This window comes from Drosophila persimilis, unplaced genomic scaffold (assembly GCF_003286085.1).
Source record: "Drosophila persimilis strain 14011-0111.01,24,50 unplaced genomic scaffold, DperRS2 tig00000002-arrow-pilon, whole genome shotgun sequence".
In the NCBI taxonomy this organism is placed as follows: domain Eukaryota; kingdom Metazoa; phylum Arthropoda; class Insecta; order Diptera; family Drosophilidae; genus Drosophila; species Drosophila persimilis.
The window spans coordinates 2,757,956-2,830,044 of record NW_020825289.1 but is presented as its reverse complement, the minus strand read 5'-3'; the positions used below and the strand labels follow the sequence as shown (position 1 = coordinate 2,830,044).

The following is a 72,089-nucleotide window of genomic DNA, read 5'->3' as shown; positions in this document are numbered from 1 at the left end:
CTTATGCGACCCCTGAAATGTCCCCAAGAGGAGCAAACGGAGTTGATTCGTGAGAATAGCATGCCCGATCTGAGAGCGTATATGAGGCCACACCGGTGCAAGGATCTCGACACCATGATGGAATTGGCAGACGAGTTCGAGGCGTTGGAGAGGGACCGCCTAGAGTTCCAACGGGAGAATCCAACCGTGAAAGCCCGGGCAGCGGATCCCTTCCACAAGCCAGCCGGGACGACGGCATGTCGGCGGTGCAAAGACGGCCCGCTGGACGGAGCAGCAGGAAATGGGAGCGCGTGTCCTTATGCCGACACCGACCAACGGCAATATCGACAACGGATATGTCAACTGCTACTGCTGGAGATGCGGAAAAGTGGGCCTCTCGGCATGGCAGTGCTGCCACGCCGCGGAGGGCCGTGCCAGGGTCGCAAGAAACGGTCCCTCAAGCCTAGTCGGCAGGCTGACCAGCGAGGAGGAGCAGTTATCCGCAGTAGTGGAGGTCGGGGGCATGGAGCTGCAAGCCACGGTGGATACAGGAGCTACCAGCAGTTTCGTGAGCCGCGAGCTGGCAGACCGGCTAAAGGGTGAAGGCCGGGAGGTGGTGGCAAGGATATGGGTGAGGTTGGCGGATGGCCATAGCCAGGAGGTCACGTGCCAGGTTGAAACGAAGGTATGCTTTGGGAACAAGGAGATCCCAATGGTGTTACTCGTATTGCCGGGCGTGATTGATGAGTTGGTTTTGGGATGGGATTTTCTCCGCGCGGTCGGGGCAGTGGTGACCTGTGCAGGGCACAGGGTGTTGATCCCTGAGAGAGCGCATAATAGCCCGTTTTGGGGCGCCCAAAGTCTTCATTACGGAGAATGGGGTGCAGTTTGCAAGCAGGACATTTAAGAGATTCCTGGAGCAGCTAGGAGTTCGCCACCAGTTTACGGAGCCATACACGCCGCAAGAGAATCTGACAGAGCGAACGAACAGAACGGTAAAGACCATGATAGCCCAGTTCACCGAGGGTGATCAAAGGTGTTGGGATGAAAAATGGCCGGAGCTATTGCTGGCCATGAATTCGGGAGTGTCGGATGCAACGGGATATTCACCGGCGTTCGTGGTGCAAGGAATGGAACCCCGGCTGCCAAAGGCCCTATATGACGAGGAGACGGTAGGCACGGGACAAGGAGGTGTTTCAGTTGGTAAGACGCAACTTGGAAAGGGCAGCCCAGGATCAGGCCAGGCATTACAACCTGAGAAGAAGACCATGGAGACCCAAAGTGGGAGAGGTCGTATGGGCCAAACAGCACCACCTTTCCAATGCAGCGGAGGGATTTGCCAAAGCTGGCACCAAGGTACGATGGGCCATACCGGATAGAGGACTTTATATCCCCAGTTATCTGCCACCTAAGAAAGGAGGGCGACAGGAAGAAGAGAACGGCACACATACGAGATCTGTAACCCCAACCCGAGGAGCGAGACACAGGGGTGAAGGGGAATGGCTATAAAGGGGTCGCTCTAAAGGGTCACGCACGAGACTCGTCAGCACGCAGGGTGACGGATTTGTGCACTTAGACTAAAAACAAAAAAAAAAGGAACGGGAAGACCGTGGTTGGAGAAATCTGGAGAAAAAAAAGGAGAAAATTAGTAAGAATAAAAATAAAACGAGAAAAAGAAAAGCACAGCAAACCTGAACAGGAAACGCGTCACCCAAAGCTGGGAAGCAAATCCTGGGTCGGGGAGGGTAATCTCAGACAGCGGATGACCCAAGCTCACGCCTGGGGCACACAGGGCAACTACGAGCGTCGGGCCGGAACGACGGGTGCCGCTCACGCGTGGACGACCGGGCGAGGAGTCGGATGATCCCCGGGTCCGAGCCACTGTGTGAGGGAGACACCAGCCAAAAGAGTCCGGCCGGTGGCGCATAGGAGTTGCCCTGGGATGTGAGCCAAAGATGCCATCCCGGGCGGAGGGTCGGAGGCACCCATTGTTCACGAGCGGAATCGCGGCAAGCGGCCCGCATTGAGGGCAGAGGGCGAGCTGGAAAGGGAGGAAGGTTTGAGTAAAAGTCATCCGGGTCGGGAGAACTCACCCAGGCCAAGGAGGGTCCAATCAGCACGGGATGACGAAGACAGGTCAACGTTAACATGTATGAAGTAAATAGCAATTAAAATAAACAGAAATAAGGGTTAAATGGGCTGGCGAAAATCCTCTAGCTGAACCCTCCACGAGGGTGCCGGCTGGGCAATGGACACTGCATTACCTCGGACAAGGGTAATGCACTGTCGCTTGCTCTGTCCGGGGTAATGCAGTGTCTAGCTAAGGCTATGGTCCGGCGTCTTCCCGATTCAAAGTCGGGGGAACCGAACCGGGGCCATGGCTAGAGGTGCCTGGCGGTCAGGCCTAAAACGCTAGGGGATGGTCCCCCCGAAAAATATTAACAAGTATGGACCCTCGGGCCAAATATGGAGGCGAAGAAGGATAAAGCACGGGTTGGGATGTCGACCCAAACGTCGGTGGGAAGCGTGACTGCTACCACCGGCGGGCACGGGGAGGAGCAATCCTCTCTGCGTGTCGCCAGCGGTCACACCTCAGGCTTGGCGGGAGAAGGTCATGTCAGTTGTAATACTACTGCCACAACAATAACAACAAAAACAACTCACTCCGCAGCCTGCAAGTTGAGCCGCACAGATGCCGTAGTCGACACAGACACGGATCTGGAGAGCGTGCTCTCTATGAGCAGGACGGAGGAAGAGAGCCTTCTCCGCTCGCCGGAACCAGGCACCAGATCCCTGCGTAGGGAAGGGCCGAAGCGTTCCAAGGAGGGGATGAAGGCCAAAGCACAATACAAAGCGGCCCTCAATATCAAAAGCCGGCTGCAAGGTAAAGTAGACATCTCCCAGGAGGAAAAGGTCAAGCTAGCCTGGGCCGAGCAGCGAGTAGAGGAGGGCCGACTACATTACGCCCAGATGCCACAGATGAGGGCGTCGAATGGCGAATATGCCAATAAGGTGGAGGAGATGATGGCCACCAAGAGGCAACGCTCGACTGAGAGTGCCATTAAAGACACTCTGGCGAGCAAGCGGCAACGCGAGCCCAAGAGTGCAGCCCTTCCACCGAAAGTGGCCAAGAAGCCATCGAAACCGAAAGCGAAGGTCAGCGATGTGACCAAACGACATTTGAACGTGGCACTCATCGATCGGAGCGAGGAAAACGGCAAGATGTCAGCGGCACAGTGGAAGCTTGTGCAGGCGCGTCTCGTCGACGCACTGTTTGCACACATGGAAGAAGACCCCGCGGCCCCTATGCCCACGTTTGATGGTGCTGGGTGGCTACATGGGGTTAAGATCCTAAAGTGCAACGACGATCCAACCCTAAGGTGGATGACGCGTACGGTCTGCTAACTGGAGGTGATGTGGGAGGGGGCCAAGCTGGAGGTTGTGGACCGGGAGCTTATCCCGTCCAAGCCTAAGGCGAAGGTACTCTGCCCCATCACAATCCAGGGGGACCGAGCGCTGAAGCTCCTTCAGCGGCAAAACGCGGACGTGCCAACGACCGATTGGAGGATCCTACACATTGGTAGCCCACTACCCAACGAGGGGGGCCAATGTGTGATCCTCCAAATAAACAAGTAGGCAGAGGATCTGCTGTATCCCAAGTTCGGGAAGATGGCGTGGGGCATGGGTAGCGTCTACCTGCGCCTCAAAAAGCGCCACCCCAAAGACAAGGACGCACACAACCTACAGGCAGGCGAGGTGGAAAACGACTTAGAACTTGAGTCCATCGTGGAGGCCGCAGAGGAAGAAGAAGAGGACGGTGACCTGACGCTGGTAGTCAACCAGGTGCAACTGAGGCTGATGCTCATGATGCTGAGTGTGCTACAGCTAAACTTGCATAAAAGCAAGGTCGCGTCGGCGGAGCTCCTCAATCGCACGGAGCAAGGGCTCGTCGCCATAGCTTTAGTCCAGAAGCCCTGGATTGCCACAGGCATCTCAGTGGCCGGACTAAAGTTCTCAAATCATAACTTGCTCTATTCAACATCGGTAAGCAGGAACTGGACCGTCGTACTCGTACGAAAGGCAATCCATGCTTACCTTATGTCTCATTACAGCTCGGATGACCTGACGGTTGTGATGCTGGAAAGCGAGGAAAAGCGCCTTCTGGTGGCTTCCTGTTACATGGCTCACGACAGACCCGCACCACCCGACGAACTCAGGAGCCTGGTGACAGAAGCCAGCACCAAAAACTATCAACTCGTCATCGGGACGGATGCCAATGCCCACCACAATGTGTGGGGAAGCATCGACATCAATGATAGAGGTGAGTCACTCTTAGACTTTTTACTAGCAACTAATCTATATATATATATATAACGTCGGAGAGGAGCACATCTTCGTAGGTCCGACCTCATCCAACGTGCTAGACCTAACACTTGCAACGGGAAACAGTACTACGGTATCTAGCTGGAGGGTCCTTGAAAGACCCTCCTTCTCAGATCACAAGTACATTCAGCTTAAGTGCGACTTCAAACATTCTTCGAAGGTAATAGTCTATAGAAACCCTCGGAATACAAACTGGGAAAAGTTTAAAAAGGCAGTTACATCGAAGCTCGCGAGTCCGGGCACAGTGAAATCCGCGGAGGACATAGAGAAGTCTCTAGAGACCCAATCCAACGCGTTGCTGGACGCCTACCACACATCGTGCAAACCCTCGAGGACGAAGAAGAGGTCCAAGCCACACTGGTGGAGTCGGGATCTCTCTCTTCAAAGGGACAACCTCAAGGAATTCTTTAAGATCGCCAAACAAGCGAACGAAGGGAGGAATACAGACTCCTACTCAGGAGCTACAAGAAGGAAATACGTAAAGCACAATGGAACTCGTGGAGAACCTTCTGCTCCAACATCGAGAAAGTACCAGAAACCGCACGGCTACGGAAGCTGCTCTCTAAGCAGCCTACCATACAAAGCCAATTAAAAACAGACGGACAGTGGACAGAGGGCAGTGACGAAGCCCTAACAGCACTAATGGAGGAACATTTCCCTGGTAGCAACCGAGGAACAACACCCCCCAACAGATCTGTTAACCACCAAGCGAATCCACTGGGCATCAGACTCCTTTGCGGGCACAAAAGCACCAGGACTTGACGGGATATTCCCAGCCATGATGCAGGTGACCAAAGAGGCGATTACCCCATGGCTCTCCGCAATATTCACAGCTTGTATAAGTACTGGCTATATCCCTATCCAATGGAGAACCTCGAGAGTTGTCTTCCTCCCAAAGGCAGGAAAGTGCACCATGCGAGTCCCAAGGACTATAAACCGATAAGCCTTACCTCCTTTATATTAAAAACGCTAGAAAAGCTGCTGGACTTACACATCAGGAGTGAGGTAGGGGGACTGATGTCAACCAACCAGCATTCCTATACTAAAGGGAAATCGGTGGAAACCGCACTACATTCGGTAGTAGCTTCCATTGAGAAAGCCCTTCACAATAAAAAGTATGCACTGGGAGTATTCGTGGACATCTCCGGAGCATTCAACAACGTGGCTACGGAAGCAATAACAAATTGCCTGGTAGCAACTAATATACACCCAGCAATCAACCTGTGGATAAGGAACCTCCTAGGTTGCAGACGGGTGCAATCAGAGTGGGGCACCGCTTCCATGGTGAAAGAGGCACACAGAGGCACACCCCAGGGTGGAGTCCTGTCGCCCCTCCTGTGGAATCTGGTGGTCGACGACCTCATCAAGAGATACGAAAGGAAGGCCCCAATAATAACAGCTTATGCGGACGACATAAGCATACTTATTACGGGTGTTTGTCCATCGACCCTCAGCTCACTAATGGAACGAACACTCAGGGAGATACGCGAGTGGGCGGAAGAAGTAGGACTCAGTATCAACGCGGACAAGACGGACCTCATCCTCTTTGCCAAGAGGTACAAGGTACCGATATGGACCCCCCCGAAGATCAATCAAACTAGGCTGACCCCAAAATCACAGGTGAAATACCTAGGCACAGTACTGGACAGCAAGCTGGCATGGAGGCCCTATGTAGTGGAAAGGGTGAAGAAGCATTGCGCTTTATGCATCCAAGAAGATGCTCAGCAGCACATGGGGCCTCTCTCCGGCTCTGATGCATTGGATTTACACCTCAATATATATACGGACGGCTCCAAGATGGACGGACGAGTAGGAGTGGGCCTATACTGTACAGACCCTGAGATAAGGCTGTCATATAAGCTACCGGACCATTGTAGCATATTCCAGGCAGAGGTTTTTGCCATCAGGAAAGCAGCAGAGGTCGCTCTTCTCACTGAAGGAGCACACGATGCGGTCAACCTATTCGTCGACAGCCAAGCGGCGATAAGATCCATGCAGTCGTTCGCAGTCAGTTCCAGAAATGTCTTGGCGAGCAGGGAGGCACTAGATACCCTAAGCACGACAATGCGGATCTACTGGATTCCCAGCCACCAGGACATCGAAGGGAACGAGCCGGCGGACGTACTAGCTAAGGAAGGCGTCGGTCTGGCGAATACGAGAACCGAGAACGTGCCTGTCTCCCTCAGAACGCTGCAAAGCGATCTAGAAAAGCAGGCCGGATCACAAACCGAAAGTAGGTGGAGGAGTACCACGGCCTGCAGAACCTCGAAAATCATGTGCAAAGAACGCAATGACAAACTCAGCCACTACCTTCTGCACCTACCACGGAAGGACTGCAGATTATTAGTGGGAATATTAACGGGCCACTGCCTGGCTGCCGCGCATGCAACAAAGCTAGGAATCACAAACAGAGACAGTTGTAGGAAATGTGACGAACCTGGGGCAACCGAAACCCTAGAACATCTCATCTGCAACTGTCCTGCTCTCTTAAGGGTAAGGAGGAGATACCTGGGCGCCCCAGTGCTGGGATCACTGGAAGATGCCTCCAAGAGGACGCCACAGCAACTACTGGCCTATGCGAAAAATACTTCAAAACCCACTAAACACTGCCGCGACGGTTCATAGCCTCCGCCCCACCGGACAACTAAGGGCCATACTGGCCTGTGTGGGGCCCCCTCTGAGGGCCGTCCGGGTCAACCTAACCTAAAGGGTTAAATGAAAATTAGAATAAAAAAAAAACTCCGTTCTCTTTCGTAGCGATCAGACGTGTTTTTGTTTTGCGCTCCGCATTTTTTCCTTTTGTTTTGAATAAACAGCCGGTGTTTTCCTAACTAAATTCTAACCCGACAACAATCTGGAAACCAATTCTATTACGCGAGTGCATGCCTTTTGATTTGTGTTAAAATATTATTTAACTTTTTATTTTTCGGCGTCGGCTTGTGTTTGTGTTGTTGCAGTGAGTGACTATTGCATTGCAGTCCGCTCTCGTCTGGTAGCTTTTGTTGTTTTATCACTCTCTCGCTATCACCTCAACTTCAATAACTGTTCTTTCTCTCTCGCTCTTTAAACTTTCTGAGCAATAGTGCTCTCTGTTAGCTCTCGCTATAACCGCTCTCCACTCTGCACATTGTCTGTCTGTCTGGCACATTGGTCTGATACCAATTTGTTTTGGAAATTTTAATTTTTTTTTTTCGTAAATTTTTTTGAGCAAATACATATATAAAATGGAATACGCTGTGGCCTGCGCCAAAAAAACCTGTAAGAAGCAGATCACCCACGATCAGCCGAATGTCCCCTGCTGGCTCTGCGACAGCATAGTCCACGCAAAATGCGCTGGATTTTCTGGCCTCGTGAGTGATGCTATAGCCAAACGTAATGGCTTGCATTACTGTTGCGAGGCATGCCGTGCGGTGGAGAAGGACATGGTGTCTTTCATGAGGCAGACGCGGAGTGGCTTTAAGGAGCTGACCGTTGGTTTCAAAAACCAATACGATCGGCTCCTAGCCATGGAGGTTCAGTTTAGCGGTTTAAAACTGCTGAATGAGTCTCCGAGGCGCAAAAAGGTCACTCCGCGGGACCTGCAAGTGCCAACCGTCACTCAGCCGTGCGCCGCCGAAAAACTGACTCCGACCACTCCAAGTGTGCAGCAGTTGATCTCGTTTGCCACTCCAAAGGCAACGACAGCTGCTGGCGATGCAGATTCGGTAGCCGAATTCATCGCCTCGGAGAATGTGCAGCCAAGTACGTCTGCAGCGTCCGTGTCCGTGGTGTCCGCAAGTTCACTAGTTGTCCCGTCTATCCCGATCCCACCAGTAAATAGACGTTCCGGACCTCCGGATATTGCCACCACAGGTACTAGACCTGTGGTGACTAAACCACTGGTGGGAGTCCCACCAAAACGACAAGTTTTTGTTTCACGGCTGGCCCCTGACCTCACATCTAATGATGTAATTGCTTTTATTCAAAGCAAAATAAAAGCCGTGGGTTTAAAGGTGGAGAAATTTAACTTCTCTTATGCCAGGGAGAGAGACTCGTTTAAGATAAGCATCTCCCCAACTCAATTTGACACCATTTGCTCCACCAAATTTTGGCCGGAGCATTTGGTGGTGAAGGAGTTTAAGGCTAAGAAGAAGAATAGGCCCCCCATATCCCTTCCAAATCTTTCCAGTGTGCCACCCTCAACTTCCTCTTCCTCAACTTCCCGTCTTGCTTCAACCTTTCCAAAAAACTAACTTCTCTTTTAGTAACCTATCAGAATGTAAGAGGCTTGCGTAGTAAGCTCAGCATTCTTTTCCGGGATAGTGTTGCATTTGCTTCCCACGTTATTGTGTTTACTGAAACCTGGTTAAAGCCGGACATTCTTAGTTCCGAGGTTTTGGCAGGTCGGTACACAACTTTTAGAAAGGACCGTTCGTCTCGACGTGCAGGAGGGGTTCTAATTGCAGTGGACTCTTACTTCACGTCAGAACACTTCACAGTCCAAGTTCAACAGGAGCTGGAATTAGTGTGTGTAAAACTGATTCTTCCCGCTTTCGCTATATTCATTACTTGCTCGTATATCCCACCTTCTCCGGATATTTCAATTTATGAGCAGCACTTGTCCGCTTTAACCGCTGTTTCTTCCTCGCTATCTGATAGCGATCGTATGATAGTTCTTGGTGTCTTCAACTTGCCAGGAACTGTTTGGTCTTCGGTAAACGAGTCTAGTATCCTAGTGCCCATGTCACGACATGACTTTGTTGACGGCTTGCTTGACCTGTCCCTGTCTCAAGTCAATCATGTGAAAAATTCCTTGGGTCGATTGCTTGATCTATGCTTTGTATCGGATCCGACCATAGTGTTGTTAACCCGAGCCCTTCCGCTCACTATACCTGAAGACGCCTACCACCCTACTTTCGAGGTGTCGCTAGATATAGGACCAACTGAACGTGTCCGCTGCTTTCATAAAGCCGAGTTGGCGAAGCTTAATAACCTAATTAGGGATTTTGATTGGTCCGCTGTGTACTTGTGCACTGATGTCACAAAAGGCACAAACATTTTTTACAATGCTCTTGGCACATTTTTTGATTCTTGTGTCCCGCTTTCTTGTCCGATTAGATCTGGAAAACCCCCTTGGTTTAACAAAGAGTTATCCAGTCTAAAAAACTTAAAATCAAGACTTTATAAAAAATTTCAAGAAGTGGGTTCTCCTACTTCTCACTTTCGTTATGTAATAGCTCGGTCAAACTTTTCAGTTCTTAATGCTCAATGCTATAAGAACTACCTATCTCGTTGCAGGATAAGTTTTTCTCAGGACCCTAAACAGTTTTACTGCTTCGTAAACTGTAAGCGTAGAACGTCCGCACACCCATCCTCGCTATCATTTTGTAATACGTCGGCAAATAATGATCAGGCAATTGCCTATCTTTTTGCCCAGTTTTTCCAAACCACCTATTCTGAGGAACGCTACTCTGGTCAACCGTACCCATACGGATTACCGAGGTCGAACGGCATTTTCAGTCCCTTGTTAAATGAATATTCCCTACTTCAAGATCTTCGACTAGTTAAGCCGGTATTTTCACCGGGTCCAGACGGGGTTCCAGGTTGTGTACTCAGGTACTGCGCCGAGGCTCTGTGTGGACCATTGCTTAAACTATTCACCCTGTCCATTGATTCCTCTTGCTTCCCCCCAATCTGGAAGGAATCGTTTATAATTCCTCTCCATAAAAAAGGTAGCAAGTCTGATGCAAAAAATTATAGAGGTATAGCAAAGTTATCCGCTATTCCCAAATTGTTTGAGAAGGTTTTAACTCCGCACTTGCAACATCTCTGCAAGTCACTTATATCTCCAACTCAGCATGGATTTATAAGGCGGCGATCAACCACCACGAACTTGTTAGAGTTTACTTCTTTCATTATTAAAGGCTGTCAAGGTAACTTACAGACGGATGTTATTTACACCGACTTTAGTAAAGCATTCGACTCTGTAAACCATTCCCTTTTAGCACATAAACTTGACCTTTTAGGGTTTCCGCCCAACCTCCTGAGATGGATTTCTATCTATCTTTGTTCCAGGTCTCAAAGAGTCCTCTTCAAAAACTTCCTATCTTTACCAGTAAAGGTTTCTTCGGGAGTACCACAGGGCAGCCATCTAGGCCCCTAGGACGCTATATTAATGACTTGTCTTCGATATTGACATACTCTTGAGATCTTATGTATGCGGATGATATTAAACTTTAAGCAGTATAAGGACATTGCATTTCATTCTCGCTTGCAATCAGATCTCAATCACTTTCAGTCATAGTCATGATTTGCAAACTTGTTACAGCTTAATGCCTCGAAATGCAAAGTTATGACATTTCATCGTTCTAGCCCTTTGTTGGCTCCCTACACCCTATTTGGGGTTCCCTTGAGAGAATTACCCTGGTGGATGATCTGGGTGTTATGTTAGACCGCAAGTTAAAGTTTTCCGAACACATTTCTACCATGGTAAATAAGGCCATGGGCGTGCTTGGGTTTATAAAGAGGTGGTCAAGGGAATTTGACGACCCCTATATAACAAAGACTCTGTATACCTCGCTTGTTCTTCCGATCTTAGAATACGGCTCCTGTGTATGGTGCCCTCAGTACAAAGTACACCAGGACCGTATAGAATCAGTACAGAAAAACTTTTTACTCTTTGCTCTGCGGGGCCTTAACTGGGATGCGGGTGTAAGACTCCCATCTTACTCTAGTAGACTACTAATAGTAAACCTCCCATCCTTAGTTAACCGTAGAAAAATGCTTGGTGTGATATTTATGCACAACTTGATCAGGGGTGACATAGCCAGCCCTGATCTGTTGAGCCGCATAAACTTCACGATTCCTATTAGACTGACTAGAAATTTTATACCGTTGTTCCTTCCACTTTGTAGATCGAATTATTCCTTGCATGAACCGTTTAGGGTCTTATACTCGGATTATAATTCCCTCTACCATATTATATCCAACACTAGTTCTTTTCCTCTTATTAAATTATTAATCCTTACACACCTTTCTAGTAATTAGTAATTGTAGTGGTATTTGTATTTTGTATTTTGATTGCATGCTTAGTTTCTTAGTAAGTTTAGTGCTAATTTTCCTCGAATGTTAGTCTAATATCTATCTTTCTTGCATGTTCGCGTTTGGTTCGGCTAGGCACCGCTCGTCATGCGGCAGCGCCCCTCGGTCGGTTGGTCGGGAGGAGGGATCCGCGCGTAACAGCCTTCTGCTGGTGTCACACGGGCCACTTGACGGTGCAGTAATTGCATCGCCTCTTGAAAGATGCAGTCATTGCATGTCAACGTCCAAGATAAGCAAAAATGAAATGTGGGAATAAAAAGCAAAATAATCATAAACGGGAAGGGGGTGGGTCCATCAAAGATGGAAAAGTGTTATCCATTAGCCAACAAAGAAACGCGGCGAGAACACAACAATAACCAAAAAGAAAAAATAAGGGATAAGGCGAAATCGGATAGAGAGCGGAGAGCGCGACGGCACTCACACAACAAGGGGAAAGATTCCGTTAGAGAGCGCGGCCGGCAGAGGGACGGGACTGAGGGAAGGAGGGAGGGACGTAGGAGAAGGGGGCTATCGCGCCGATCCTTCTCGTCAGCGACGGGCGTCTTTGCTCTCGACGAGGAGGATTGGTGCGATGGCTCCCAGTTCCTCCAGCTGCTGGCCTCGCCATTGGTGTCACCGGCGCCATCGGGACACGACTCGGTGTCGCCGACGGTGCCATCGGAGGAGGGCGCCGAGGAGAGCGACGACGAGGTTAAATTTACCGCCAGCCCGCTCGCCCCAACCGCTCAAGAGAAGGCCAGGTGGAGGCGGCAGCAAAGGGCGGAGCCGGGAACAAAGAATAAAAAGCCGCTGACCCTGCACGACAGAATCGAGGCGGTGAAGAGGAAGTTCCAGGAGGCGACGCCGGAGGAAAAGCGCCGGATCCACCGGGTGCTGGGGGCGGCGCGGGCGATCAGGCATCAGAGGGATGAGCGGCTGGAGGCGCGGCGGCGACAGGCGGAAAGAGCCGCCAGTACGAAGGAGCCCGGCGAAGAGAGCGACGAGGCACCGCCACCCCCACCATTCCGGGTGGTGCTGCCGCCGATGCAGCCCCGGACCGACAAGGCGGAGACCGAGGGGGCGCAGTCCCAGGCCACGGGCGAGCTGGCTACGAACCCCGAGGCCGAGTGGCAGCGGCGGCTGCAGCAGGCCGAGGAGGAGGAAGACGAGCTGTGGCAGCCTACGCCACCGGCCGAGGACGACGAGGGCCCAGAGAGGCGGCAACAGCAGGCCGAGGATGAAGTGCACGGGCAGCGCCATGCACCGGAGCAGCATCACCAGCAGCAGGGGCAGTGGCAGCAGCAACCACAGTGGAGGGGACCGGGGGCGGCAGTAATGGGCCCTTATGTATCGCAGGAGGTGCGGACCGCCGTGCGCCAGGGGATGGTGTGGCACCACCAGACCCTGCACATCACGTGGGCCTCGGGGCCCGCCCCGTGCGAAACCCAGCCAGAGGCAGGCGCCCGGGTGTGGGAGGACACTCCACGCGGCAGCCACAGCAGGGACCCGCGGAGGAGGGACCCCGGAGCAGCCCCCACGACCGCAGCGGCAGAAATGGCGACGGCAGAGGCGGCAGACCCCAGAGGGACGGCGGCAGCAGAGACGCGGACCGCGGAAACGGCGACGGCGGCCCAGACAGCGGCGACAAAGACGGCGACGGCCGAGGCAACGGCGACGGCGGCAGCAGAGACGCGGACCGCGGAAACGGCGACGGCGGCCGAGACAGCGGCGACAAAGACGGCGACGGCCGAGGCAGCAGCGACGGCGACGACAGCACCAACGGTGGTGGAACCCGCGGAGGTCGAGGCGTGGGAGCGCGGACCGTGGGTGTGGCCCGCACCGGAGAGGTCAACGGCGGCCGAGCGCCCGGCTCTGAAGCGGCAGGCCTCGTGCCCGGAGCCCCGTGCAGGACCGAAGCGGCCGGCCCTGCAGCGGCAGAGCTCGGCACCGGCAGCCACGGTCCACTGGATAGCGATCCCGCGGGAGGAGTGGCCAGCGGCGGTGATCCGCGCACAAACCCAAATCCGCCTTGTGGGGAGGAGGGTGGAGAAGCTGGTGAGCGAGCGGGGTACCCGGTACCGCATTGCGATGACTGCCACGCGCACGGAGGTGTTCCGTGAGCAGAAGTAACAAAAAAAAGGAAGAAAAAAAAGAGCAAGAGGAAACTAAGGGAAAAAAAACGAGGGGGAACGTTGTGAGTTGCTGCGGACACCGCAACTCTACAGTTATACCCGATACTAAGTCAGTATGGCTCTCCTCCGGCAGACGCCGCTAATATTAAACGATGTTCCTTTTGACTACAAAAATTATCTGATCTGATCCAGATTCAGCAACCGGATAGATATAGTCATTCTCTATGATTCTGCGTTTTTAGGTTTCTCGAATCTGCAATATTGTGGATGCAACAGATTTTCGTTCTTTGTGGGGGCGGATGGGGGTGGAACGAAATTCTGAGATATACGTTTTATAGTGACATCTTAAAGGAGTGTGTGTACCAAATTTGGTTACTCTAGCCTTAATAGTCTCTGAGATTTGTGGTTGCCTCAGATTTTCGTCCTTTGCGGGGGCGGAAGGGGGTGTGGCGAAATTTTGACACAAAAGTAGGTACGTTACAACGTTTGGACTCAGCTTGTGTAGTCTTTTTACTCCAATTACTCAAACTGCTGCAACAAAACTGCTCCGAAACCTTCTTTGGATGCATCCATGTGGAGTTCCGTTGGCGCGTCTCGTGAGTATAAATGTAACACAGGTGCGATTACAAGCAGATTCTTTAAGGTTTGTAGCGACTGTTGCTCTGCTTCGCCAATGTTGAAAACTGCTTCCTTCCTGAGTAGATTCGTGAGCGGCCGGGCAACTTTTGCATAGCCAGGGATGAACTTTCTGAAAAAGCCTGAGTCCCAGATATGCTTGAACTGCTTTAATGTCTTTGGGCGTAGCAAACCGACTGACAGCTGCTGTCTTTTCTTTGCCGGGCCAGATGCTCCCGTCCTCAATGATATGGCCCAGAAAGCTAATGCGTGGCTGCATGAAGCTACATTTCTTCCACTTGATCTTTAGGCCAAACTGCGCAGCTGTCTCCAGAACCAACTTCGTCTTCCTCATGCATACCTCGGGCGACGCGGCGTAAACAATTATGTCGTCCATATAAAGCTGCATAATGTTAGAGTTGATTAATTTTGAAAAATATAGCTTACAAACCGAATGAACGCAGCTGGCGAGTTCTTGAATCCGAAAGGCGCTTTATTAAACTCGAATAATCCCTCCTTTGTGACGAAGGCCGTATACGACTTGCTTTGCTCTTCCATAGGCTCATAGAAAAATCCGTTTTCAAGGTCCATTATGATAAACCACTTAGCCGACTGCAGCTTTTCCAAGACTTCCTCCATGATCGGGACTGGGAAGCAGTCCAGCAATACCATGCTGTTTAACTTCCTTTAGTCTACGCAAACTCTAAGTGTACCATCTTTTTTCTTCACGACGACAACTCTGCTCGCTACATTTGAAGACGACTTGCGCACGATTCCTTGCTCGATCCATTCTTCGACTTGCTTCTTTACGGCACTGGCTTCGTCTGTTGATAAACGACTCGGTGAGTGATGAAACGGCTTGATTACTCCGTCGGGAACTATCTTCAGTTGGATTGGAGACTGCTTTGCAACTTCTGTGGTAACTGTGGCATTTGGTAACTGTTTCTTATCATTTGCGATATTGCGGCGGAGCTACAAAGGATGACTCTTCAGTTACATTATATATAAGAGCATGCTCATCTGGTGGCACAGGATTTGCGTCATGCTTTAAAAACGTATTCTTGCATATCAGCGACGAAACGGAACTTTTTAATGAAATCATGCCCCAAAAGTGCGTCGAAGTATCCAACAGGCTTTGTTGATATCTGACCCAGACCGCGCAACATAGTTGTGCACTTCAAAAGTTTAAGTTTTGGCATACTTATACTCGTTTCTTATGTCCAGACCGTTCACAATATGGCTTATAACAGCCACGTCTTCAACATGTGCACTTCAAAAGTTTAAGTTTTGGCATACTTATACTCGTTTCTTATGTCCAGACCGTTCACAATATGGCTTATAACAGCCACGTCTTCAACATGTCCGACTGCTGCTATTTTTCTCATCTGCAGCAAGTACTCGTGCATCGACTCACTACTCTTCCTCTTTCTTTCTTGCAGCAGCTTATGAATTTCTGCACTGTTATAGCTACATGTGAATTCATCCAATAATACGTTCTTGAGTTCCTCAAAGGTGCACACGCATTCAGCTTCAAGGAAAAGCTTAGCTGCACCGGTCATTTTTCCTCTGGCCTGCACATACTTTTGCTTTTCAGTAAGCTCATATGCGTCGGCATTTTTTTTCGAAAATCTCAAACCATTTTTCTATGGGAACCGATTTTCCATCACAATCGCTCACAACTTTTGTAAAATTATCTGGAGCGATATTCATTTGGATTTCTCGTTGCTCATCGCAAAGCACTTTCAAACTTAGCAGCTTTATCATTTGATCAATTTTGTCCTCAGTATTGTTTTCCGCATTTTCAAAATCTTCCATCTCGTTTGCACTCGGGCGCGACGTTCCTGGTACAGCTTCTTCCTTCTCTCTCTCTTTCCAGTGCAACGGCGGCGGTGTTTGCATCATTTTGCGGTTCTTTTCGACTTGTGTCTGTGTACCCGACGAGTGCTTGTCTTTTCTGTTTATAAGTGTGTATCACACACAACGTGTCTGTGCGTGTTTTTTCTGCTTATGTACGTACTGCGCACGGACAAGGCGACGCTGCGGCGCGACAATAAATTTCATATTTTTCCAACCGAATTAAACGACCGATCTTTTATTAAACTCCGTGGCTTATGCTCACAGAATTTGGATTGTTCAACTTAATGTTTATAGCCACCAACAAAAACTTTACAACTTTATGTAGGTACAAACAACAACTTTAACAACTTTTCAACAATCCTCTTCTTGCATCAGCTTCTGCTTTCTTCTGTTTTTCTTTTTCACACACTCCGAGCTCTGTATTCGACGCGGTCTAGCCCCCAAATGTAAGATTAATAATAATGTATCGTTTATTAATAGTGTTTTTCGAAAAAGAGTACAAAGTGTATGATTTAAGATGTGAAATTAATGAGTCTGTTCTTCCGACTTTTTGTTCAACTTTCTGCTTCTACTTCCCACAACCGACTACTTTTTCGATAACCCCTTATCGGTTAGACCTTTTAAATATCAATTACTTCTGGTTATATCGGTTAGGTCTTATCGATGGTATCTTAAGTTCAAATGTTAATTTAGGTGGGATAGTGCTAACTACTTGATAACCTGTCCTTTACATTTATATTTACCGGCGTGGATTATTGCGGTCCGTTCCTGTACAAATCAGAAGTTCGGCCCCCACTAAAGTGTTACATGAGCATTTTTATATGCTTCTCCACTAGGGCGGCTCACATAAAGCTTGTGAAGGATCTTACAACGTCTGCGTGGAAGGCCGATTCGTATTTGGTCAGATAATGCCACAAATTTTGTTGGAGCGCGGAACGAAATGGCGGGAATTAAGCCGCTATTCCACAGCGACAGTTATCAAGAAGCCGTGCATCAAGCTTGTCCCAACGATTGCATCGATTGGCGTTTCATTCCACCTAGATCGCCACATTTTGAAGATTGTAGGAGGCGTCAGTCAAGCTTGCTAAACATCATCTTCGACGTGCCCTTGGATCCTCGCATTCTTGTATTTGATGAGCAGCGCACTCTCGCGTGCAATATCTGTGCAATCATTAATTCAAGGCCATTGTTTCCTCTTTCAGAGAACCCTGCAGATCTCGATGTACTCACGTCCAGCCATTTTCTGGTACGAGTCTCTTATTTAACCAGTCTTCAAGTAAGAACGATGTGGCGCACACGGAATCCTAAACTTTACGTCAATGATTTCGTTCATACCAGGAGCTGATGCCGTCGCTAAGCCGTCAGTAGCTACGCCTGCACTAGTCAGTTACCGCTTGATATAGTTTGAGAACAGACCTTTTTTGTCCCCAATCTATGGGTCGAGATCGGCTCGCTTGCCTCATCCAAGTGTATCACTTTTTATTACTATTGTAAAAAGCGCTGGCATCTTGGGCGAGGTTTACAGAAATATTTCGATTGTTGCTTAATAATAAGCGATACCAGAAAGTATTTGTCTTTATTGTTGTTTCATGTACAGGCGTTTGTGTTTTCCTTCGGGGTCATTACCGGGATGTGACCTAGTTTGCAGAAGTGTACGGTACGATAGAGGAGAATGGTGTCGATGCTCAGTTGGGAGCGTTCCCGTTGTATTTTGTGATACGGTCACATTTTGCTAGAACAGTAAGTAGTGTGCCCATCGTCGGCAGTGGTACTGTCTCACCCGGAAGGCAGGGCTTGCCCTGTTCTTTGAATTTAATAAATATTTGTGGCGCTGGGCGTCACAACATGCAAAAAACAGTACATATAAGATCATAAAGCGTAGTTCAAAATAATCAAAAAATCAACACCTGTTAAATATTGCAAGATATTTTATTTGTTAATTGATAAAGTTTTTGCTTTTTATTTAATAAACTGATTTTGATGGCGTTAAAAATATTGGCTCTCAGCCATACGCTACTCATACATATATGTATTCAGATAGATAATTTATGCTAAGAAATCCAGTCGACTAGGTCCACTTGGGACTGGCAAATGTTACTACCATTCGCTGTTGGACGTTATCGGTGGTAGATGATTACCACACCGCGGGAAGTTAGGTGGCACAGGAGGCAAATCATTAAGAGTACCAATTTGAAAGACCAAGTTCATGCCAATTACAATGTGATATTGGAAATGACAATGAAAAAGCCAGAATCCAGGATTGTCAGCACGAAAGCGCAAAACAGCATATCCATTATTTGGTACAGCAACTGTATCCTTTAACGAGGGTTTCTGATATCGCCTTTCAAGCATACCGCGATGATCGAGATCCAGTGCGTGTTTTAAGTTCATTCGCTTGATGTGTTCGTCAGGGGAGCGTCCAAGACCAATTACATAAAATGACGTACCATGTAAATGAAATGGATGGCTAATATTTATCTGCTGAACTTCATCGACCAGAACAACCTCGACGATTGCATTAAGTGGTATATCGATCTTGTGAGTACATTGACAGTTTTCGCCACAGTCGGATGGTCGATTATCCCCGTTACAGTAGTACTCCTCAGGTATGTCGTTGTACTGTGAAAGCATTGGCGATGGTGGCGACACATAAGACACCTCATCGATAAGCGATACGAGATGATCAGCGTCGGAAGCGACTATAAAATGGAACTGGTCAGTGCGGATGTCTTAACTGTTGCTGTTAATTTCTGTTTATAAGAAAGTTTTATTGCATCGCGTTCAGCTGTCTATTTAACAACGTAAACACAGACAGAATTTACATAAATACATATGTACATAAATATGCGAGATACTCAGTATTTCCAGACTGAATATTTAATTTCTTTTCTACTGCGTATTATGAATTCGGACTAAACGTAAGTTAAGCTAAGGCAAACAGTTAATAAATACATACATAAGTAACTTAGAGTTGAAAAGTAAAAGCACAGAGTATACTAGGGTGATTATTAACTACTTTTTCAGCTGCTAGTACCAAGTTACGGGTGGTACATGGTCGCCGCACGTGGGAAATCGAGGTGGTACTGGCGGTAGGTCAGCTTGCGTGCCGATATGGAAGATCAAGTTCATGCCAATGACGATGTGGAAAAGGAAATGACAATGGAAAAGCCAATAGCCTGGGTTATCAGCTCGAAACCGCATAACAACATATCCATTATTGGGCACAGCTATCGTGTCCTTAAGTGGCGGCTTTGAGAAATCACGCTCAAGCATTCCCATTCGGTCCAACTCTAAAGCATGTTTCAGGTTGATTTTTTTTATTGACTTGTCCGGCGAGCGCCCAAGTCCTACGACATAGAAGGCAGTGCCATGCAAATGGAAGGGGTGGCTCAGATTAACCTGCTGCACTTCATCTACCAAAACGACCTCGACGATCGCTCCGAGAGGTATATCGACCATATGCGTGCATTCGCAGTTGGGCCCACAGTTTGGAGGCCGATTGTCACCGTTGCAGAAATATTCTGATGGTACATCATCGATTTGTGAAAGAGGTGGTGCCGGCGGTGATATGTACGATATTTCATCGACCAGAGATGTCAGATGATCACCACTAGGCACAACTGTGAGAAACGGTGAGAGTTGATAGTGTTGTTTTTTTTGTTAATACCCATTAAAGCGTTTATATAGCATTATTTTTTAAATTCAAAGATAGGTATGTGTAATTAATCGAAAAGGAACATATTAGTCACTGAAACAAGTTAGTCATTAAAAAACCATATAGATAATAAAACATACCTAAGAACCTGTTGTATGTATTTGGTATGAAGAGAGTTTTTGGTTCATACACAAAAAATCTGAAAGGTAAAAAGATTTTCACATCTGGCCGCTCGACTAAAACGCCCTTATCGACCTTTTTTGCATTTTTCAAGTTTGAAACGCATATCGCATCTTGTCGTTTACGGTCACAAATAGCATCAAGTGGGTTAAGAATCTGTGAATATGATAAATTGTTAAGATATATGACCATTTTTTTGCCTTAATTCATATGATATGCATTTTAAATAAAAACAATAAATGTCATACTATTAATAGTATTAGTAAGAATTTATGTTGATTAGCCTATGTACTGGCTCTTATTTATTAATAATAAGAAAAGGCATAAATACACAGTCGTGAATGTACATTTGGTAGTGCTAAAAACAAAATAAATTCATTCTAAAAACTTTTTGTGAATAAATGATAAATAGTTGCTATGCTATGTACTATAAATTCTGATATACTTCTGTTAATTACTTTTGATAATTCTCTCACAATGATTTGTTATGAGAAGTTATCGGAACGAGGAAGAGTAGGAATTGATTTCACACTTCTTCTGCTAATTCTCTGCCCTTGGGAACCATATAATTCGGGTTTTTGGGGCCCCATTTCTCAAGGAATCCTAGAATCTTGTCGAAATAAATCCAGGCTACTGGATGGGACGGTTTTAAACCGCAACATGTTGCGCCCCATGGTATAGGCAGAGAAATGTCGCTTAAGCCCATGGGGCATCAGCATGGACAATAACAGACCCAAGTGAGCTGGCGTGGCTTGTCACTCTCCCCAGCTAACGACTTTACCTAACCTAATGCATGGGGCCCAAGCCGAGCTGTCAGACATGGGCTTTGAGCATCCATTTCTACATAGCACATTTCAACACTCTGTACATATACAACAGAATTCCTAACAAACAAATGAGTGACATAGACATAAGTAACAAATAAAATAAGCAGCTGAGGGCCAAGAATTAGGTGCTATTTGGCAAGCAACTAATCGGCTGGGTTCTGCTCCAAACACAATCAAAATACAAATACTACTACAATTACTAATTACTAACGAGGGGGAACGTTGTGAGTTGCTGCGCACACCGCAACTCTACAGTTATACCCGATACTAAGTCAGTATGGCTTTCCTCCGTCAGACGCCGCTCATATTAAACGACACGACAAAGAGTGCGAGAGAGACAGAAAATCAGTCTGAGCGTGACGTCGGGCGCTGCGTAGCCAGTGCAAATTGATTTGTTTCCTTTCGCTATAAAAATGATCTGATCTGATCCAGATTCAGCAATCTGATAGATATGGTCGTTATCTATGATTCTGCGTTTTTAGTTTTCTCGAATCTGCAATATTGTGGATGCAACAGATTTTCGTCCATTGTGTGGGCGGATGGGGGTGGGGCGAAATTTTGAGATAAAGGTTTTATAGTAAGATCTAACAGAAGTGCGGATACCAAATTTGGTTACTCTAGCTTTAATAGTCTCTGAGATTTATGAATATCCCCAGATTTTCATCCTTTGCGGGGGGCGGAAGAGGGTGTGGCGAAATTTTTAAACAAACTCGTCTAGGTCCGATATATTAGGAGTGTGGATACTAAATTTGGTTGCTCTAGCTTTTATAGTCTCTGAGATCTAGGCGCTAATGTTTTACTCTAAGCAAAGCCGCCTATGCTACGTGTGTGTTAGAGAGAGACAGGGCGAGAAAAAATGAAATTGTTTTCTTGATGATGACTATAATAATAATACGATCCAATTCAGATTGCAGTCTAAAAGATATGGTCATTCTCTACGATTCTGCGTTTTTGGTTTTCTCGTATCTTTAAAATTGTGGATGCCACAGATTTTCGCCCTTTGTGGGGGCGGAAGTGGGCGGGGCAAAGTTTTGAAATATTTTTGTAGCAGTGACATATCACAGAAGTCTGGATCCAAAACATCGTTGCTCTAGCTCTTATAGTCTTTGAGCATTAGGCGCTGAAGGGGACGGACGATTCCTTCTGGACGTTACACACATCCATTTTCACCCCAAATCTAATATACCCCAATACTCATTTTGAGTATCGGGTATAAATAGTATGGTAATTATATTTAAGAGGTTGATAATATTGTATTTAAAAATATACTTAAATAGATATCGAAAACATAAAAATTATTTTGAGGAAAATAGATTAAAATTGTTGATGATGGGAAACTGAATACTTCCCATAATATAAGGTTTAAAGATTGATTTCAAGCTGTATATATAAGCTTTCACCACGCCACGCCTAAGAAAATAAAAAGATTAATTTTCTATATAAAAAGTTCCAAGTCCATCATAAAAGGTTTGTTTCATTCTTGGAAAACTATTTTCTTAAGACAGGCTCCGGATTTCACTTACTTTTGCATTTTACTGTTTAAGCCAAAACGTTGCGTTTTCAGGTGCTTCAATTTTCACAAATATTTTTTAGCGATATGTTTCGTTATATCATCGATTTTGGCAAACAAAAACAGCTGATAAAAATGACTTTATTTTCTCAATTGCTTGTTTTGAAGCAAAACGACGGCAGAAAGAGCGCGATTTAAGAAGATCAAGACATCTTTGATGCAACACCCACATATGTATGTACTTAACATATCTGACGAACTGTGAGTAACAGCATGCATTTCAATATTATTCAATATATAAAATTGCTAAAAGTCAAATAATTAATTTGCTGCACCTATGTACATTTTGAATTTAATGTGGCTAGAAAGACCTGTCTTTAACGGAACGTCTTATGCGGAAAAAAGTATATCTTGCCATAACGTTCCGATAACCAAATCAGGCTGTGCCGGCTGATCGCACGAAAACTAATAGAGTTGTTGCCTTACCAATTATTTCCGATCCAATTTTGAGGTTGGGTTGCAAAAAATATTTATAAAGAAGGCATGTGTTGAATTGCCCTGGTAGTGCTGAAATATTTATGGTAATGCATAAATAAGTCATCTATTTTTTTCCTTTTTGAATTAAAAGTAATTTTTTTGTATAAAAAGCCGTTTACTTTTAATTTCTGCGGGGAAAATGTTTCTGTTTTAAAAACGGAGATACGTTGCTTTTATGAGAACTGGACCACCAATTTATATGTTTTCAAAGGTAAATCGGAGAATTTTTGTGAAAGTGAAAGTCGGAACCTGCCTGATTATTTTACCATGACATAATTATTCGGCTAAAAGCCTTCCCGTGGCAGCATAAAGAGAAGCATATCTCGCATGTTATCACTTGTTTGCTTCTGCCTTGCGCTCTTAATTTCTGCATTCCGACGAGAGCTGTGAAAGAAGCCCATCGGCCAGGCAGAAAACACATCTAAACCGATAGAAGCAAAAACAAATAAATTACCTAATCGAATATTTTCTGTTGTCATGATTGGAATCAATTGATTTACGCTTCCGAAGAAGGTCAGTGCCTCAACATTTGGTGATTCCCCGACGTGATAAAAATCATAAACAATTATAACAAAAATGTTTCTTTGGCGAATTCGCGTACATCCGCCACGGCTCGGCGGTTGTGTACAAGCAACAGTAACGGTTCTCGCGTCAAATGCTTTACCTTCCATTGCTGCCAATTCCTCTGCCCTTGGACCGAGATCTCTTTTAGGAGTGGCTCCACCATCTCGATCTCGCTCGGGACTTCGACTTAGAGCAGTGGTCCCTCGGAAAGCAATATTTGTTTCTCGTCTTATTCCTGATGCTACAACGGAGGATGTTAAACAACATCTTTCCTCTAAACTTAACACTTCGCCTGTTGAAATAGTTGTGACTAAATTTACATTTAAATATAAGCGCAACATATCATCCTTTAAAATTCTTCTCCCTGATTCTTTACTATCCAGTTCTCTAGAACCGTCAATATGGCCTGAGCCATATAATAGTGCGTCCTTTGATTTCAATGCCATCGCGTTTACCGAAACCTGGCTTAACTCCTCTGTCAATTATCATGAAATTTTCATTGATAGTTGACTCGGGTAGAATCTTGCCACCCTACCGGTCTAGGTTAAATCTTATTGACATGCCGTCGTTGCATCATCGCAGAATATGCAATGGCGTAATGTTCGTGCACAAGCTCCTTCTCGGGACTGTTAATTCCCAAACTCTCTTGGGTAAGATTGACTTGGCCGTTCCATCTAGACCTACCCGTACTTTTAGGCCTATCCGTCTACCCATATGTAGGTCTAATTATGCTGATCATGAACCTTTTAGGGTTTTATGCCATAATTATAACTCCCTCTGTCAAACCCTATCCCCTGAACTGTCTCTTAAACTAATTGCATGCAATATTTCTAATCACTTAAATTTAGCTAACTTTTAACTTATCTTTTTCCGCCTTTAGTAACTAAGTACCATTATTAACAGATAATTTGTTAATTTAATAAATAAAATTCTGTTTGCTGTTGTTTCATTTCGGTTTTGGCGCTCTGAGTGTATGCCATTGTTGCTGTTTCAATTCTCGCTGCTGGTCTTTAAATGGCAAAGCCGGTGTGTTCAAACTTTTCGATCGATCGTGTAGCTCATTTTCAGCTGTTCGAGGTTATTTACCGGCTATTGACCTGGAGTTTCCTAAAGTGAAGAAGTGAAGAAGAGTTTGACAAGTGCATGGTCACGCTGGAAATAAGCATAAAGAAGGAATTTAACAAGCGGCAGTCCACAATGCTCCCTTGCTCCGGAGTTGAAGCTTCCGGAATTGAGTATGGGCTACGCGCATTATTATACCCGATACTCAAAATGAGTATTGGGGTATATTAGATTTGTGGTGAAAGTGGATGTGTGTAACGTCCAGAAGGAATCGTTTCCGACCCCATAAAGTATATATATTCTTGATCAGCATCAATAGCCGAGTCGATTGAGCCCTGTCTGTCTGTCCGTCTGTCCGTCCGTCCGTCCCCTTCAGCGCCTAGTACTCAAAGACTATAAGAGTTAGAGCAACGATGTTTTGGATCCAGACTTCTGTGATATGTCACTGCTACAAAAATATTTCAAAACTTTGCCCCGCCCACTTCCGCCCCCACAAAGGGCGAAAATCTGTGGCATCCACAATTTTAAAGATACGAGAAAACCAAAAACGCAGAATCGTAGAGAATGACCATATCTTTTAGACTGCAATCTGAATTGGATCGTATTATTATTATAGTCAGCATCAAGAAAACAATTTCATTTTTTCTCGCCCTGTCTCTCTCTAACACACACGTAGCATAGGCGGCTTTGCTTAGAGTAAAACATTAGCGCCTAGATCTCAGAGACTATAAAAACTAGAGCAACCAAATTTAGTATCCACACTCCTAATATATCGGACCTAGACGAGTTTGTTTAAAAATTTCGCCACACCCTCTTCCGCCCCCCGCAAAGGATGAAAATCTGGGGATATTCATAAATCTCAGAGACTATTAAAGCTAGAGTAACCAAATTTGGTATCCGCACTTCTGTTAGATCTTACTATAAAACCTGAAAGGGCCAGCTCTAAACACGATCTCGTCACTAGAATTTCACCAGGCCAGCTATCCCATCGCGGTAGATTTATTAAGCAAACGATTCAATAACAAGCGTTTAATATTTCAGGCGCACGTTGTTGACATTCTGGGTGTGCAGCGTTTTAAAGAGTTACATATCTGTATACCCTCCGTCCCTTGACTGATACCGCACCTGCCAATCTGAGGGTTTTAAGCAGTTGAGGGTCAAAGACGCAGGCGATGCTCTGGAGAAAAAGCGTGATTCGCAATTGGCTCAGAAGTTTTGGCTTTTAATTTTTATGTCGGGAGTTGGTTGCAAAGTTACAATGACCCTCGGATTGGTCGACGCCGACAAAGCGCTCTATGTTGAGGCTGTCATTCTACAGGCAAAGATTTTCCAACAGCTGGTCTGGAAAGAGCAGCTTCAATGGAATGAGAGTCTGCCGGAGTGTCTTTCGTAAGCGTGAATAACCTTCTGCGTACATTTTTCAATCCCTCAGCATTTTAGATTTGGGTGGTTCACGGGTTCTGTGACGCCAAGATAGAGTTATGTGGCGCTATTTTCTCAATTGATCAGTGAGATACAGCACCTTCAAAGTTTCTTTTGCTCGCCTGGCTCCACAACAGCTTTGTGCAATGGATACGTTTTTTAACTTCTACAGCGCACCATATCCCCGGAATTAACAATGGCTGACTTCATTGGTGGCACACGGATATTTCTCGGCTCGATTTCTTCGCTTGCACCATTTCTGGATGAGCATGGATTGTTGCGCGTCGGAGGCCAACTTTCAAATTTATCACTTGATTTCAATGCGCGGCATCCAGTCATTCTTTCCGTCACAGATGTTGCAATTGTGCATTTCCATGTGCGGAATTTGCATGCTGCACCTCGCCCATTGCTTGCACTTATTCGCCATGAGTATTGACCGTATCATGGCTTAACTGTCGAAGTAGCGAGTAAACGCGTCTTTCGCCTTTGCTGTTACAGGCGTGGATTTTTGTAGTCCGTTTGTTTGAGTGAGGTGTGGACGAGACCACCCATCAAATGCTACATTTGCCTGTTCATTCGTTTTACCACCAAGGCCGTGCACTTGGAGCTAGTGCAGGATTAATCGCACTCAAGCGATTCATTTTCACTCGCAGTCGGCCCAGGGAGATTTTGTCTGATAACGGGACTAACTTTGTGGGAGCTAAGAACGAGTTAAAAGAGATGAAGAAGCTTTTTCTCGACGAAAAGCATCCGGAATCAGTTTAGGAGTTTTGCGTAGCGGAACACAGCCACTGGTGCTTCATTCCCCCTCGCTATCCTCACTTTGGTGGGATCTGGGAGGCTGCGGTGACGACAGCCAAACATCACTTCTACCGATCCGCATCCAGTTTCTCGCTGACTTCAGAACACTCGTGTGCCATATCACTGCGATAGTGAACTAAAGACCATTGCTTCCCATTTTAGAGCATCCCGCCGACTTAGACGTGCAAACACCTGCGCATTTATTGGGAACGGCGCCTATTCGTACATTCGCACCACCAGATGTGACCGGACTGAATTTCAATCGTCTCGATTGCTGGCAGCAGGTCAACTTCCTTCAGCAGACGTTCTGGTTCTGCTGCCGGGAGGAGTACCTCATCCTTCTTCAGGAGATGTCTAAATGGAAAACTGAGAAACCCGGTCTTACCGTCATCGACGTGATCCTTGTAAAGAACGAAAACTTGCCACCCCTCAAGTGGCCACTGGGGAAATTGGCAAAGCTGATTGACGGAAGGGATTGCGTTCTCTGGGTAGCTCAAGACTTCTACTGGGATCACCACAAGGACTATCGCAAAACTATGCATGCTACCAAAGAAGAATGGCTCTGCATTTATCAGCTTTTCAAAATTGCCAAGTTGAAAATAGGTATAAGATACACGGCTAAAAAAAAACATTACAAAACTAGGGGTAATGTTGTGAGTTGCTGCCGCGACCGCAACTCTACATTTATACCCTATACTTAGTCAGTATGGCTCTTCCCGGCAGACATTGAGCGACAGAAAATCAGCCTGAACGTGTCGTCGGGCGCTGCGTAGCGAGCGAAAATTGATTTATTACTTTTGTTATATATGGTCATTTTCTATCACTGTGCGCTTCTCGCATCTTTAAAATTGTGGATGCCAGAGATTTTAGTCTTTTGAAATACACTTGTAACAGTGACATATCACAGAAGACTGGATGCAAAATGTCGTTGCTCTAGCTATTCTAGTCTCTGGGCAATAGGCACTCATAGGGGCGGACAGACGGCTTTTGATGCTGATGAAAGATATATGTACTTTATGGGGTCGGAAACGCTTCCTTCTGGACGTTACATACATCCACTTTCACCACAAATCTAATACACCCCTAAACTCATTTTGAATATCGGGTATAAATACCATATTCACTTCTATCCATTACGCATCTGATTTTGCGATTTCCAAATTTCGCTGGAATTTCGCCCTGGCAAGGGCTGGATTTAAATATATTGGACGTTGATATTTAATAACGGCTCCATCAAGTGGCGAAATAAAATTTAAAATGTCAAGTTTTTGTGCAAGAAGAGAGTGGTTTACAGAGTTGAATGCTGTACTGAGATCGGTGTAAGTAACATCCGTCTGTAAGTTTCCTTGTAAGCCTTTAATGATGAAAGAGGTGAACTGTAATAAAATTATGATATTTTATCGCCACCTTATAAACCCATGCTGAGAACTGGTGGTTTGGAGAAATTGCACAAAGAGATCGTCAATTTCCTTATATTATTTGCCGACGTATTAAGAAATGATAGCGAGGATGGGTGTGTGGTCTATGATTAATGTTTACGAGGAGTAAAACTATTTAAGGTTCTGGGAAATACGTATCCTGTATCTTGGTAGGTAATTCCTAAAGTTTTTATAGTTAAGAGCGGAGAAATTTGTCCGAGGTTTTACATAGCGAGATAGAGAATAACGAAATCCAACTTCTTGAAATCTAATAAACAGGCAGGCTCCGGATTTCACTTACTTTTTCGGATTACGTTTTGTTTTTGTTGTTTAATTTTCTCATGGATTCTGGAAAAACAGAAACAGCTGACATGGTTGCTTCGAAAATATACAGCGTGATACAAATGCCTTTATTTTTTCAATTGCTTGTTTTAAAGCAAAGCGACGGCAGAAAGTGACCGATTTAGGAAGCTTAAGACATCTTAGATACAACACCTGTATATTTAACACGTCTGACTAGCTGTGAGAATAGCATGAAAATTAAATTGCTAATGGTCAAACAATTTATTTGTTGCATTAACATTTTGAATTAAATGTGGCGGGAAATAGCTGTCCTTACACAGATGTACTATTACGCGCATTTTACGAGCAAAGTCTGTGCTGCCAAAGATCCGATAACCAAATCAGGCTGCATCCGCTGTTCTCACAAAAGCTAAAAGAGCTTTTGGCCTCACTAATTATTGCCGAAAAAATTTACGGTTGGTTAAGAAAAGATTATTTATAAAGAAGTCACGAGCTATATTGGGCTGGTAATGGTGCCAGGTTTAATCTTAATGCATCAATAAGTCATTAATTTGTTCCCTTTGTAATTCAGATACGTTTAGTTTTATCATTTCATTCTAGCTAGACAAAATATTCAAAAACTGTGTCAAACACAGTGTAAAAGATGGGGAACTCTACATTTATACCCGATACATAGTCAGTATGGCTACATTAAACGACAAAGAGTGCGTGCGAGAGAGCTACTGCGTAGCTGCGTAGCTACTGCAAATTGATTTGTTCCTTTTTTCTGTAATAATAATCCAATCTGATTCGGATTCGGCAAGATTCGGCAATCTGGTAGATATGGCCATTCTGTATGATTGTGCGTTTTTAACTTTCTCCTATCTTCAAAATCGTGGTTGCCACAGATTTCCGTCCTTTGTGTTGGCGGAAGGGGGTGGGGCGATATTTTGAAATACAATTGTACTTCTGTGAAGTATTTTCAATTGGCAAGTTGAAGGCACAAAAAACTATCATATAATCTTTATCTGCTAGCGAGGAAAAACAGTTTTTATAGCGAACAGGTACAGCTCTTATAAGATTTCCGAAGACGGCGGAATATACGAGCATGTAGTGAAGATAGCAAAGGCGTGAAGAATCAGTTTTACAAACAGGAATTCCAGTCCTTGTTGACCCTGGACTCGGAAAATTTTACGACGTGAAGTTTAAGTCCACTGAAATCAGAACCGCTCCAGAACGTTGAGTCGAACGGTAGTTTCTAAAGGGCTCGGTAAACGCAAGCTGCTGAGCTTACTGCGTAAATCCCTAGAGTTCTGATAAGTTACTGCAAGAGAAGAAGGTAGTTTTTTGTATCGGTGGAAGTAGAACGGGAAGATGAGGATGGAACTTTGGGCTGATTGTGATTGGGGAGAGTTAAGGGGTCCTATTCTTCAGCTTAGTCTTATAATCTTTCACAACCAAATAAGCTGGACAAAATTTTGCCAGAGCAAAAGGTTTTGAATTGAGTTCGACGCATATCTTAAGGAAAGCTATTTCTTTGGAATAACATAAATAAATTTAAACGGCTTAAATTAAACGGCTGTTATATTGCTTTGCATCATTTGACGTGAGGTGTGGGGCAAGCCGTGAGATAAAAACATTGTCGCTTTGGTGGTACCCCCAACTGTGGTTTTGGCAATAACCTTTATTAATGGATAGATTGTTTGATGATGTCATGTTTAAGTAGGGAGCTAATTAAAATATTTTTGTAGTAAAACAAAAACTGTTCAGGCAAATTAAAAGAAAATGCGGAGCCCAAAACAAGAACATGTCTAGTCACTACGAAAGAAAACGAACGATATTTATTTTCTATAAGGGAGCATTTTAAGCGATTAGTAGACTGCTATTCTACAGGTGCCAAAGAGCGTAATGCTCGGCGAGCATGTACAAACAAATATTACAAAGAAGCGCAGCACTGAACTGTGCAAAGCTCTGCAGCAATAAGTGTCGCGCAGTTATGCGCTTAATCACAGGACATTGTCTAAAATTTTGGGGTGCACCCTACAATAATTTATGCCGAAGCTTCAGAGATGAGTTACTTTTCTGCTCCTGCCATGCTATCAGTGAAAGACGGCTACGACTGTTAGGCACATTTTTCATTAATGACAATGCAGAAATATCTACAAGAAGAGTCGTAAACTTTATAAGAATATCCGGATGGACAAGAATAAATTTCACGCGCCAGCGAAACAAATCCACCGGCCGACTCATCCCAAGTGTGTCAGGTTACCCAATAACCTGGCATCCATCTCCTAACCTAACCAAATCTTTTAATTAATACCAAATTCGACTATATATTCAGACAAGTGCTTAAGCCGTACATTAAAAATAAACCTCGTGCAAACTCTAGCTGAAAGCCGAGCTGAAAATTTGAAAGCTCTGAAAAAACAAACGTACAGCACCGGTGCAAGTGATTAGCTTTGATTGATCGATCAAACATGTATCTTCTTATCAACAAGCTGAAAGCGGATTTCAATATTTTCTTCCAATGGCAACCATATGATATAGTGGTCCAAACATATTACACAATTTAGAACATTTTTGGTTATTATCTTAAAAAATAAAGAATTTTTTTTAGAACAACTGGTTTACTTTGACACAGATGTCCGATCCAGCCAGTCCGACAAATAATTTTCGTAGTCATAATATAAAAATGTGTGTAACAATTAGTTTGGATAGCTGTTAACCGCAAATAATAGTTTAATAGATATAGACGGACACATATCTAGGTACCAGATTATCTTTCAAACCAGCTGACAGCCTGCGTACCCAACCAAACTCATTATGGCTTACAAAAGCTCAGATCTAAATTTTGAAAGCCTCTTCAGTACATTTCAGCTAGGAGCGTGGGAGAGCCCTAATTGCTTCTTTGCAGTATAGACTAATGTATGTGTGCATATATGTATGTATGTATATGCCATCTACAAGCCGATCAAAGGTGCATAAGACGTGTTCCTCGAAGTGTTATAAGTACATTTAGTTTAAGCATTATATATATTTTATTTATATAAAAATTGTATATACATTAAGAATTAATAGAATTATTGTTTAATTGATATGTATACATACATATGTATATAAATACAACTTACATAGACGAAATATTTTGAATACAAAACGATATTTCATTTTGCATCAAATGCTATTCAGGTGTTGAACGATTAGGCACCAGCAGGAAAGGTATATACACGCGAACATACAAGTGCATGTATATACCTATACCTATATATATATATATATGTACATATTTTAAAAAGGTCATTAGCTAAACATTGAAAAAGCTACTAGTTTATAATATAGTGAACACGGTTTGATCTGCAGAAAGTAATGAAATTATTCGGATGCTTGCAGTCATTTCAAACATTCAGGGGAATACAAAAAACGTACACAATTATGTACATAAGTATGCAAATTAATTAGTGCATTTGCAGATGGCGAGCGAATTATGCACACTATGCATTTAAAGGCATTTTATAAAAGAAGGACAGGCATCTTTTCGCTGGAGCTGGTAATGTATACAGAAAACGTTATATACATATGTACCTATACATATGTACATATATGAATTAATGCACCAGTGTGGGAATAAGTAGGAATAGTCAAAATTTTACCGAATGTTGGCATTATCATACAATTGGACGCTGGCAGTGCTTTTTTTAGGATAATGTGCTTATATATATACATACATACAGATTTGTATCTGCATTCATATACACGTACAAATATGTTTGGAAGGTTTGTACACACTATACAATCAGTAGGTGTCGTGTTTGTTTAAAGTTTACATGTATAATTTTGTAGTGTCGTGTTTCAGTTAGATGAGCAGCAGCATTAAACTTGGTCTTTTTGGGTGTTGCTGGCATGTATGTGGCATTGCCTAATTTATGGGTATGGGTGGGGTGTGATCGCCACATGTAGGAAAACCTGGAGGCACGGGTGGCAGATCAGCGTTAGTGCCGACCTGCAAAATTAAATTCATACCAATAACGATGTGGAATAGAAAATGACAGTGAAAAAGCCAAAAGCCTGAAGAAAAGAACGCTTCATTAGTTTTTTTTGCATAGCATTGTTTACCATAAACAAAAAACTTACCGGGATTGTCGGCCCTAAAACGGAGCACGACATAGCCATTGTTTGGCACCGCAATCGTATCCTTAGTCGGTGGCAAATTATACTGTCTGTGTAAAAGTCCCCGTCTGTCTAAGTCTAACGCGTGCTTTAAGTTAATTTTCTTTACTGACGAATCGGGCGATCGGCCAATACCAATAACACTGAACCCGTATCCGTGCAAGTGAAATGGATGCGACAAGTTTGGTTGTTGCACTACAAAAAACAAAGTATGACAAACAAAATCTTAAGGCATTTATTAGGGCTACTTACCTTCGTCCACCAAAACAACTTCCACAATAGCATTAAGCGGTATATCGATCTTATGAGTGCACATGCAGTTCGGACCACAGTCGGCTGGTCGATTATCGCCGTTGCAGAATTGTTCTGGGTTAATATCATTATACTGCGATGTGAGTGGCGCTGGTGCAGATAGGTAGGAGATTTCGTCGATAAGCGAAATCACATGATCTCCCGTGGGTGCCACTGTAATTTGTTTAATTAGATCGTTCAATTTAGCTCTTGTATTGCTTACCCAAAAATCTATTATATGTGTTTGGCTGGAAAAGATCCTCTGCACGGTATACAAAGAATCGGAACGGTAGGAAAATCTTCACGTCTGGCTTCTCTGCCAAAATGCCACGATCTATTTCAAGGGCGTTTTTCAGTTGACTTACGCATATGGCGTCGTTCCGTTGACGGTTGCATTGAGCATCCAAGGGATTCATTACCTTTTTTGTCGTATTTGTCGTTCGTAAAGTGTTACAATTATTTGTGTTGTTTTTATATTTACAGGTGCAATAAGAAACAGTTTAAGTCGATTTGAAAGTGTCGGTATTTTACACGGTTGAGATTTTATAAAAAAAAAGAATATAGAAAGATATTACTTATTACATTATATTTTAAGTGCGATCTATTTTTAATTTCCTTTCTACAGTAGTTGTCTCTCATTTGTATTGGCCAAAGATAGGGAAATATATATGCATACATGATTTAAACGTTGCAAAATACTTATTTACATAATAATTTTCGTAACCCAGTGTATTTAATTGATTTTTTTTTTAAATATAATAATAATTACTGTGTAAATGTATCAGATTATTTAGTCAGTGCCCATCTTTATATTTAAAACTCAACAAGATATTCTATACACAATTCTATACACCCCCATAACCCCAATATTGATAAAAAATTACCGAAATATCCAACTTTAGTAAAATTAAAACATGTTATGGGTACTTACCACGCCCTGAGGTATTCCTACATCGTATGTTGGGGGCGCCGACGCAGGCTGATATGGACCACGGGCGTATCGCAAAATGGCAAGCTGTTGAGCGCGACGGATACCGCACTCACCCAGGCCACGTAATTGTATCCAATATGCACCTACGGGCTGATCCGCAGTGATAACGAAATCGTATCGCTCGCCTTAAATTACAAGTTAATGCAGAGAAAAGTTATTGTTGCTATCAGTTGTTTTTGAGAATATATAGTAAAATATTCTATACTATAGGAACTCGATGATGATTTAATGTTGATGCTGATTATGTCTGAGCTATCTAGTATTTCTGCTTACCTGCAAAATGGAATGCTGCTCGAAACGGTCAGAAAAGTGAAAGGCAATTTGTACATACATCTAATGCATGCATGTATATACATAGTTAAATATATGTACATACAAACACACACGACTAATCAGATAGATAGTTAAGACTTCAACGAGTATATATTGACTAATTTAAATACCCCAAGGACACCAGGACATTGACTGATTACACTACTCAACACTGCATTTCCGCTGTGAACCAAACCAACTTTTCCTGATAGATTTGGGGGCTTAACAACATTTAATAATATTTTTTTTAACATTTTTGAAAAAATATATCACCAAAAATTTTAAATTTGAAAGTTATATATTTTCTAGACTATAAGCTTAAGCTACAAAGTGTTTGGGTAAGATCTATAGCTAAATTTGTCAAATGTCTGTTTTATTCACTGTTGTGCATGTATTAGTGGTCAAAAATATTTACAGAATTTTTTTTTTCTTTTTCTAATAAATCTAAGATTTACAATATCTAAATTAAATTTTAATATTAGCTACTATTCGTTCAAAAAATTAATATGTTTTAGTGCGTCTATTCTAGAGACAAAGAAAAAAGTACCTTATTTAACACAGCTTTAAGAAACTGTTTAAAAAACATTATTTTGCGAAATTTCTCTTTTTTTTCAAAAAACACTCTTGAAGAATCATTAAATAACCAAGGATTTTGCTTATCAACTTTTTTTCAATTCTTTAAAAATAAAAAGTTATAAATCAAATTTTAATGCAAGAATGGGTTCGTCTAACCTATTGACGAGCAGTGTACTTAAGTTATGTGGAAAAAGAAGCACTACCTCTAACAAAAAACAGTAAAAATATACCAGACTTTAAAATTCTTTAAAAAATTAAACCGAAAACAAAGAAAAATATTATGAAACATTTTGAAGGCCCCAAATCTACCAAAAAAAATTCCGATCGGTTCACAGCGGAATATAATTTTGAATTATTTTTCATTCATATACAATAGAGTACATGAGCTGAGAATGTAAAATTTGGCTATTTTGCTGGTAAAAGATTGATTCTTTTTACCCTTTACTCTTTTTGAGTATCGTAGTAGTAAATTAGTGGTGATCCATAGCCGAGTCGATATAGCCGTCTGTCTGTCATGTCTGTCCACCCGTCTGTCTGTCATGTCTGTCCACCCGTCTGTCCGTTCGTCCGTCTTGTTTGAGGCCTTGTTTTCAGAGACTATAGAAGTTAGAGCAACCAAATTTTGTATCCAGACTCCTGCAATATAACATTGTCACAAATGTATTTCCAAACTTTTCCATGTCCCTTTCCGCCTCCTCAAATAACGAAAATCTATGGCATCCACAATTTTGATGATACAAAAAAACCAAAAACGAAGAATATCATCAGAGACCATATCTATCAGATTGCCGAATCTAGATCAGAATACTAATTCTCTCTGTTTCTTTCTCACAAATTCTTCGTCTTGCAGTGTGCGCCTTTTGGTAGAGTCGCGGCCTTAGCTGCATTCTACGAATTCTATCTTCGATTGAATTGAATCCTTTGAGATTTTTTTTTCCTAACATATGTCAACTAGCATATATGAAACATTTTTTTTTAATATACAACTTAACGTACCTGAGAAAGAAATGATTGTGTTGACGTCAACAGGATGAACAGGTTCACCATCAGTCGCAATCACAGTCATGCCATGACCCTCGATCGTCACTTGAGCCGGACAGACGGAGGCAAACGCATTTATCATCCGGAAACGGTAACGACGACCTGGTGTAATAGTAAATATTTCCAGCGGTGTATTGGTCATGAAACCAGTGTTGGGGTCGCGGAACTGACCCTTGCCATTAATCAGCATTGATTCAGGATCTTGGCCTGTGTTGACGGCCAGACGTCCAGGATAGCGTTCTGCCGCATCCTCATGCAACCAGTCGCTGATAAGCATAATGTGAGTGGTCAAATCGAAATCATATAGATGCGAGTTTGGGTCTCTAGAGGGCGGCTGACGTACGACAACGCTTCCGTAAAGTCCATCCAGTTTCTGAAGGCCTGTGTGGGCGTGCCAAAAGTGTGTGCCAGCATTTCCTGTCCACTGGTAACGGAAAGTATTACCTTGCTGAATTGGGCACTGAGTGACGAATGGGACGCCATCATAGTACTGCGAACCACGTTGCCATATACCGTGCCAATGGATGGTGACTTCCATTCCCTCCATATGGTTCTCCACGTCAATGACAACCTTATCGTTCTCGCACACCTGAATGCTGGGTCCAGGTATCATGCGATTCGCTGTAAGTATTCCACGCTCAACGCCATCAGCTAAGACACATTGGCAATGACTCCAAACAGTGTTCGTTGCGTTTGGCGTGCATACCTGGCAAGCGCTGTATGAAAGAATAAGAAACGAGAAAATAAACAGTTTAAAGAAAATGTAGTGGTCTAATTGATATTTTGACTGTAAAGTACCCTATAGCAATATATTTTTTGTCTACTAAATATAGAAACTACTAATAAATGTTCACTTTTCACTTGCAGATGCTATTATGGTTTTGACGAGATAGATGCTTCAGCACAAATACGCTATAGGGATTCTCGTATGGCAGCTTTATGGGTATATTGTTCTACATATACACTTCGACATAGACCGATAAACTATAATATACATATATGTATGTATCTAATAGCTGGCATACTTGAAAGAACGATATTCCGAAGAATCATTATTGCAAGGGCATCAAATAGCTTCTTAATAAAGAAAATTTGTATATGCGTTACTTATTCGTGTATTAGATTTAGATTCGTTTATATGTATATAACAGCCAAAAGAAACCGTTTCCGACCCCATACAGTATACGTATATTTATTTTTTATGAGCATCAACACCTGTGTCGACATAGACATTTCCGGATGTCGATCCAACCCTCCCTCCCTCTTGTTCATCGCCTATATCTCATATTACATATGTATATGAGTATGAGTAACCAAATTCTATGTCCAGACTTTTGGGATACGAGTATCAACCTGAACCGGCGCAGAAAAGGCAGACTTTCCAATCCAAATTTAATAATTACCGGATAATATGCATATCATATAACTGTTACCATAAGCTACCATAAACCGACCAGTCTGCAAGAGTAGAACACATTTTCTATCCCAGAATCTATCATTCCTTCCGTGGGTGTGATTAGAAATCAAGAACTAACTATTTTATGGTCAGTACTTACGCGCCCAGCACGGTGTAGTATTCCAAAGTAAAGTGATAGTAGCATATTCTAGGCGGTTCGCCTTCGCGACAAGCACGAGCACATTCGTCCGGCGCAGAAAGAGCTGGATTGCGTCGCAGTTCAGCAGTCGCACTTGTAGAAAAATCTAAGTGACGGAATGGAGACTTTGGATTGGGCTCAACTACGGTTCCGGTGATCTTGTTGACTGGATAACGTGCGGAGTTCGGCAGGCTTCCGCGGGAGTTTAGATAGCCACTACCAGCGGTCAAGGATGGGTTACCGCTGGTAGCCCCTGCCACAGGCACTCCTGGCCCCAAACTATTACTATTCAGAGGTACAGGGCGTGGATGCCCGGCACTCAAAGAGGGGTGGGTCTGTACGAGGCCATGTGTTGCCGAATAGAAGGGCGATTCGAAGGGGGTCGAGCTGCTGGGTGTGGCCACGTGCTGCTGCCAATAAGAGCCGGAGGGCGTGAGGTCCGATTGACTGTCTGAAAAAAATCAACGAAAAAAAAATTAAATTGAAATAAATTTATATACATATAACTGCATATCTTAGTAAAACGGATAAGCAGATCTTTTTTGTGGGGCACATCATAAAATTCGTGTTCCATTAGGTGAAAATAGGCCACCAATTTCAGTACCCGTTTAGCTTGTGAAATCTAGGAGTTCAATCTGCTCAAAGATTACGTAACTCTGAGGTGATTTGTACCCAGTGGCATGTCTTATACTTGCTCTGTTCGCAGAAAAAATTACGATTGGCGACGCTGTGAGCTGCGGCAAGGGCCTGGATATTTTTTTATACCCGGTTTTCAGACAGTATGTATGTGATTGCAATATATTTTATACGTATTTATATATAAGCGCCGATAGCTCTCTCTCTATCTCCCATTGAAAATAAACATTATTTAGGGGATTTCACAGAAGCCTACACACAAAATTTTGTGAGTCTAGCTCTAGCTGTTATTGTCTCTGAGACCGACAAGGCTATATCGAACGGCAATTTATGCTGATCAAGAAAAAATATATGTTATGACGTCGGAAACGCTTCCTTCTGTGTGTTGCTCTAATTGCTTTCCTCCACAAAAAGAATATATACATCACTAAACTTTTCGAGCACCGGTTATAAAAAGGTGTTGCTTTTAATGTGTTGTAGTTGTATATACTCATGAGTATATTTGTGTCTTGTATTGTGACTTCAAACTTAATAATACATTTTTCTTTACTTTACAGTTGTCATATTTAAATCATTAATTAACCCTTTGACTACCTCTTCCAATTGTGTGCAAGGTGTCTTGAGATAATTGCCTGCTTACACCCTCCGAACATACTCGTACATAGTACATATCATACATAGATATGTGTTTATTAGTTGTATTGTAAAAATATTTATAGTCTTTTTTTATTATAATTAAATTATTCGAATTAATGAACCTTTTTTCAAGTGTATTGTAGTAGTAACTAAAATAGGTAAAAATCTTCCATAAGGATTTAATTTTTAGTCATGTATGTATATATTTACTACAGTGTAAATTTATAATATAGTATATTAGAAAGTGTATGTATAGCCATATCTTAAACGGTTAATTTATCTTCGAAGCATAGGAATTAAAATATCTTAAAAAATTTTAAATTACTTAATTCAAAATATTAACATATTGTTATACATATGTACATATATCAAAGTGTGAGATAATTTAACATATTTGTTTAAATGGTAACATTTGCTTTTCATTGTATTCGAGTAGAAAGTAGTGGCATTCGCGCTCAGGAATTTCGAGCGTATTTTCAATGTCGGATAAGGCAGGTGAACAGTTTCAATGGAGCAACGGCCATGTACTTTCAAGTCTATTGTTGTCTGTCTTGATTTAAATTTAAATGAATGCATTTCATATACTCGTACTCTGGTGCGTATGCTCCCTATACTCACTAAAAAGCAAAGGCCGAACCTTAAATTATAAACTACAAATCTTTTGAAAGCCTCAGAGTGAAAGTTTATCGGTAATTCATTTATTTTTCAGAAATGACTTTGGCTCTAAATTATATATATTATGTATATTATGTATTATGTATTTAGAAATAGACCATGAATGATTTACAGCTTCTAAATGGAGTTAATGCGAAACGAATTTCATCTATAAGGTGTATGCAAAGAGCTTGAATGTTGGGACTGTCCGGTTCGAATAAAGTAAGTTTTAACGGAAATTTGTGGCTATTCGTTTGGGTTATAGCCACCAAGGTCAGCTTACATTGGCCGCGCCTTGTAGACTTTTGTGCTGGTTCAGTCGGTAAAAGTTTAAATTAACTTTCACTTTGGCGCTGTAAAGAATTACTCAAAAAATCTAGCATGATTTTCGTTTTTTACACTTGTAGGGTGACTGGAAGAAGTAAGCGTCTTTGACGCTATAAAGTATATATGTCTGTGCGAGTATTTACATATTATGAATTTGTTGTATCATCAACAGCGGCGTCTGTATAGCTATACTTTTTGTTTTGAAGACATATATGTACGAATGTATGTACACATGAATGAACATACATATATGTATACAAGAGGCGAAAATAGAAACAGTGTATTCAGTTTGCGCTCACTGGTATTCTTGTTTCTCGTTAAGGTGCACGTGCGAGGAGTTGTGCATGCTTGCATGCTTCTCAGTTGCTGTTTACTCACTCAAGCAAACAACTCTCATGTTGAGAAAGAGAGTTGCACACATTCTTTTGGCGATCTGATGTTGATACAACAATCTTATGTAGATAAGTTGTTCTTCGAGCTTCAATGTTAGCAATTTTCGTTTACGTTTTTACGTATGCATGTAATAAATCTTTGAATGAATTCAGCTTTGGTACTTATAGTGGATTTTAATAATAACGGATTTTGATATTAAATAATATGATTTCATTATTTATTTTCTCTTTAAAGTACTTCAAAAGTTCTTCAGGTGTGTCCCTTATAAAAAAAAATCGCCGCCCGTTTTCGATGATCGTTATATCGTCTGACATAGGGGAAAGTATAACAAATAATTAATGTCTTTCAGGTCCAAAGATTTGCCTTTCCAAAACTATACAACTTTGAGTTATGAAACTTTTGAGCTTTTTGGGTATTTTTTTGTCTTTTATTATTATGCCAAAGCGCACTAACACAATACAATACATAAAGCTGTTGTTTTTGCGGTTCAATTGTGGTTTGAATACTATAGCTATATAACTGCCACTAAGGTTTTATACTTTTCCAATATACCTGTGTGAAAAAAATAAACATATCTGACCCTATATGTATATATGACACTATATTTTAATCATCCTAAAAAGCATAGTCCATACAGCCATATCCGTCTCCTTCTGTGCCGCCTGTTTTAATTCTCTGGTACATTCTTCATATGGCAGATTATTAAATAGCCGTTATCTACAGTGATCTTATTTGGGTAAGTTATCTTAATAAAATTCAAACAAAAATTTCAAACGTATGTTCGGACTATATTGTTAAATAAAAAGCAATTTTATTTGGAGATACTATTATATATTGGTGTAATATTACAATCTTGCATCTACATACATATGTACATATGTATATATGAATACTGCGTGCAGCAAAAAGATGAAGCTGTAAGCCAAAAAATGTTACGACTGAGAGGCCATTTCCCAACAAATTTCCTAATTATAAAAAATACATATGTAAAAAGATATATGTATATGTATGCCTAATTATATGAATATGCGCTATTTAAGGAAACCTTGCAATACAAATTTCTTTTCGATAATTTAAAAGAAATGAAGAATTGGTCAAAAGTTGAATTGCAGAGTTGAAATAGTCAAGTGTATCTGACTGTTTCCATGCAAACTAATTTCAGTTCTAGTTTAAAATGGTCAGACAAAAATATTTAGTAAAAGCTTTTATAAAAATTAAAATTCTGTTATAATATATATTAACAAAGCTCACAATGATTTGGTGAAAATCGGAACACTATCATATGGGTAATGAAATAAGGCTTTTGAGTGGGGAAGATTATGGGCACTGCCTAACCGCAGATATTTTTTAAGATATAGATTTATTGGTGGTCCAACTTCAATCAATACTAATAATGCAACATTTTGATACACTTTATTAAGCCATAGATATTAATGTTGTTTGCTCCCACTTGTATAACACACCTTTTTAAAAAAAAAAGTCATATATTCACATATTTAAATATGTATATAAAGCGTTTAAAAGCGTGTGGTAACACCTAATGCTCCAGGACTCACTCGGAATACACTCATAAAATAAGAATAACTAATTGAGTAAAATTGTTTAAATTAATTATTAATAAAAACAAAAAAATGTTTGCCCACAAATAATTTATTACCACCGATCCGTGTTTGAGGTTGAATGCTGGAGCTGTATAGCCGATGTAAAATCAATAAAAATATTATTTAAATTGTTTGCATTTAGTATTTTAAGAATTGAAATAGTTTTGAAAAATGAGTCTGATAGTTTGAACGATTTTTCAGAAATCCGATGAATGGTAAAAAGGTAAAACAAAACGAGGGGGAACGTTGTGAGTTGCTGCGGACACTGCAACTCTACAGTTATACCCGATCCTAAGTCAGTATGGCTCTCCTCCGGCAGACGCCGCTCATATTAAACGACACGACAAAGAGTGCGTGCGAGAGAGACAGAAAATCAGTCTGAGCGTGACGTCGGGCGCTGCGTAGCCAGTGCAAATTGATTTGTTTCCTTTCGCTATAAAAATGATCTGATCTGATTCAGCAATCTGATAGATATGGTCGTTATCTATGATTCTGCGTTTTTAGTTTTCTCAAATCTGCAATATTGTGGATGCAACAGATTTTCGTCCTTTGTGTGGGCGGAAGGGGGTGGGGCTAAATTTTGAGATATACGTTTTATAGTGAGATCTAACAGAAGTGCGGATACCAAATTTGGTTACTCTAGCTTTAATAGTCTCTGAGATTTGTGAATATCCCCAGATTTTCATCCTTTGCGGGGGGCGGAAGAGGGTGTGGCGAAATTTTGAAACAAACTCGTCTCGGTCCGATATATTAGGAGTGTGGATACTAAATTTGGTTGCTCTAGCTTTTATAGTCTCTGAGATCTATGCGCTAATGTTTTACTCTAAGCAAAGCCGCCTATGCTACGTGTGTGTTAGAGAGAGACAGGGCGAGAAAAAATGAAATTGTTTTCTTGATGCTGGCTATAATAATAATACGATCCAATTGAGATTCCGCAGTCTAAAAGATATGGTCATTCTCTACGATTCTGCGTTTTTGGTTGTATCGTATCTTTAAAATTGTGGATGCCACAGATTTCGCCCTTTGTGGGGGCGGAAGTGGGCGGGGCAAAGTTTTGAAATATTTTTGTAGCAGTGACATATCACAGAAGTCTGGATCCAAAACATCGTTGCTCTAACTCTTATAGTCTTTGAGCACTAGGCGCTGAAGGGGACGGACGGACGGACGGACAGACGGACAGACAGACAGGGCTCAATCGACTCGGCTATTGATGCTGATCAAGAATATATATACTTTATGGGGTCGGAAACGATTCCTTCTGGACGTTACACACATCCACTTATACCACAAATCTAATATACCCCAATACTCATTTTGAGTATCGGGTATAAAAAAACACAACAGCCAATTAAAGCATAAAAAAAGCGAAATATGATGGAAATGAAAAAGTGATACTATTGTGAAATCTGCAGCAATAGTGTAGCACCGACATTACCGACAGCATCGGTGAATAAATGATCAAAAATAAAATGAAATTATAGCTGCTTCAAAAGCCATCGCAATGAGACCGTAACGATTTTCCTTAACAGTACGAGTATCGTTGTGGTCGTCGTTAATATATAGCTGTACATTTTAGTTGGCACTAATATTCTTAACAGAAACTTCAAATCAAAAAAATATAAGAAAAAACATTTTTAATCGTACATATATGCTAGAGTAATAAAAGCAGATTTTGAGCGTTATTAATGAACGTCTTACCAAAATTCGTCGTCATTGGATCAGAATGAAAACATATTTCTATTGTAGCAGGATCTGTCGACTATCAAACATAAAATATGTACATTTATACACAATTCACAATTTCTTTAAGTTTCCAACCAAATCTTTGTATACCCGACATTCAAAATGAGTGTGGGGAAAATGGCTGTGTGTAACGTCCAGACAGAAGCGTTTCCGAACCCATAAAGTATGTATATTTTTAATCAGCATCAATAGCCGAGTCAATAGAGCCATGTCCTTATGTCCGTCCGCCCGTCTGTCCGTCCCTAAGAGCGCCTAGTTCTCAGAGACTCAGATTGCGGAGTCTGGATCAGATCGGATCATTATTATAACCAAAAGCAACAAATCAATTTTCAGTGGATACGCAGCGCCCTACACTGGTTGATTTTCTGCCTCTCTCGCACACACTCTTTGTCGTTGAATGTTAGCGCCGTCTGGCAGAGGAGAGCCATACTGACCAAGTGTCGTTTTTATAATTGTTTTGTGTCTATAGTATGAAAAAAATGTGTGTAAATAATTGTTGGTTTGGTCTAGTACTATGTTTTTAACATCTTAAAAAGGTTTGGATTGGATTTTGTGACCTGAAAAGAATTAGGTGCTCAAATAAAAGCATGCATTTAATCCGATCGACGGAATGTAAAGCCGTTCAATATTTTTGTGTCCAAAAGTCACTACTTGATGCCGTACCACCTTACTTGTTATTTATCGGGCTGTGCGATGATCGAAAAATGATTTTTTCTATTTATTAGCTACCTCTAGTACTTAAGTTCCAATATTATTGAAACTTGGGACTACCGATAGTACCTGGTACTCAGTTTATAAATTTGTATGTAATTCTATGATTTATGTAACTTATACGATATATACTGCACGCCGTTTACCCCCTTTCCACCTAATGAGAAATATTATTGTTGTTTCCATACCGTCTATTACATATCTCGATGTTTTTTTTTACCCACCGACGAAGTACCATTCTATATCGTTATATATCCCTCACGACATCAGGGGGTGTCACACTGGTAGGGGAATTCTTTCTATAATATCCGATCGGAAAGTAGTTCGTTAATCTAGTAGACAATCTCTATGATTTTGACTTTTTGGTTCTTTTGTATCTTCGAAATTATAGACGTTACAGATTTTCGCAATTTTAGGTCTCTGGAGGTCATTGAAAAATTTTCACATGAACAGTATGACAGTATACTGTATGAACACAAAAATTTCCTTGCTGTGGCACTTATAGTTTCAGAGATCTAGCGGCGCTATCGCCCTAGGCTGACGGACGAACGGACATGGCTATATCAACTCAGCATTTGATGTTGATCTAAACAATATGTATATACTTTATGGGATCTTCCTTCTTCCTTCCATCTGGTTGTTCTAATAATCTATATATTATATTATATTAAGTCGAATATATCTTGTACTCTTTGAGTACATAGAATATTGTTTTACGATTTGGTCGTATAATATCCCAATCCTATTTTGAGCTGGGAAATACTTTCAGGCATTATAAAATGTAAACCATTTTATAATAGGGATAGTCCAGATTATCGATCGTATCTATGTTAGCTATATGATATGACTTAAATGACAGGGATAAAAGGGAAAAGATGTTGAGCACGTTTTTGATATTGGGATGACTTTGTCATTTAGATGACATACTCGTAGGAACGGAGCGATGTGCAAGGGCATTTGAAACTTCAGACGCCGAAGCTAGCCTTTCTTTATTGTTCAAGTTTCACTAGTTTAGCTAGTTCTACTTTAACAAAAATTGTTTTTGGGTCCCACGTTGGGACCCATGCGAACTTTTCTCAAGATATGAGTAAGTTCAGAGAAGTATTATGCAACAAGAAACACGTAGAAAACATACATTTGCAACACTCCTGTGGTGTGATCTCGTATCACCGACCGAGTAAAATCATCTGATAAAATTTGGCTTCGATTTCTCCTGGAATATATAAACGATCGGGCAAAAACGTGAAAAAAATATTTTCCTAGATAGCACTATGCAACACCACATTTCTGCTGTGAACCAGCGGATTTTTTTTATAGATGTGGTGCTTTGATGTGTAATGATATTTTTTGTTTTTTTTTTGATGATTTTTGATTATTGATGTTTTTTTTGTAAATCTGTGTTTTTGTTTTACTGTTTTTATTAGAGGTTCTGCTTTAGTTTTTCCCCTTACTGTTTTACCGTTAAATTCAGTTACGTTCCGTTACTGCTATAAATATAAAATTGTGGTATTTTTTGTATAAAAAGTAGCACAATTTATCGGTAAAACGGTAGAAAACGATACCTTAAAGGACGCCAATCTAATTAATGTACCTATACATGAAAAATATGAAAGCCCAAAACTTTTTCCGAGTTTTCAAAGTTAAAATTAAAAAAAAATATAAAATACATACAGTTACAAAATACCAGTTTTTTAAAAATAGAACAAAATTAAAAAATTCGCAGGGGAAGAAACTAGCTTTTTCTTCCCCTGCGAATTTTTTAATTTTGTTCTATTTTTAAAAAACTGGTATTGGACTAGTATTTACATACTTTCAGAACGTTTTAATCGTTCAGTAAAAGATCAATTTAAAATTATTTTTGACTTGCATTCCAAATACTAGCCGTGCTCTCGGTCAACTGCGTTAGTTGTGGAGGTACTAAATCGTTTTTTGAGAAGAAAGTTGGTTTCGCTCACGTAAGTAAATGTGTCATTATTACTAGGTGTTGCAAGTACTCACATGTTTACATATGTAACAGTACATACATATAGAGTAAATATATATGTAGCTTGCTGTCAATTGCAAACGTTGTGGGTTGTGGGCTAACAAGATCAGTCCACGTAGTAGACAAAGTAAATTGCGATTAAGATTTGTTTTTCATTTGCTAAGGTTCGTTGGTCGTAGAGTCTGGTTGGTTAGTTTGCGGTCGGTTTTATATTAGTTTATTGCAAAAATGTTTTGGCCCGTACGAGTGACTGCAACAGCATTACTAGTTTCTCGTTTCTTGTCGCATTTAGCTTTAGCGTCAACGAGTTTTTCTGCTCCATTTCGTTGAGCTCTACACAAAGCTTGTTGCACACATACAAACATTAGCTTACTTTTGTACATACAAATGTTCATGTAACTGTTCATGTATTTCATATACAGATGCAGTGTCGACTAGTTTGCTCCATAATGCTGTCTCTTTTTGTGGGTTATTTGGACTGGCTCGGCCCGCGTTTTATTTGACACAAATTATTTCAGCATAGTAATCAAGAATCCACATGGAGCTGTCACAACAAATCGAAATTCTTGAAAGGAGCCTCACTAAAATTATTTGCCACCTAATCAGTAACCTCTATAAGAATCAGGAAACAGACTATTTATCAAGCACTAAAAATTATATTAAGAATACCATTTTTGAAAGTCAGTTCTTAGACTTATGTTTTGCAATTTTAGACGGAACACTTGTCTCCAACTTTTTCATCAGCTAATAATTAAATTAGGCATTTTAAATATAGAGACCTTGTTTGCTGCTAATCAAGATGGATAGTCCCTTGCATGTATATATATGTATACATACATATATGTACATATGGTTTCATATACATACATATATTTGTATGTATGTATGTGCATATATTTAAAAATCAAATAAATTGGTCTTTGAATCCACTATAAATTCAACAAATTCGCGTGGTTTTGACCCAGATTTTCTGAGTTAATTATTTTTTTTCCAAATTCATATCAATTTGCGAATCGGTGTGATTTTTTCAAATTCCAATACATACATACATACATAGGTACGCATACATATGAATGTACACTTTTTTGGCAAAATGACTTCCAGGGATCATTCTTTGCATGTGACATTAGTAGTACAAGAGTAATAATTCGGGTTTGTATTTTTATGTATGTATACTTGTACATATGAATTAGAATAATATTCCACTCTGCTTATGCAAATATTCGCCAAGTTTTAAAAGTACACATAGAAATTTGTGCTTAAAGTTGCCAAGCCTTGTCTCTGCCCTGAGTTGCTTTAAAGCTGCACCATTTTAGACCCGTTATGGACCGGTTTGAAACCTGAGCAAATCTATAAGCAATTTGTATGACTTAGTGCATGTTATTTACTTCATTTATACATATGTATATTTTTATTCCGGCAAAGTTTTACTAATATTGCAACATAGTCCAAATTATAAGGTTATGGTTATTGTGTGATATCGAGTATATTCCATTAATAAAGGCACATACATAGATATGTATGTATTAAATTCATTTATATTACTTCATTATTACGGTTATAATTGTAAAGATATGTTTAATCATGTGCGGCCGATTTTAATCATTTACATATATATAAAGTTTTAACCAATCCAATTTTATACCCTCGTTATTAATTATTCTCAAATTTAGCAAAGAACCAAAATGTTTAAGCTATCGTTATAATTGCCAATTATCTGACGTGACATTTGCGATCAACCTGTGCGTTATAGCTAATATTGTATACCTGTCTCAAAGCCCTAATCAATACAGCGAATACAACGGGTTCAACGGGTTTGTTGCTGAATTTAAATTTGTCTTATACGTTATGTATGTGAGTATATATATATACATTGTATATGCATATCTATGTACCTTATTTTTTATAAATCGTACATACCTGTGCATTAAAGTATAATGTTTTTTTACTCTGCGAGCCCTGCAATTCCCAAGCACTATTTACAGAATATATGTAGTTGTAAAATTATATATCTATGTATGTTAATACAGGAAGTTAGAGTAAATTGACAGTAAAATCAATTTGTATATTATTTGTAATTGTAAATTTCATTCGGTTTGGCACATCTGACTGCCACAGTTGCAGTCGCATGAGCTTATACATATGTATGTATGTACATACGAATGTATATATGTAAATATCTTTATGGGGTGTGGTAGCACTGACAACACCACACAATGTCATAGACAGCGAGAAATGACGTACATTAATACTCACATAGTGCAGTGACTGCTCGTATTGTTTTTTTGACAGAGGTATCTTATAAAACCATGCCCTCTTACGGCGGGATTTTCTATTTTCCCAAGCCTAATTATATTCAGAAGTGTATTCACTTGTTACTGGAGCTTTGCGATTAATGTTTGTGTAGTCTTATAAATAAGCCCTGAATTTATTCCTAATCTGAGCTATTTCCTATGCAAGCCATAAATTGTACGTAAATATTAAAGAAATTGCATAGTTAAGCTTTAACGGATGCGGATTTGCTTTAAAATGGTTAATAATTACCGGTTTTCTGTTTGCGTTTCTGTGTGTTTCAAAACTGTGGACAACTGATTTTTTGTTACCGACTGCGACATTGTTCAACTGTTCCCCTGTTCTTCAATAAATTTAGGACACACTGCGATACCTCTGTTCAAGGCTAAACTTCTTTAAATACCGCATAAAAAGAAGCACTGAATGGGTCGGAACTTACACCTGCCATGATAACCTTCATGACGAATAAGGTCCAACTTAATATGGTGCATTGGCTAGAGTATACCAACTTCGGCGAGAAAAAGCTCTCATTTCGACTGTTTTGTAACTGGATACCGGTTATCTTGTACTCCAGCACTCTCAATTGTAGCATTCTTTGCATTTGAATTTATTGCCTTAGTGAATGTAAGCTTGCCACAGTGGCTTAACTGTGAATTTTTGTACATAGTCGTATATGTATGTACCTACTTACACACATATGTACATATATGTACATGTGTACATAATGCCTGCTACAAAGTTTGTAACCTGCAACAACTCTTGGATTTTCACAGTTTCGTTGTGTACGTGTGTTGTATAGCGTGATAACTTGTTATGCTCGTTGTAGAGTATTTTGTGCATATCCGTTTGAATATTTTACATGCAAGACGCCTTTTCTTGCCAACAAAAAATGAAAGTACCCATGGACAAGGCCGGACCATTATGTTTTCTTTCCCGTGCGAGCCCATTTGGTAAAAAATATAATTATGTTTTCTTGATGTGGTATGTTTACGTAAGCGCGCGACTCTGTTCGTCCTTGTCGTTTTATGAACCCCACAAAGTAAAAAAACATGGCCAAATAATTAATCTAAGTTATTAAAATTAAGTCTGTGGTGGGCTCAATAAACGAAAAGAAATAAATATTTATAGTATATCCCCCTTTCAGATTAAGTCAGGTGCTAAGAGAAAGTGAAATGAATTTTGGCTGGCTTACCTTTAGCACGTTGCTTCGGTTGCGAACTGGCGACGCGTACCGCCTCAATATCAGGAAAATCCGAAAATATGGCCATAACCGAGAAAAGAGTAATAACCTGCTGAAATCCTTTGCGCTTCATCTTCAGCGGTATAGGTTTAATTTTCACGACAATGTATGCAATTATTATTAACTTTCTTTCACTTTTGAGCTTTAGCCACGTCCCAATAACACAATTTAAAATTTTTTTTTGTTTAGTATCTTTTATGAGAAGCAGGAAGCAGGCACAGATAACAATGAGACAATATTTTTCCTTATATACTAGGTGAAAGATACTCTAGCTGAGTCGAGTACAGCGTTACGAAGTACGCACACCGCGATTAACCACCAAACTGAAGCAGTAGCTGCGAACGTATGACTATATAAAATCTTTCAAACGTAAAAGTCAATGCAAACCAAGCTTACGAACGAATAGGGGAAAGGAATGGCTGAGTGAATCATTCCATGGCTCGAAGAGCGCAAGAAATTGCAGCAGCCAACTTGATCATGATCTCAGAGTAAGTCGCTCAGAGCTCCCACAGCTCACAAAAGCTTCGTAAAGCACGAATAGAGAAATACAAAAATTAAAAGACGACGTAGCCAGTTTTTTTTTGTATTTCTGTGTCTGAAATCAAAATTAGAGAGTGTTTTTCGAGTTTCAAATATTTAAAGTAGTTTTAATTTCAATGTACATATTTAAGGTCTTATTTACTATACCTCGACTTACAAAAAATACGTATAAGCTATATATATACTATATGTAGTATTTGAAGATTTGAATAGCCTATCTTTTTCAAATTTAAACAAAAAAATAAGTAAAAGAAAGTTTATTTCCCAAGACGTTGGTTCTAGTTCTGTTATGTAATACAAAGTACATACATATTGTTTAAATTGGTCGAAGTGTATCAAGGCTAAGACTTCAGCATCGTCAAAAATTATGAAAAATAATTACAATTTGTCTGTTAGTATTGTGCCTGTTCGTAATCGACTGATGAAATTAAATTAGTATGATTTTTTAAAAGAGAACAAATTTAAAAATTCCTGATCTTTACAACAAATTATCGTTCAACCGGATCCCAATCACTCAAAAGAGCACGCTAGGGATTGGGTTGCAACCGCAAAGTTGGACGTCTCGACTTGTACAGCTGTCACCGAATCTCATTTTTATCGAAAACTTTTTGGGTAGGGCAGACTTTTGTCAAATGGTTCCAGAATTATGGGGTCTAGTCCTACTAAAGTGTAGATCCCTCATTGATCGATAACAGGCAAATGCAAAGCCGTAATAAAGAAAATTATTAAAGACTAAATCTGAAAACTCAAGAAAAATGTAACCGGTTTTATTTTATTTTATTTTCGTTGGTTATATTGAAGCTATTTTACTATTTTACCGACCAACAAATTTCAATGGTACTTGGATATATGTAATTTGTACAATAGATTTTGCATGTCGTTTGGTATCGCTGTTCGCAAATTGGACAAATTGTTGCCAAAGTTTTGCCAAAAAATAATTTTATTGAAATCGGTCGAACCGTTTAAAGATAAAATGTTTTGAAGTCCCCAAATCTTTCAGAAAAAATCTGTTCGCGTAAATATAGTGTTGAATAGTTTAAAGCTACAATAATGATAGCTATTTTCCACGGAATCACACATTCTCTCTCACACTCTTGTTCGTACAGTGTGCATCCAATGGCGATATTGGTATGACGAGAGAAAGAAAGAGAGATGTAACGGACGGTGCGGTATGAAAACAAATCGAAAATATTTTAGAGTTAAAATCAACAATAAGCGAAGTGCAAGAATTAATATTATATAGGTATAATATAATATAAATAGCGGTCTCTTCTTTCTCTCTATATTTTTCTCATCTCTAATGACAAATGCAAGTGGAGAAAAAGGGACGTTCTGATTTTTCGCCTCTTACCATAATTTTGAAATTAAATAAATCATTGGTTTACAAAAATGTGTAATAACTGAATACTAGTTATTAGTAGTTCGCGGCACAAGGCCATAACTGTTTTTTTTTTAGTTTATGTATCTTGTAAAAACTTGAAAAGCTTTGCACCGATTGAGTTAATATTTGCACACAATATGTAATCCGCTTTAAGGATAGTTTTCTATTGTTCGGGTCAGTATCAACGTGCAGCAATTATCAAGTATTTGACGTTCTCATTACAGATCTAAATTAATTTACTAAAATGTACAGTTCGGAACATAATGCCTCGCAGAATAACGAATTTCCTAGGTCACACCACAAACAGAGAAGAATCGTAAAGGCAATTTTTAAATATTACTGAACAATAGCGGACATCCGTCCAAGTAAGGAACAGGAATAAACTGAAGATTGCGCCGTTTCGATATTAATCATTTGGAAAAACAGAAATGTAAATAATAATTATAGATCAGGATTTTATTATACCCGATACTCAAAATAAGTATTGGGGTATATTAGATTTGTGGTGAAAATGGATGTGTGTAACGTCCAGAAGGAATCATTTCCGACCCCATAAAGTATATATATTCTTGATCAGCATCAATAGCCGAGTCGATTGAGCCCTGTCCGTCTGTCCGTCCCCTTCAGCGCCTAGCGCTAAAAGACTATAAGAGCTAGAGCAACGATGTTTTGGATCCAGACTTCTGTGATATATCACTGCTACAAAAATATTTCAAAACTTCGCCCCGCCCACTTCCTCCCCCACAAACGACGAAAATCTGTGGCATTCACATTTTTAAAGATACGAGAACACGAAAAACCCAGAATCGTAGAGAATGACCATATGTTTAAGACTGCAGAATCTGAATTGGATCGTATTATTACTATAGCCAGCATCAAGAAAACAATTTCATATTTTCTCGCCCTGTCTCTCTCTAACACGCACGTAGCATAGCCGGCTTTGCTTAGAGTAAAACATTAGCGCCTAGATCTCGGAGACCATAAAAGCTAGAGCAACCAAATTTGGTATCCACACTCCTCTGATATCGGACCTTGACCGATTTGTGTCGAAATTTCGCCACACCCCCTTCCGCACCCGCAAAGGACGAAAATCTGTTGCATCCACAATATTGCAGATTCGAGAAAACTAAAAACGCAGAATCATAGATAACGACCATATCTATCAGATTGCTGAATCTGGATCAGATCAGATCATTTTTATAGGGAACAAATCAATTTGCAGTGGCTACGCAGCGCCCGACGTCACGCTCAGACTGATTTTCTGTCTCTCTCGCACGCACTCGTTGTCGTATCGTTTAATATTAGCGGCGTCTGCCGGAGGAGAGCCATACTGACTTAGTATCGGGTATAACTGTAGAGTTGCGGTGTCCGCAGCAACTCACAACGTTCCCCCTCGTTTTAAAATTGCACATGAGCTAGAATAGTTGAGAGTCGTCCGTCATTGAAGGTTGTCGTCGATGTAGATTATTGTGGGGAGCACAGGATGCCAAACGACCACTATGATCAGTGATTATCATTAAAAAGGTCTTTCTTTATTAACCCTTACAGGATTTACTGTTAGTAAATTTCTATTTCGACCTATCTTATTGGAAGATGGAAAAGTACCGGTCACGGTCATCTGAGCACAAAATGTGGTAGAAAATGTAAAATGTGGTAGAAGTTAAAGCAGTAGCTGAGCAAAATCTGGACCAACTATAGCTCCAGTGTTGGACTATAAGTGTTTTAGTATGGGTAGACTGTGTAGGCTTGCCCATGGTTCATTGTTTAATCCACATTATATGAATGGAATTTGCTTTTTAATATCCGCTCTCTTTATACACAGACAATAACAAAGAATATACAAACATGCATTGTATGGATGTATGTATATATACACGAACACCCAAAAAAAAAGAAACGAAAGAAACCTGTCACAATTAAAATACATTCACTTTTAGTTTCATTATGCTTGGCACATATAAAACGAAATTCTACGTAACATAGAAATCGAAATAAAAAATAAAAGACGGTTTATTTCATATTCAAAAATTAATTTTTTTAAAATGAATTTGTTATTTCTAAAACTGGTATATTTTTTATGTTTTTCATTGGTTGTGCTTTTTTCATATAACCTATCTTATGCCTGCCTGAACTTTGAAATTCTAAAAAGCTTATCAATTCAGCTCAACCATTCTGAAAAGCTGATAAATGCAGGTATAAATAAGATCTAAACACATTGTGATTAAGCTTACCGTCTGGGAAATATTAAGATTTCAAATTCAAAATTGATCATTTTTGGCTGTGTTTTTTCAAAGTTTAGCCTTTAACAACTTAGGAAATGTAAAAATATTAGTTCTTCGAGGTACGACTTTTTCTTTATATACCAAAATGTTGAATTTGTAACAGATTTTAACAGTAAAATGGCATTTGTGAAGTTAATCCCTAGGTAACTTAAACACAAGAAATAATGATTTTTCAAAGTCTAAATTTTTTGAAAAAATACCGGAATAAATTATCATAATTTTCCAGACCGAAAGCTTAATCACAATGTGTTTAGATCTTATTTATACCTGCATTTATCAGCTTTTCAGAATGGTACGTCTTCTTTTCGGTAGCTTGCCCTCACACCATCCAGTAGAGTTGCTCGCACCACCGAGACGTAGATCCAGTTCCACCGAGACCAAATAATTAAAAGATAAACCCACTTCCATATACACCTAATTCTGGTTTTTCACGGTCTTTTTTTACACGGTTTTGAAATAACACGGTTTGAAAACCAAAAATTTAAAAATTTTGTATACGATTTTACAATTTTATTCCATTTAGCACGGTTCAAAATTACAATACAAAATGATAAAATCACACACAGCTCATAAACCAAACGAAAACAAGAAAGAGAAAATGTACAGTGGGTAACTTTAATATTCGGCATTTTTTTGTCTCAACTTCAAACGCGAATAAAACGCATAAAACTAAAAAAAATAAAAATTAATTTAATAAGGGAATAAAGCTAGAAATTTTACATTTTCAGAGAGGTAGATTAATAATTTTATTTTAAATGAATAGAGAAAATATAATTAAACAAACAAGCTCAAAATTTGGGTTGCTTTAATATTCGGTATATTCTTATTAGTCTAAAATAAACCTTCCTGATCTCGAAAAAAAACGTAATTTTATATTGTATTATGATACCTATAATTATACCCGATACTAAAAATGAGTATTGGGGTATATTAGATTTGTGGTAAAAGTGGATGTGTGTAACGTCCAGAAGGAATCGTTTCCCCATAAAGTATATATATTCTTGATCAGCATCAATAGCCGAGTCGATTGAGCCCTGTCCGTCTGTCCGTCCCCTTCAGCGCCTAGCGCTAAAAGACTATAAGAGCTAGAGCAACGATGTTTTGGATCCAGACTTCTGTGATATATCACTGCTACAAAAATATTTCAAAACTTCGCCCCGCCCACTTCCTCCCCCACAAAGGACGAAAATCTGTGTGGAATCCACAATTTCGACGGTACGAGAAAACTAAAAACGCAGAATCGTAGAAGATGACTATATCTTCTAGAGTGCAAAATCTCAACCAAATCGTATAATTATTACAGCCAGAACAAGAAAACAATTTCACTCTTTCTCGCTCTGTCTCACTCTAACACACAGGTTTCATGGTCGGTTTTGCCAATTGCAAAATATGAGTTCAAGGATCTCAGAACCTATAAGAGCCAGAGCAACCAAATTTGGTATCCACACTCCTGTGATATCGGACCTTGACCGTTTTGTGTCAAAATTTCGACACACCCCCTTCCGTCCCCGCAAAGGACGAAAATCTGGGGCAACCACAAATCTCAGAGACTATTAAGGCTAGAGTAACCAATCCGCACTTCTGTTAGATCTCACTATAAAACGTATATCTCAGAATTTCGCCTCACCTCCTTCCGCCCCCCCAAAGGACGAAAATCTGTGGCATCTACAATTTTGAAGATACGAGAAAACTAAAAACGCAGAATCATAGAAAATGATCATATATATCAGGTTGCTGAATTTGGATCAGATCAAAACATTTTTATAACCAAAGGAAACAAATCAATTTGCACTTTCTACGCAGCGCCCGACGTCACGCTCAGACTGACTTTCTGTCTCTCTCGCACGCACTCTTTGTCGTGTCGTTTAATATTAGCGCCGTCTGCCGGAGGACAGCCATACTGACTTAGTATCGGGTATAACTGTAGAGTTGCGTTGTCCGCAGCAACTCTCAACGTTCCCCCTCGTTTTTTAATGTGTCGCTTAGGCGTTTGTCATATTTTTTAAGATTTTTGGGTATATTCATGGCCGATTTTGGCCAAATCTTCCTGAAGCCGTTCCTGTAACGCGGATATAACCGATATTGGCGTTTTGCGTAAACGGCGGTACAGCTAGCTCCGAAAATTTTCAATAAGGCGACGATCTTAAGATCAGGCGATTGCGGTTTCACTTCTACTAATTTTGGGCAGTTATATAGCAGCCAAGACCTTACTTCATAGGCCTAATGTTTCGGGTAGTTTTCCTGATGTAATTTGAACGTGTTGTCAATGCCCATTTTCTACGCTATTTTTCTTTTAAAATTTTCAGATACTGATCATGATTCATTATTCCTCCAATGAACACCACATTTCTTACTCCTTTTGTCGAAATGCAGCCCCACATCATAACGCTACCCCGCCATGTTTTACTGTTTGTCTTAATTGATTCTTATGCAGGTCAGTATTTGGTTTCCGGCAACCCATAGTGTTGCCGTCACTGCCGAAAAGGTTGAATTTGCTTTCGTGTAAGACTCGGGGCAGCAGAACCGACGACTTTAAAAGTAACAGTGGGTCCCGGACATCATATCCAATAAGATAACAAGCCTGCAATGTGGAAATCCGGAGTCTCTGGTGATGACGGATCAGCTATGTATCTATGATCCACAGGCACATTCTGGAACAGCTTGTGACCAAGACTTTGTAGCTCTTTATCCGTCCATTGTCTTTCGTAGTATTTCAGACGTGTGGCTTTTCGTAAGTACGCTCTCACATTGCACTTAGCCTGCTCTCTTGTCGTAGCCTTAGCTGATCTATCACTCTCTCCCTATCACCTAAATCTAAATAACTTACTCTGCATTAGTTCTGTCTCATATAAGCTGTTGAAGCAACCTCTCCTCTCAGCTTTTAATAATTTTGGCTTCAGCTTTTGTCTGGCACTTTGGTCTGTCGTCCATCTTGACGATCTTGCGATTGTCCATGAAGTAGACTTCAGGGCTTTAAGAAGCAATATGATCGGCTCTTGGCCATGGACACCCTGCACACCCGGCGCAAGAAAACTACTCCGCGGGACCAATTGCCAACAGCCTTCTGGCCGTCGGCATCTAAGAAACTAACTCCGACACCTCCTTCAGTGCAGCAGATGATATCCGTTGTAACTCCAAAGGCAACGACAACTGATGCAGATTTGGTAGCCGAATTTATCACCTCGGAGAGTCCGTCGAGTCCGCAAACTTATCCCGATCCCATTAATAAGCGTCCCGGACCACCGAATATTGCCATCACATGTACCAGGCCTGTGGTGCAAAAATAATGGTTGGGGTCCCACCCCAAACCTCAAATCTAATAATTTAATATTTTTTTTATTGTTTTGAAGACGGCCTTCACGATCTCCATCTTCATCATAAGGGAATGACAACATGTAATCAAATCTTAATTTAATATATGTATTTGTAAAATTAATTAGTTAATTGTGTTGAGTGACATGGTCGCAGTTCTTAATAATTTAAATTCTTAATCATAATTATGAAGTCTAGTTTAAGTTACGCTAGGGAAAAGCGGGAGCGAAATTAAAGATCGCTCCTTCGCTCTTGGCGAATATGCCCCGCTGTGCCACCGTAGGTTAGCTAGACTAGGAGATTAAATTGTGAAGAAACACAAGGCATTCGTTGAAATTGAAGACCATCGAGCTCACCTAATATTTTTCGTCCCGCTAATATATCTATATCAAGATACAGCCAACCAAAGTTTTCGGTTATTTTGTATTAGAAAAACTCTTCTAATTTTTCAAATTGTATGAATATTATACGGCCCTATGAGAAATTTGGAGCTGTGCTGGCTTATTATTTCGCTGCAGCCGACTGTGTCTGCAAGATTGGCTGGTGCGTGTGCATGAGTGATGGTTTTCAGTATTCTAGACTGCGCACGCGGGATAATGTCGACGTTGCTTCTGCTTGCGTTTTCTCATAAATCGGAGTCATAAATCCAGATAGGTTTCAGCACGGAGTTTTACAGGAGGACGTTATAGTCCAAGTATAGGGGAGAGCGTGTGTTTATTAGCCAGTAGAGATTACTTTCTTTAATTGTAAAATACGTCTTCTTGGCTTCTATGTGCTTGCGCCAGGTGGGCCGTCTATCCATATAGACGCCCAGGTAATTCATTATCTTGCGGGACAAGATACAATACAATACAATACAATACGTAGAGGATTGGCTTGATAAAGTTGCCTTGGGGCACTCCAATTACGATTATGTGATTATTTGAGGTGTTTGCTTTGCGTCTCACGGCTAGCACTTTTTTGTAGGGTGACGACTAAGAATAGTGCAGGCACGCATTGTTGTACCTGTGTCGAATAGTTGTATCAATAGCCGGCTCGAAAGACGCTGGATTGGTGGTCCGCATGTGCGCGTGTATTTAGGGCTTGGTATTTTAGTTATACCCGATACTCAAAATGAGTATTGGGGTATATTAGATTTGTGGTAAAAGTGGATGTGTGTAACGTCCAGAAGGAATCGTTTCCGACCCCATAAAGTATATATATTCTTGATCAGCATCAATAGCCGAGTCGATTGAGCCATGTCTGTCTGTCCGTCCCCTTCAGCGCCTAATGCTCAAAGACTATAAGAGCTAGAGCAACGATGTTTTGGATCCAGACTTCTGTGATATGTCACTGCTACAAAAATATTTCAAAACTTTGCCCCGCCCACTTCCGCCCCCACAATGGACGAAAATCTGTGGCATCCACAATTTCGACGATACGAAAAAACTAAAAACGCAGAATCGTAGAAGATGACTATATCTTCTAGAGTGCAAAATCTGAACCAGATCGTATAATTATTATAGCCAGAATCAAGAAAACAATTTCACTCTCTCCCGCTCTGTCTCACTCTAACACACAGGTTTCATGGTCGGTTTTGCCAATTGCAAAATATGAGTTCAAGGATCTCAGAACCTATAAGAGCCAGAGCAACCAAATTTGGTATCCACACTCCTGTGATATCGGACCTTGACCGTTTTGTGTCAAAATTTCGACAGTCCCCCTTCCGCCCCCGCAAAGGACGAAAATCTGGAGCAACCACTATCTCAGAGACTATTAAGGCTAGAGTAACCAAATTTGGTATCCGCACTTCTGTTAGATCTCACTATAAAACGTATATCTCAGAATTTCGCCTCACCTCCTTCCGCTCCCACAAAGGACGAAAATCTGTGGCATCTACAATTTTGAAGATACGAGAAAACTAAAAACGCAGAATCATAGAAAATGATCATATATATCAGGTTGCTGAATTTGGATCAGATCAAAACATTTTTATAACCAAAGGAAACAAATCGATTTGCACTGGCTACGCAGCGCCCGACGTCACGCTCAGACTGATTTTCTGTCTCTCTCGCACGCACTCTTTGTCGTGTCGTTTAATATTAGCGCCGTCTGCCGGAGGAGAGCCATACTGACTTAGTATCGGGTATAACTGTAGAGTTGCGGTGTCCGCAGCAACTCACAACGTTCCCCCTCGTTTTTATTTTGCCTTTTTATTTGCGCCTGTACTTAATATATTTTATACACCAATTTTTAACATACTCTTACATTTATAAAGTTCATATTTTCAATCTTGTAGTTGTCCGTACTGAAATGTAGACACTCATATTAGGTTACGTTAGGTAGAGGCGGCTGCCAGGCTCGCTCGGAGCCCGGCACACTTAGGCCGGTTTCGGCCCGTTGTGATACCGCTTGGGATCATTCCCTCCCTGCAGTGAGATTTCATGTCAACAGTTGTCCCATCCAGATGCTCTTATAAGGTTAGGTTAGGTTAAAGCGGTAGCCGGGAGGGGGGGGATAAGAGCCTCCCGCCCCCAAGCTCACTTGGACCTATAGACAGGTCCGTTGTGTTGCCGCATGGGCATGTGCCCCTTCGCGTTGCCCGAACCGTGAGAGCATACTACTGCAGGTTAAGGGCAGTCCCATCCGGTGGCTTGGATGTATTTGGACAAGGTCCCTGGTTTGATTACGGATAGGTCCGAAATGTCCGTGAGGAAAGCGGCCCCGAGAATACGAAGACGACGATTTCCAAGGGCTGGGCAGTGGCAGAAGAAGTGGGGGACCGATTCCTCCTCCTCCTCGTCGCGACAACTCCTGCAGAAGTCGTTATGAGGGATTGACAGTCTAGAGGCGTGAGTGCCGATCTGCCAGTGTCCCGTAATGGCTCTAGTAACTGCAGAGCACTGTGCTCTGCTGAGTTTATACAGCTCTGCTGAGCGCTTCTTCGATCGATATGGCCATATCAATCTTGAGACTTTACAGGAAACGGTTTGCTGCCATCTCCTATTGGCATTTTGCTCGAACAATTCGTGCGTTAGGAGCCTGCACGTAGCCAAAGGCATCGCTACTTGCTCCCTCTCCGATAGGAGAGGAATCGTAGTACCCTGCCTGGCTAGCTCGTCGGCGGCGTCATTCCCCTCGATGTCCCTATGGCCTGGGACCCATATAAGGAAGAGGTCTAACTGCTCTGCGATCTCGTGCAGAGACCTACGGCAGTCATTTACAGTCGCTGAGTTCGACGATATTGAGCCTAGAGCTTTGATAGCTGCTTGGCTGTCCGAGAAGACGCACACTAAGTGCGTATCTAGGAGTAGTTTGGAGACGATCGAAATGGCCTCCTTGATGGCTTCAACCTCCGCTTGGAACACACTACAGTGATCCGGGAGCCTGAAGCAATGACTGATGTTCAGCTCGCTGCAGTAGACTCCGCCTCCTACGCGGCCGTCTAGCTTTGAGCCATCAGTGTAGAAGTGGACCGCATTAGCAGGCCCTGGTTCGCCCATCTCCCAGTCCTCCCTAGATGGGATTGATACCTGGAAGGGCGTCGAGAGGTGATCACTGGGGATACAGTAATCTGTCCTCTCTGGTAATTGCGGGAGTCTCATCAGGATTCCCGAGTGCCCAACCGCGGATGCTTTCCACAGTCTGGCTTCTCTCATTCGGAGGGCGGAAAGTGTTGCCACCTTGCCATTTAGCTGCCGGCGATTGGCGAGGAAGAGGCATCGCCCAGCAAAAGGCAAAAGTAAAACGTCGCCGCTGATGATATTTCCCTGGTGACCAAGCTGCTAAGCCTCAACGGTCCACTCGCGGCTGAGAGAGAATGTCAACCACATCGGCGTCGGCAACAGCTGCCTCTGGGGGAGCTGGCCAGCAGCCCCTCTCCTCTATGATCTACTCGCCCACCTCGAACCTGCCCAACTACGTGCTGTACGGGCAGGCACTGCATCTGGCCATCCTGTCGCCTAAGCGCAAGCAAAAGCTGATGAATGCTTCTCTAGTGCCTGCGCCTGTTTCAGTGTAGTCCCCGCTTAAAGGCCACTCCCCGGCGCCGCATCTCGCACACTGATGCTGCAGGTGGTGCGGGCGGATCAAGCAAAACCATACCTCAGCCACATCCCAGCACACCCACTCCCAGCTCCCATCCAGATGCTCTTATAAAGTTTGCGATCTTTCTGGGACACAGCGTGGACATCTCCGAGATGTCATTCAAAAAAACGGAGCCCAAGTGATGCAGCCTCCGTCTGTTGAGAGCTGGACAGGAACAGAACAGGTGTTCCACTGTCTCCTCTTCGTCCTCGTCTCTGCAGCTGCGGCAGAAATCATTGTATGGGGCACCCAGCCTACTTGCGTGGTCTAGCCAGTGTCCTGTGTGGGAACGTATGATCGCGCTGCACCTTTCCCTGCCTAGGTTGCAAAGCTCTGAGGTGCGCTTCTTATCTATGGTCGGCTATGTTTGCCGAGCTGTGGCCCTATTTGCCACTTGTTGAGCTTGCAGGTGGCCATAGGCATACAAATATCCTCCTTATCTTGGAGAAGGGGGTTCGTAGTACCAGATCTAGCCAGCTCGTCCGCTATGCTCTCGATGTCCCGGTGGCCCGGGACCCATTTAAGGCTGAAAGCAAATTGCTGAGCCATCTCGTGAAGAGATTTGCGGCAGTTCGCCACAGTAGCCGAGTTCGAGGAGATCGCGTTAAGTGATCTGATTGCAGCTTGGCTAGCGCTGTAGATGTTTAGATTGGTTGCCGTGGTGGTAACCGTGTGAAGGCAGTACAGAGTCTCCCTGGTTGCTGTAACTTCCGCTTGGAAGACGCTACAGTGATCCGGAAGCCTGAAAGATTGCCTTATGTTTAGCTGTTCAGAGTAGGTTCCCCCTCCAACCCTGCCGTCCAGCTTTGAGCCATCCGTGAAGATGCTTATGGCCCCGTCTGGGCCGGGGAGTCCCTCGAGCCATTCGTCTCTATGAGGGATAATTGTGCTGAATGGAGTCTCCGTGTGCTCCCTTCGAACTTGATAGTCCGTTCTTGCTGGGACCATGTTGTTTTTATTTGGTATAGATGAGTGACCTATGTATGTGTTGAGGTACCCATTGTTCAGAGTCCCTAAGACGTATTGCTGCCATTTCTGCCCGCTCCTTTCCTGCAAGGTCAAGGCTCTGGAGGCATAACATGGCGTTTAGCGCATAATTTGGTGTAGTTCGAGGAGCTCCACTGATGCAGAGGGCGGCCGTTCGCTGAACCTTGCCCAGCTGATTGGTGATCGTCCTTTTTGTTAGGGCAGGCCCCCAGACAGTAACTCCGTAGAGTATTATAGGTCTGACTATTGCCAGATATATCCATAAGACTATGCTTGGGTTCATGCCCCACTTTAGGCCGATAGCTTTTTTGCAAGTGTAGAGTGCTGTCGTTGCCTTCTTCACCCTATCCTTGACATTCAGGTTCTAGTTAAGCTTTTTGTCAATTACCAACCCTAAGTAACTGGCACTGTCGCTGAAGGAGATCCTGTATCCATTTAGTATTGGGGGGTTGAGGGGCGGAACCTTATATTTTTTTGTGAATAACACGAGTTCCGTTTTCGAGGGATTTAGTCCCAATCCGCGCCATTCTGTCCATCCGGACAATCGAGCAAGCTTTGCGGTCATTAGGTCGCATAGTGTTTGGGGGTATTTCCCTGCGAAGATAATTGCAACGTCGTCCGTGTATGCCAGTACTTCACAGCCCCCCTCTTCCAGGTCGCATAGAATCTTATTGACTGCTATGCTCCACAGAAGAGGAGACAGAACTCCCCCTTGCGGGGTTCCTCTGTTGACATACTTTGACTCGGCAGATGATCCCATCGAAGATTTCACCGTCCTGCGCATGAGCAATTGATCAATGAGCATCACCAAGTTACGGTCCACCACCAGGTCAGTCAGGGCTTCTGTAATGGCGCCCGGTGTGACGTTGTTGAAGGCTCCCTCGATATCGAGAAAAGCTATTAGTGAGTATTCTTTGAGATGCAACGATTTTTCTACACTCGAGATCACTTCATGAAGTGCCGTTTCCGTGGATTTTCCTTTCCGGTAGGCATACTGCGCACTTGAGTACAGCTGGAGACTTATGGTTGTCCGTAATTGTAACCCAATAAGTCTCTGAAAGGTTTTGAGTAGACAAGACGATAAGCTGATTGGTCTAAAGTCTTTCGGGGTTGAGTGTGAGGATTTGCCTGCTTTAGGGTTGAAAACTATCCTAGCCTTAAGCCATGCTTGCGGTATTATGCATACCGCCAGTATCTTCCGGAAGATACTATGTGGCCAGTTGATGGCCGTACCCCGGACTTCTGAAATTGGGCCGGGATTACCTGGTCCGGGCCTGGCGATTTAAACGGGTTGAAGCTGTTTACTGCCCAACTTATGTTCCGTTTTGTAAGGATATGGTCTATCGATTCTACCGATTCCTCTCCTTGGAGGTATGCCGGCTCGGTGGCTGTACATCCGGGGAAATGCGTGTCGAGCAGAATGTGTAGGGACTCCTCACTGTAGTTGGTCCACGTACCATCATTCGTTTTTAGGTAACCTACCAAAGGGGTTGTTTCTGAGAGAACTTTCTGAAGTCTTGCGGCCTCCGACGTTTCCTCGATTTGGGAGCAAAATTTTTGCCAGGAGGCTCTTTTAGCCTTCCTCGTTTCCTTTTTGTATAGTGCTAGACTGATTTTATATTGAAGAGAGTCCTACAAGTCCTACGAAGGATGTCTAGTTGTTTAGACCACAAGGAGGGTTTCTTTTTCCCCCTTGGTCTGTTAGAAGGCCATGCTGCTTTGAAAGGCTTTATTGCACGCCTCCGTGAACCTGTTCACGTATTGCCGTGTTCGGGCATTTAGGAGCGGTAGGAGGGAGTAGTTTCTCCAGGGTTGTGCTATATTTTTCCCAGTTGGCTTTTCTGGGGTTGATATAGTCGGTGGGTTTGGGGATCTCGGAGGATAATATCGTCTCGATATACCTGTGGTCTGAGAAGGAGTGGTCTCCTAGGACTTTCCAGCTCTTGATTGTGTCTAGCAGTTTGTTTGACACTAGCGTGAGGTCAATGACCTCCTGCCGATTTTTAATTATAAACGTGGGGTCTTTGCACCGATTGCAAAGACACTCATATTAACTAATCTTAAATCGACAGCGTGAATTCAAAATCTTAAAAGTCAGTCGGGAAACAATTAATGTTATAGATACATTCATTAGCTGTTAATTACTGGTTTTTCCATTTCAAAAAGCAAAAAGCTGACATTAGTCTTGCCACTATTAGCACCAAACGTGGGGGGAGTGACTCTTCTTCTTTAACAATTTTATAAAGACAACGCGCTGCGGTAAAACGACCATTCTCCTCAACGTAATCGTTATAATATTTGAATTATTTTTATCGTAATTATGAAGTCTAGTGTAAGTTAGGCTAGAGCAAAGCGGGAGCGCAATAAAAGCTCGCTCTCTCGCTCTTGGCGAATTCGCCCCGCTTTTCCCCCCGTAGGTTAGCTAGAATAGAAGATTGTATTCTAAAGGATATATAGTCTATTGTTAATATTGAAAGAGATCGAGCGCAATAATTTTCGCCCCGCCAAATACATATAATTAAATAGTCATCCAAAGTTTTCGGTAATTTTTGTTTAGAAAAAATCTTCTTACTTTTCATGGCGCACCCCGGGTGGACTGTAAATTTGATTATAGGCAACAACAATAAGTGACAGTGATACAAGAAATTGCAGTATACATATGCAAACATATTCGTGGCCCGCGTCGTGTGTGTGTGCAATCGGCAATCAATTTGTAAAATATCATCGCGTCGGTCGCGCCAACAATAATTTTTGTGCAAATTCTGCTACCGCCGAGGGATGCCCTGCGATAAAGACAGGAAAGTAGCAGTTGGATTCAAAGATCCAAACGAGGAATCAGAGGTATTTGTGCAGAAAATTGAAGGCTGAGCAAAAGACATTCAGATCTCTCTTTGAGGTGTCTTGTGCTGAAAACATTGCACATCGCCTTCAATTCTAGGCACAGACGTATGATATACATATAGTAGAGCTTGATTGCATGCATTTTATTAGTAATTGCATAAATATAACTAAAAACACATAAATACATACATATCTACACATACAGACATATGTGAACCGCTATTTGGACGCAGCAGTTATATGTACATACATACATCTTTCGTTTACTGCAATCACTGTCGCCCCCCCCCCACCACCCATTTTATTTTGTTCTACCTCACAAAGTTTGTTCGTTCGTTCACCCAAGCCACGGCGTATAGAAAATATCCACACATACATACAAGCAGCAGCACCGGTGCATTATTTCGTTTTCGCTTTCGCTTCTCCACTGCTGCTTGCGTTGTATTTGTTGGGAGAATTTTCTTTGCCGCTCTTGAGCTTGACGGTGCGCCAAGTGACGCGCTACCCTGTATCTAACGGGTATATTGTTTTCGGCTGTTACTTGCCAAGTGACGCGCTATCCTGTATCTAACGGGTATATTGTTTTCGGCCGTCACTTGCAACGACTCTTTCCCTTGATACCTCGTGCCTCGACATTCAATTCAAATTCGTTTTCGATTATCGTTCTCGTTCAAACATTGAAAAAAAAAAATAATAAATAAATAAATAGAAATAATACTGCTTTGTTGCGTAAAATCTTCATACACAAACATTATGGCAGAAAAAAGTAAATCCACTCTTGAAGACTTAAAGATCAAGCTCAAAAGTCGAGTAAAAAGCATTCGCCGCTTAGAGGATCGATTAGATCAAGGGTCGATTCCTTTGCAATTACCGGAATTACAATGTAGATTAGATTGTTTGAATGCTTCAATTGAAAAGGCTAATCATTTGCAGGAGCAAATCGAGGACATAACAGGTGATGATGCATATGCAGCCGAGTTGGAAGAGCTGATAATTGTCACCAAAGGAAAGATAATGTCGCTTATCGCCGCCTTTGATGCAGCAAGCGAGACGAAGCCAGTGTCTTCTTCAGCCCCAACTCATGCTAGACTTCCGAAATTGGCATTACCCAAATTTAGTGGTAAACACTCGGAATTCAAAAATTTCATTAGCCTTTTTGAGAGGCTATTCCATAGCGACAACAGCATACCGGTGATCGAAAAATTTAATCATTTGATTTCGTGCCTCTCTGATGAAGCATTAGGAACAATAAAGGCGTTCCAAGTCACCGAGGCAAATTATGAAAAGGCCATGGCTGGCCTAAAACGAGTATATGACAACGATTATTTGATTTTTACGAATAATATTTGTGACGAAACAAAAGTGGGATAAACAGCTTACTTATGAGAAGTTGCCGCTTTGGTCCGACTTTGAGAAAGTCTTGAATCGTCGATACCAAGTCGATGCTAAGTCGGCATCCCTATGCATTAATTGTCTGCGAAAAGGCCACGCTGTTGTAAAATGCAAAGCCAATAAATGTCGAGTGTGCAGCCGCTTACATCATACATTATTGCATCGATACATAGTGTCGGCTAATAGTCTCGCGTTGCCACCACCCCAAGAGAGTCCTTCTCCTCCATCAAATCAGAATCAACCTTCCACGTCACATGTTTTGCATGCGACAGCGTTGGACAGGGTAATTCTGGCTACGTCGATCGTAAGCGTCCGAACTAAGAGCGGTGAACACATTCTGGCCAGAGATCTGCTCGACTCTGAATCACAAACAAATTTCATTACCGAGGACCTCGCTAATCGCTTACAGATCCGTAGAGAGGAGTCCTGTATTAACTTGCTTGGAATTGGTGAATCTAATTCTCAAGTAAAGGATAAAATACACACAGTGGTGACGTCGCGAATAAATGGTAGTGAGTTCTCCTTTGATTTTTGGATCCTGAAATCAATTTCAGGTTATCACCCTGACCAGTCAGTGAAAGTGACTGATTGGGGAATCCCAGAGAACCTACCACTGGCAGACCTTTATTTCTACAAGCCACAAAAAATAGATATGCTGATAGGAGCATAATCGTTCTTTGAATTATTAGCTGTTGGTCAAATTAAGCAAGTTCCTGACATTCCAACTCTTCAGATAACCAATCTTGGCTGGGTTGTCTCGAGAAAATATGTTACCAAAAGTTCTGCTCTTCACATTACAAATAGTTTGAGTTGCAGTGAAGAGTTGCTAGTATCTATCAATCGGACCTTGAAAGAGTTTTGTTCACTGGAAGAAATGCCATCTACCAAGAAAATTGCCACACCTGAGTACAAGCTATGTGAAGAACACTATCGTAAGACGACTCAGGTACTGTCATCAGGTCGGCTCGAAGTAAGGCTCCCGTTTAAATCAGATCCAAGTTGCTTAGGCAACTCTTTTGAGGTTGTTAAACGGCGGCTTTTGTCGCTTGAAAGACGATTGCATCGTGACCCTGAGTTGAAGAAAATGAACTTGAAATTCATGGAAGAGGGCCTCTCGTTAGGTCATATGTCTCCTACTGACAATACGATTCCTTCTACTCCACACTACGTAATTCCTCATCAGTGTGTCCTGAGGCTCCAAAGTACGTCTACCAAACTCCGTGTCGTGTTCGATGCTTCGTCCAAGACGTCCTCACAGGTGGCCTTGAATGATATTCTGATGGTCGGACCTACCATTCAAGAGGAACTATACTTGACACTGCTCCGTTTCCGTCTGCACAGGTTTGCCCTGACTGCCGATGTCAAAAAGATGTATCGCCAAGTGATGGTGAATGAAGCGGATCGGCAGTTTCAGCTCATAGTTTAGAGAAGAGACCCTTCTGAGTCCTTGAGAATATACCAGCCTAATACCGTAACATATAAGACTGGACCAACCCTATTCTTGGCTATCCTGTGTTTGAAAAGGTAGAGTGAGCTCTCATTCCGTAAAGCTGCTTACGTTATTAGGTCCAACTTTTACATCGATGACTTCTTGGCGTTAGGAGTCTCATGGTTATCTACTGACGATGCCTTTAAGTTCAAAATTGAATTGTCTCTGAGTGACAAAAAAGAGCATACTATTGGTGACATCAAAGTTGCTTGCAGGAGCTTTGGATTAACAAACTAGATTGGGATGAGTCGATTCCGTAGCATTTGGAAACAGCATGGAATAAGTTTAAAAATACACTATCTCAATTGGAAGACATATCCATATCTCAGTTTGTGTCTTCAGATCTGATGTCACCGGTTCAAATACATGCCTTTGCTGACCCCTCCATTAGAGCCTATGGAGCGTTCGTCATATACAATGACGCAATACTGCAGATGGTTTAAAAGTATCATTGTTGACGTCCAAATCCAAAGTATCGTCGCTCAAACCAAACCGCTCCCAAAGCTTGAGTTATGTGCCGCTCACCTTCTCGCAGATCTCTGTCACAGAATCAAACCCCTATTAAACGTGCCCATTGAACGAGTCCATCATTTCTGAAAGAGGAAAAAGAAAACTGGCCCATGAACTCTCATTTCGAACTTTCCGAGGATCTTCAACTGGAAACTTCAACTTCAGCTGTGCGAAGTTCGGAGCTGTTAGATTTCATCGAGAGATTTTCGTAACACCCCAAACTGCTTAGAGTGTTCGTGTATGTGTTCCGCTTTATAAGAAAATGTAAAGACTCAAGTCTAAACTTCAAAAAACTGTCTCACCGACCGAATATAATGAGCCTTTTATAAAAGTGTCGAAATCGTCCAGCATTACGAGTATCAGGGAGAAATCGAAAGGTTACGAAAAGATCTAGTCCTAGTCTTTATCGTTTGAACCCATTAATCCTTGAGACACTTGGTGTAACTTTTAGTTGTTGCGAGTGGGTTGGCGACTATCCAAAGCTCCTATATAATACGATGCTCTCAATTCGTGCGAAGCTACATTCATCATCTGCACCATTCGTCTACGTCATCTGGTCAACCGCCACCTCAGCGCTCTGCGGGTCAGGCTCGAGGAGCAAGGGTACGCAATTCGCGGGACTTCTGGTCAAGGAGCGGATGCCAATTTGCGTGCATACCACCGCGAGCTCCTCACATGGGAGGCAGGTGTAAAAACTGCCAAGAGCCTACTCCTACGGGCGTTAGGCAGCGCGCTCCTAACAAGCTGAAATGACTGAATGTCCCACTGTGTGGGACAGTACACACTGCAATCTTGCCAGAAAGCACCTAAATATCTTTTTGCTCCATAACTGTAGCGATGGCGACAACACGGCCGCAAGCTGAGGGACACATCTAAGACTGATGTCGCACATCCCACATTGCATACGGGAAAAGCTCGGACACAAATGTAAGGGCTGAGTCATTTTTCAGATTCATCCTTAACTTAACTTATTTATATGTAATCGGGGCAACAACACCACTGTCGGTACAGCGGTCGATGCAGCCGCAAAGTTGAAATAAATTACTTAAATGGCAACCTTTACCTTTTAAGATCTACTGCCTAACGTAGTTACATACGCCCAAAATAATGAAGCAACATAAAGATGTTGAGCAACATTCGCTCCAGCATAGCTTAGGATAATAAACGGAGAGGGAGTCGCAATCTTACATTGATGAAGAACGGTCTTGCCTTTTTATTTCTTCTCGTCTCCCCCGCAAGCAGCTCTGGTCCATCCCTCTAGTCCCCCGCGTCCGCAGCCTGATTAAAGGCCAATATTTATCGCAAAATTCTACATGGCGCCCGAGCTGGGACCTTGGGATTAGCTTTTCGTGACCGCAAATTTTTGTGTGGACCAGAAAGCTGTTCGCGAATAACAGTGTTTCGCGTCGTATAAAACAACACTTCAAAAGGGAAGGAACGCCAGAAGACCACCGGAGAAGGAAGACCATAGTGCCATAACCAAGACATAGGATGAATACTGAATTGCCGATGCCCAGAGAAGTGGATTTATCCGACGATCAGGTAATAATGCCAAAGCAATAGCGGCTAAAATAATAGAAAAAATACCTATTGGCTTGGCATTGAACAGTCCATGATTATATGAATGTATGACATGCCTAAACGGTTTTATATTTGTGTGTCGCTTTTTATATGAGAAGGAGGAGGAGGAGGAATCGGTCCCCCACTTCTTCTGCCACTGCCCAGCCCTTGGAAATCGTCATCTTCGTATTCTCGGGGCCGCTTTCCTCACGGACATTTCGGACCGGTCCGAAATCAAACCAGGGACCTTGTCCAAATACATCCAAGCCACCGGATGGGATCATCCCTTAATCCTCCAGTAGTCTGCTCTCACGGTTCAGGCAACGAGAAGGGGCACATGCCCACGCGGCAACACAACGGACCTTTTATAGGCGGGGGCGGGAGGCTCACATCTCCCCTCCCGGCTACCGCCTTAACCTAACCTAACCTTATATGAGAAAGAGCATCATAACGCCAAAATTTACAGCTTATTTCGGTGCTTGGGTGCCATATTTCGTCTTTCGTTTCGAGAAAACGTTGACCCTTGCAGCGGTAAACCAATGCACATTGTCGCTCTTTAAAAAAATTCATCTCGTTAATGCCTCACATACGCGTCTCTTTATTGTCGCATTCGGTCTTTACCCTGATCACAGCTTGGCGTTTCGTTTCGTAGCTTGCTTTTGCAGCTTCGTTTGTCATATCGGACTCTTTTGCTGGACCGCTCAGCTTGCGTTTCGTTGGTGTGTCAAGAAGCGATCATTTCGGTCTCTTATACTTGGGGAGCTAACTATAACATTGGAGCATCGTTCGTCTGTTTGCTTCCCCAATTTGTTCTTGGAAAAGGTTAAAATTCTCTTAGATTTGTGGGATTAAGTGGAACATTGTTTGCCGCTTCGTCTTCGGCAACTTAACTTAACTTCTTTAAACTTACATCGCACGCTTCGTATCGTGTCGAACGTGGTTCGAGCTTGATACGTCGAGCTTTTGGTAGCGATCGCTTCGGTTCGAAGTTCTTTCGTTCAAGCGTTTCGAATCGAACCTAACGTTTATGCGTGCATATTTTACCGAATTTATGCGCGCTTGGTTCGAATATTGTTCGGTTGGAACGCACTGCATTTGATTTAAACATTTTATTGCCTTATATTTAATAATTTAAAACAACAAACAAAATGGCTCAAAAGAATGGTGAAGAGAAGCCAACCGCGGGCGGGATGTGTGGAAGCGCAAAACTGACCAAATTATATACGCAGCGGGACAAGGTTAGCGAAGATATTAATCGGATGAGAATTGGCTTCGAGGAGGGTGCAATTTCGCTAGATCCACTACAAATCCAATGTCGTTTTGAAATCTTAAAGTAATACATTACCAAAGCAATGGCCCTGCAGTCCGAGATCGACAGTGTGGATCCAGATAACTCGGAAAGGTCGGAACTAGAAGAAACGTGTGTGATTACAAAGGCGTTGTACATGTCGGCAGTGCCAAACAGGTCTTCCCAACCACAAGGAAATTTAGCTCCCGTGCAGCACCGCTCCAATTTGCTAAAATTAAAGTTGCCAAAGTTCAGCGGCAAGCACGCGGAATATAAACAAATTATTAATTTTTTCGAAAGTTTGGTAGATTCCGACCGGTCGTTGTCCAATATTGAGAACTTCAACCATCTCATTTGGTGCTTGTCCGATGAAGCCTTGAGAACGATACAGGCATTCCAAGTCTCAGATGCAAACTATTCGAAGGCTTTAGAAAATTTGAAGGTGGTGTATGACAACAAGTGCTTAATATATTTCGATACACTTGCCCAGTTGTTTGATATCCCGGCCATGACTAAGCCGTCTGCTCATAGTATGGCGAGAGAATCCATCTGATGAGGTACGGATTTTTATACCCGATACTCAAAATGAGTATTGGGGTATATAAGATTTGTGGTGAAAATGGATGTGTGTAACATCCAGAATGAATCGTTTCCGACCCCATAAAGTATATATATTCTTGATCAGCATCACTAGCCGAGTCGATTGAGCCCTGTCTGTCTGTCCGGATGGGATCATCCCTTAATCCTGCAGTAGTCTGCTCTCACGGTTCAGGCAACGAGAAGGGGCACATGCCCACGCGGCAACACAACGGACCTTTTATAGGCGGGGGCGGGAGGCTCACATCTCCCCTCCCGGCTACCGCCTTAACCTAACCTAACCTTATATGAGGAAGAGCATCATAACGCCAAAATTTACAGCTTATTTCGGTGCTTGGGTGCCATATTTCGTCTTTCGTTTCGAGAAAACGT

General features: G+C 42.1%; 1 protein-coding gene across 5 annotated transcripts; it reads right to left on the bottom strand.

Annotated features, from left to right (window-relative positions):
- Positions 1-18,916: 18,916 nt before the first annotated feature.
- On the bottom strand, positions 18,917-49,779 carry LOC6590583 (laccase-1). Of its 5 annotated transcripts, XR_003408551.1 has the most exons (10): positions 49,426-49,766; positions 37,218-37,707; positions 35,617-36,377; positions 33,673-33,857; positions 32,965-33,160; positions 32,703-32,915; positions 32,415-32,645; positions 32,304-32,348; positions 31,415-31,544; positions 19,960-20,016 (listed from the first exon to the last, which is right to left on the bottom strand). XR_003408551.1 is itself a non-coding variant. In XM_026987029.1 (9 exons), the coding sequence occupies exons 1-9, from the start codon at positions 49,544-49,546 to the stop codon at positions 20,009-20,011; spliced, it is 2,250 nt and encodes a 749-aa protein (XP_026842830.1). In that variant the 5' UTR covers positions 49,547-49,765; the 3' UTR covers positions 19,967-20,008. The 5 variants fall into 5 exon arrangements, 4 of the variants coding, with proteins under 4 accessions (XP_026842829.1, XP_026842831.1, XP_026842830.1 ...); XM_026987029.1 differs by lacking the exon at positions 31,415-31,544 and having other exon boundaries at positions 19,967-20,016; positions 49,426-49,765; XM_002015345.2 differs by lacking the exons at positions 19,960-20,016; positions 31,415-31,544 and having other exon boundaries at positions 31,589-32,348; positions 49,426-49,764.
- Between the last annotated feature and the right edge of the window lie 22,310 nt (positions 49,780-72,089).

Bases quoted from the DNA above. Each gene is read 5' to 3' on its own strand.
- LOC6590583 (XM_026987028.1), bottom strand. From the start codon at position 49,546: ATGAAGCGCAAAGGATTTCAGCAGGTTATTACTCTTTTCTCGGTTATG. The intron at 33,858-35,616 runs GTACGTTAAGTT...TTGTAATTTAAG, and splicing joins CACAATCATTTCTTTCTCAG to GCGAGCGATACGATTTCGTT. The intron at 19,646-19,820 runs GTATGTTTTATT...CGTTTCTCACAG, and splicing joins TACATACAACAGGTTCTTAG to TTGTGCCTAGTGGTGATCAT.